General features: G+C 36.0%; 2 pseudogenes; one reads left to right on the top strand and one right to left on the bottom strand.

Moving 5' to 3' along the window:
- Positions 1–34841: 34841 nt before the first annotated feature.
- On the bottom strand, positions 34842–35725 carry LOC101698761 (RELT-like protein 1 pseudogene; annotated as a pseudogene).
- An 18326-nt stretch (positions 35726–54051) lies between these two features.
- LOC101709981 (heat shock cognate 71 kDa protein pseudogene) lies at positions 54052–56201 on the top strand (annotated as a pseudogene).
- Positions 56202–72089: the final 15888 nt, after the last annotated feature.

The following is a 72089-nucleotide window of genomic DNA, read 5'->3' as shown; positions in this document are numbered from 1 at the left end:
TCAGTAAAAGAAGTTCTCAAAAACAAAAGTTCTCAAAGGTCTTTCTTGTGACCTCAGTTGTATGCTTTTATGCTTTGTTAAAATCAGACGTTTTTGATTAATAAAAAATATTTATCATTATTTTAAATATTTAATGGTAGTACTGAAAAAGAAAATCTACTTTCTGAAATGTCAAATTCATATGAATCTTCCAATTATAAATAACCTGGGAGAAATTGTAACATCTTACATTTTATCATTTTCTATAGGTAGGCTGTATTTTGTCTTACAACCTTTACTCCCCTTTTTTTTCTTTCTTCATTTTCTTGGAAGGCACTCCTACTTTCTGACAGGACTACTTTTACAATTTTTACTTCAAATTTCTTTACCAAAAACTATAAATAATCTACTTCAGATTCCCTGTCATGTTTTCTTCAATTATTGGAACTTGGCAGGTTTCAAAGGAGATGAGATGAAGGGGCCTCAGGGATGAAACTGATAGCACTGGGACCAGACATTTGATGTGAGCTTACAGTCTACCAGTCACTGAATGAAGAGCTCTGTCTGTAATTACACATTTGATCCTTATAACACATCTCTGAAGTAAGCACTATTGTTTCCCCTTTTACAAATGAGAAACATGAGGGACCCAATTTATACAGAAATTTAATATATTCTATGGAACAGAATATTTCAGTAACCTTAGAATAATTCTTGCCTTAAACAAAATAAGTAAAAATTAATCATCCTACCCCAAATCAGACTTTGTACAAAAATTTTCCTTCCTTCACTTAGGAAGTTGATTCCATTTGAAATCATCTACTAGGCCAACATCGAAAAGAGCATAGACTACTATCACAGACATTCTACTTCTTTTCTGAATGGGAATACTTATAACATTACAAATTAAAATTTTATATGTCAAAAAATTTATAGAGTGCTGCTTTGGCTCATGAACATAAATCTTTCCATGATTCTGGTCACAAACTGAATTAATTGAAGGAGACAAATCAAATTTAGCTATAAGGTCAATATTGAAACTAACCATTGAATATAATTCAATTCTCATTGAATTTGGTTTGTGACCAGAATTGTGGAAAGAATTAAGTTTGTGAACTGAGGTACCACTGTATTTTATTTACAATTTATTAAAATTATAGAAATTTATAATTTTTAATAAGGATCATCACTCCACTATTTGATGTGTTTTCCTATTGTTTATTCATGGAAAAAATGAAAATAAATTCCCTTTTCATAAACCCTGTATTTCTAGCCAATGCTTAATCAGCACTAGATTTTTCTCAAAATTCCTCCACAAATCTAATTCCATTGATACACACGGCTCAAATCAAACGAACAACTTCTCTTTCTCCCACTTAGTCTTTCATTGGTTACTTTTGCTTCCTATCTAAAACAGATTTAAACTCATTGAAAATAAGGATAAAATATTATACCACTGTTCCTCCTGGTCCTCCTATTACTTAAAAACTTCCAGGTCTTTTTCAAAATTAATTTCATTGGTACATTTTACGTATGCAATATAATGACATTCATCATTGGAAATTTGCACCTTTACATAATCTCTCTTGGTTCTTATTTTTTTCCCATTCCTCTGACTCCCTTCAACCCCTCCATCCCTCCATATTTACAAACACTTTGTTTCCATATTTTCATGTTGTCATATATATTCCATTCCCTCCTTTCCTTTCCCCTACCCTTCCCATTTCCCCTTCCCCTTTGCCCCTTTTCTTCCTGTTTCACATTATCTATTATACATTTTGATCCTTATTTACACTATCAATTTCTCACAACAGAGAAACTATTTGATATTTACACATGTGTGTCCTATTTATTTCACTTAAGAGTATTGCCTCAGTGTGCATCCATTTAGCTATAAATGTCTCTAATTTCTCATTTTTTATGGCTGAGTAGTAGTCCATTTTATTTTTTAAAACATATTTTCTTTATCCAGTCTCCAGTTGATGGGCAATTGGGCTGCTTCCAAGTTTTAGCAATTAAAAATTGTGCTGCTATGAACAAGGGTGCACATATATCACTGTGATATGATTCTTCTAATTCTTTGGGGAAGATACGCAGCAGGGAAATAACTGGGTCAAATGGGATTTCCAGGCCTAGTTCTTTTAGGTATCTCCATACTGATTTCCACAGTGGTTGCACCAGTCTACACTCTCACCAGCAGTGGAGCAGTGTTCCTCTGTTCCCACAACACAACCAGCATTTGTTATTGGTTGATTTCATGATAGCAGCCATTCTTTCTGGGGTGAGGAGGAATCTGTGTTGTTTTCATTTGCATCTCTCGAATGACCAGTGATGTTGAACATTTTTTCATGTATTTATTTACTATTTCTAATTCGTTCAGAAATGTCTGTCCATTTCAGATGCCTATTTTTGGATTGAGTCTTTAAATTTAAGGGGTCTGATTTTTTTAAGTTCTTTATAGATTCTACATACTAGACGTTTGTCAGTAACAGCAGGTGAAATTTTTTCCCAAATTGTAGGTTGTCTCTTCACACTGTTGGTGGTTTCTCTTGCTGTGCAGAACCTTTTTAGTAATAAGAGATCCCACTTGTTGATTGTTTGTGCTAGTTCACAGGCATCTCAGGTTTTGTTCATAAAATCTTTTCCTACACCAATGTCTTCAAGAGTTCTACCTAACCTCTTTACAATCAGTTCAGCGTTTCTGTTTTAATATTTAGATCTTTAATCCATTTCAATTTTAGTTTAGTGCCTGGTGAGAGATATAATTTTTGGCAAGTTGAAAACCAATTTTTACAGCACCATTTACTAAAGAGGCTATCTTTCCTCTAGTGAGGGGCTTTGGTTCCTTTGTTGAAGATGAGGTGGCTGAGTGTGACTGGAGTTGTTTCTGCATCTTCTAATCTGCTCCACTGGTCCTCTGGGCTGTTTCTTTGCCAGGACCATGCCGTTTTATCACAGTAGCTTTGTAGTATAGTTTCAAGTTGGGGTTGTGATACTCTGTGCCATGTCTCTGTTGCCTAGAATTACTTTTACTATTCTGGGTCTTTTCTTGTTCCCAATGAATTTTTGGATTGTTTTCTCAAGGTCCATGAAGTATACTGATGGTATTTCATTTGGCATTGCACTGAATCTATTATAGGACTTTGGGAAGTATGGTCATTTTCACTATGTTGATTCTTCCTACCCAGGAACAAGGGATGTGCTGATACACTCTTCAATCTCTCTTTTCAGTGTGCTATAGTTTTCAGAGAAGAGGTATTTGGTTTCTTTGTTAGGTTGATTCCTAGGTATTTCAGGTTTTTGGATGCTTTTGTGAAAGAATTGCTTGCTCTACTTCTCTCACAGTGAATCTGTTGTTCATGTAAGGGAAGGCTATTGATTTTTGTTTGTTGACTTTGTATCCAGCTAATTTATTGAATTTGGTTATTAAGTTTAGAAGACTTTTGATGGAATTCTTGGGGTCTTCTGCATAGAGTGTCATGTCATCTGCAAATAATGACAACTTATATTCTTCATTTCCCATCTTTATTCCTTTTATTTCTTTCTCTTATCTGATTGCCATGGCTGTTTCCAAAACTATGTTGAACAGGAGTGGTAATAGTGTACATCCTTGTCTTGTTCCTGATTTTAATGTGAAGGATTTCAGCTTTTGACCATGCAGTATGACATTGGCTGTTGGTTTTTCATAGATAGTTTTTACAGATTGAGGTAGAGACCATCTATTCCAATTTTTTGTAGGGTTTTTATCATAAATGCATGATGGGTTTTTGTCAAATGCATTTTCTGCATCTATTGAGATGATTATATGATTTTTGTCCTTGGCTATATTGATGTAATGTATTACATTTATTGATGTGTGTAAGTTGAACCATTCCTGTGTCCTGGGGATTAATCCCACTTGGTCAGGGTGTATGATCTTCTTGACGATCTTCTGCATTCTATTTGCCAGTGTCTTATTAAGGATTTTTGCATCTATGTTCATTAGTGAGATTGGCCTATAGTTCTCCTTTTCGGTTGGGTCTTTCTCTGCTTTGGGGATCAAGGTGATGCTTGCTTCTAGGAATGAATTTGAGAGTATTGCTTCCTTTTCAATTTCATTGAAGAATTTAAACAGTAGTGGCAGTAGTTCCTCTCTAAACATCTTGTAGAATTTAGCAGTGAAGGCATCAGGACTTGGGCTTTTCTTAATTGGTAAGATTTTAATTACATTTTCAATTTCATTGATTGATATTGTGTTGTGTAGAATTTTTAGGTTTTCTTCGTTCAACTTTGTTAATTCATACGTATTTAGGAATCTGTTTCTTTCTTCTGTGTTCTTCATCTTATTGGTGGATAGGTTCTCAAAGTAGGTATTGATGACCCTCTGGATTTCTGCTGTGTCTGTTGTAATTTCATCCATTTCATTCCTAATTGCATGGATATGGCCCTTTTCTTTCCTTTTTCTGATAAGGTTGGCTAAGGGTTTGTCAATTTTGTTCATTCTTTTGAAGAACCAACACTTGGCTTCATTGATTTTTTTGTATCATTCTTTTAGTCTGCATTGGATTGATTTCTGCTCTGGTATTTTTTTTTAATTCTTTTATTGGTACATTTTAGGTATACAACACATTTACATTTCTTATTGGGAACTTGTACCTTTACATAATGCATCTTGGTTCTTATTTTTTCCCCACTCCTAGCCCTCCTTTCACCCCCTCCACCGTTCTCTATTTACAAAGACTTTGTTTCCATTTTTTACATTTCTCATCACTTTTCCTTTCCCTTCTTTCATTTCCCCTGCCCCTCACACTACCCCTACCCCTTTGGGCCTTTTCTTCCTATCTTGCATTATCAATTATTCATTCTAATTATGGGTACATTTTAGATATACAATTTAATGACATTCATCATTGGAAATTTGCACCTTTACATAGTCTCTCTTGGTTCTTTTTTTTCCCCCTCCCCCTGCCCTCCCTTCGACCCCTCCAGTCCTCCCTATTTACAAAGACTTTCTTTCCATTTTTCCATTTTCTCATATTAATTCCATTCCCTTCTGTCCTTTCCCCTACTCCTCCCACTTCCCCTTCCCCTTTGCCCCTTTTCTTCATAGTTCACATTATCTATTATACCTTTTAGCCCTTATTTACACTTTCAGTTTCTCACACTAGAGAAACTACTTGGAATTTATTGTCCTATTTATTTCACTTAGGAGTATCGCCTCAATGTGCATCCATTTAGCTATAAATGTCTCTAATTTCTCATTTTTTATGGCTGAGTAGTACTCCATTGTATTTTTTTTAAAAAAACCAACCACATTTTCTTTATCCAGTCTCCAGCTGATGGGTGCTCTGGTATTTCTAATTTCCTCCCTTGTATGAGCTTTGGGTTTGTCCTGCTCTTCTTTTTCTAGAATCTTGAGGTTCAGCATCAGGTTCTTTATTTGGGCTTGCTCTGTTTTCCTAATATGAGTGTTCACTGCTATGAATTTCCCTTCTAAGGCCACTTTCATTGTGTCCCATAGATTCTGATATGTTATATTGGCATTGTCATTTAATTGTAGGAGCTGTCTGATTTCTTCTTTGATTCCCTCTGTGACCCACTGGTGATTCAGAAGTGTGTTAATCAATTTTCATGTGTTTATGAAATTCTTGCAGTTTCTTTTGCTACTGATCTCCAATTTCATTGTGCTATGGTCTGATAATATTCAGGTTATATTTTCACTTATCTAAACATGTTATCTGAGCAAGTATGTGGTCTATTTTGGAAAATGACCTATGTGCAGCTGAAAAGAATGTGTATTCTGATTTTGTTGGGTGAATCACTCTGTAGACATCTGTTAAGTTCATTTCTTCAAGAGTTTGATTGAGTTCTAGCATTTCATTCTTTATTTTTTGTCTAGTTGAACTATCTATTTGTGACAGTGGGGTATTGAGGTCCCCCAATACTATTATATTAGTGCTAATTTGAGTTTTCATGTCCATTAGTATTTGTTTTAAATAGTTGGGTGCAGTAGCATTTGGTGCACATATATTTATGATTGTCATCTCTTCCTTTGTGATTTTTCAGTTTATAAGAATTTAGTGTCCTTATTTGTCTCTCTTCATCAGTGTTGGTTTGAAATCCACTTGATCTGCAAAGAAGATAGCCACACATGTTTTTTTTCTGGGTTCCTCTAGCATGGAGTATTGTTTTCCACCCTTTAACTTTCAGTCTATGAGGTGTTTTTTATTTAAGTGTGTTTCTTATGTGCAGCATATTGTTGGATCTTGCTTCTTGATCCATTCTGCCAGTCTATTTCTTTTGATTGGTGAAGTGAGACCATTAACATTTATGGTTATAACTGATAAGTATTGACATCATTGTCATGACTTTTTCTTTTTGTTAGATTCTCCCCCTTTGTGTTCAATTTCTTGTCATGCCTGATGGACTCATTCTGCTGAACTTCCTGGGGTTGTGATCCTCATTGTCTTTTCCTAGGGTATTGTCTAAAATTTTTTGGAGTGCCGGTTTGGTATTCATGAAGTTCCTCAAGTGCTTTTTGTCATGAAAGTATCTTATTTCTCCATCAATTTTTAAAGACAGTTTTGCAGGGTACATCAATCTGGGTTGGAGGTTGTTTTTCTTTAGGTCTTGAAATACTTAACTCCAGGCTTTTCTTGCCTTGAGGGTTTCCATTGAGAAATCTGCTGTGATTCTGATGGACTTTCCTTTGTACGTGATTTGTTTCTTTTCTCTAACTGCTTGTAGCATTTTGTTCTTCTGTTGTGCTTCTTGAATCTTAATTATTACATGCCTAGGTTTAGATTTTTTTTTTTTGATCAAGGCTAGTTGGAGTCCTATATGCCTCCCTTATCTGTATGTCAAGTTCTTTTCCCTTGCCTGGGAAGTTTTCTGCCGTCACTTCTGTGGACAGTTTTTGTATGTCGTCTGCACTCTCTCATTTTTTCATTGACTCTAACCAGTCTTATATTATTTTTCTTTGCATCGTCTATCAGCTGCTGCATTGATTTCTTGTGTTCTCTTACAAGTTTAAAGCAATTTTTCCTTTCCTGGTCACTAATTGCATTCTTATCTTCTATATCTGAATTTCTGTCCTCACATTGGCTCATTCTGCTGTGTAGACTTTCAGTGGAGTTTTTACTCTCTTGGAAATCTGTTTGTATCTGTTTTATGGATTCCATTTGTTTCCTATGTTGGGATTCCATCATGTTCCCCAGCTCCTCTATTTTTTAATCTGTGTCCTCTGGATTTATTAATCATGTCTTGCACTATGGGCACAATCTCTGCTGTTATCTGAGAAATTATTTCTGATTTCATTTTTTCCAGATCCTCTTTTGTTGCCAGTTCAGGGAGTCCAGGTAGTTGAGTATCAGATTGTTCCAACTCATTTCCCTTTTGAGTTGCTTTAGGCGATCTGGAAGTCTTTTGAGACTTATTTCCATGGGGTGTGTGTGTGTGTGTGTGTGTGTGAGCGTGCACACTACTGGCACCCGCACAGCTCACCTCCTTGGTGGCGAGGCTCAGCTTCCCAGTTTTGATGAGAGAAATATTAGGAATCTAAATCATCTAAGGATCTTGTCTTGGATCCATAGTCAATAACTATTAACTTTCAATCCCCCTCTTACTTAAGTGCCACACAATAAAACTGAACAAATTGATGTAATTAGTAAGCACAACAAGCCTTCCTTCAATAGTAAGATAAAAGTACATATTTTGTTTAGTTAGAACAAGCCTTGAATATCCCTTACTATGTAGAATAAATAGTACTACTACATGCTGGTAACACAAAGGTAAGGCATCTTTCCTACACTTGCATTCATATACACAAAGTTTTAAACATAAAATTCAAATATTTACTATGAGTTAAAGGACAGAGTTCAATAACTTCCCTACCCCTTTATTTTTTTCACCCTTTGTGATGAAGTGTTCTTTCATATGATAAGACATCAGTGCTATGCTATGCAGGGGCCTATCAGTGAATCCTTATTTGTCAAATTGGAAGCCTTGAAGGGGAGCATTAGAAAAGAGTTTTACAGACTTGAACACAGGAAAGAGGGATGACAAACTGACATACCATATGAAGTAAAAATTAAGGAGCAACGGAGATCAAAGTAGAGAGCTTCCAAGTACCCATAGAAAATGGGCTTCACAATAACTGAATAATAACTTAGGAAAGGGTAAAGAAAAGTGCATATGATGGATCTATAGTAGTGATTATATGCAAATAGAGTGGGTTCTTACTTTTGACTGAGTAAGCCTGTAGATATGCCAACCATTGTAAAGTATTATGGCACATAAATATTTATAGGTCATAAAATGAACAAAATATGGAAGTGCCCTCCTATCTGCAATTTTATTTTCTACAGTTTCAGTTAAAATTGCAAATACAATTGTAAATTTTAAATTACACAACATTTCAAGTAGCATGATGAAATTTCATGCTATCCCAGTCCCTCTTGTCTAAGATGTGAACCATCTTTCCAGAACATCCTCATTGTACCTACTACCCACTTGTCAGTCACTTAGTAAACATCTTGGTTATCAGGCTGTCATTGTAATTGTGTTCAAATGACCCTTGTTTTGCCTAGTAGTAACACAAAGGAGGCAACAGGGCATAAAATATGTATGAACAGGTCAACTCTGGTACTATATAGCAATACAAGGCATATATTTTATTGTAAAAGAAAATTATTTTTTGATAAAGCCACTATTCGCATCAGTGTTCAGCAGAATATAGCCCAAAGTATCATAAGGAACTACATGTGGTAAGTGATTTTAAGAGACCGAAACTACTGGAATATTAAATTTTCAGATGACTTATTCTATTTCCCTAGCACAATCCTTCACACTATTAAAACAAAAGGACAGTATCTTATAGTATCTATTTAAATCATATCTCTTCCTTCTTCAATATCTAGCGTGATGTTGAATCCATAGGAAGATACCAATAAACATGGCAACTAGAAAACTATGGCATATCTTTCTACTGAATGGTAGGTGGAGACTGTTAACAATAACTCAAGGAAGAACAAATATTTGTGGTAAGACACTGTAAAGCCCACACAATACACAAACAAACTGCTCCTTCCAGGAAACTGGATGTTTAGACAATCAGTATGTGATTATTCTAACTGTACTCCCCCCCCCAAAAAAATCTTTATTTGATATATAGATTGATACTTTATTGCATATGATCAACATCATTATAAAGTTTATTTAAAAGGATAAACACAATGATGTAAAATAAATAAATTGTTGCTGGCTTCTCATTTTTGGAGTAAGTCCTATATACATGGTGTTAATGTGGTACTTTATTATACTGGCTAAATTTCACCACAAACTAGGAAGCTCATGTAGAAAACTTCAGAGAATATGCAAAAAGAAAGTACTGTATTAATCTGTATCTCTCTCTCTCTCTCTCTCTTTCTCTCATATTATAATAGTTACAGAATACTAACTTTTCACACTACCAAGCTGCCATATCCATCCCCAAGTGAAACACAGGAAGTAAGACCTGAACCCTGAACTATGATACATCAAACAAAAGTAAAGGGAAACCAGTCAAGTTGCAACAACAACAAAAACAGAGCCAAAAATATAAGGTTGAGGAATCCAAGAAATTACACAATATTTATGTATCAATATAAATACTAGTGAGAAAAGCATCATAAATATTAAACTTATGGTACTGTATGCATATAGCAATATATTATCTATGTACACACATATATATTAAGATAAATGAATTTTTTGATATGTGCACAGATAAGATACAGTACCCAAAAATAGACTCAAGTACATATGCAAATTTAATATATAGTAAGATTAATATCTCAAAATAAGAAAATAAATATTTATATTTAAAAATGGTGAAAAACTTAATGGCAATCTGAAACAAATAAGATTGAATTCTTACCTGACAGTGGCAATTTTTAAAGACTTGGTGATAAAAAAATAAACAAAAAAGCAACCATAAATGTGCTAGAACAAATCATGGGAAAATTTCATTTATAAGACCAGAATGGAAAAGTGTCCTAAGTATTATAAAGTCTAGATGGATACAAGAAAAGACAAAGGATTTTACTTCAACAACATAAATATTTAAATTTTTCATAGCTACAAACAAATCTAAATAAGATTTTTTAAAAATTACAACTCAGTCATAGACAGAAGACAAATTTATTTGATGTACCGAGAATTTCTACAACTCACATGGCAAAGCCAACAATAGAAGTGAAAAAAGGGTAAACAATATAAGCAGCTGGCCTGAGAAAAATACAGATGTTAAGTACATGAAATGATTCTTAACACTTTTTAAAAGTAATAAAACAATAGTGAAATAAACATGTTACAATGCTGAAAAAGAAAATTTGTTAAATTTCAAGTTGGCAAAATTATGGAAGAGGGATTTTTATATATGGCTCTTGGGAAAGCAACTTGGTTTAACCTTCATGAACATAAATTTAGTTACATCTGTATCTATCAAAATGTAAAACATACTGATTACGGCATTCCATGTTTAGAAATGGGCAATACCCACATATTTGCATATTCATGAGGTCATATGTACAAAACATTAATCACAGAAGCGTTCACAGTGGCAAAATCCAGTAAACAACTTAAAGGTTCATCAGTGTAAACCAGCAAAATGAATTATATGCATAATTGAATAACTGGCTACTGTTAAAAAGAGAACCTTTGTAGCTTTTGCAACAGGAAATTCTTTGAAATAATTAGAAATTACATTTCAAGGACTGGGGAAAGACACTGTGTTATAGTTTATATCTAGATGTTCCCCCAAAGCCTCATGCAGTCATAGGTGGGGCTTTGGGGAGGGGATGAGGGGCATAATACTCACCAGTGGACTGACTAGTCCACTGAGTTTATAGCTAAATTTGATGTTGTCAGGTGAAAACTGGTGGGAGGAGGTGAGTCACTGGGAATGTGAATTAGAAGGTGTGTCTCCTTCTTTCCTCCTTTGAGTCCTCTCTGATTCCTGCCTACCAAGTCATGAGTTATTTCCTCTATGCCATGCACCACTGCTGTGCCTTGCTGACTTGGAGCCAGCCAACTATGAACTGAACCCTCTACAAACTGTGAGCCAAAATAAACCTTTCATCCTTTAACTTGTGGGTATTGAGTATTGTGTCTCAGTGACAAGAAAGTAAGACACACTGTTTATTCTATATATGATAGTTTTTAAAGTTTATATTCTTGAATATATTAAGAATGTTTTATAAATACAAATGTGAAATAAAGTGTTAAAACTTATTTCTGGGGAAGAGAAATAAGAAATTTACAGTTGAGGCTTAAAAAGAGATTATGGAAATTTGGGGTTTTTCTTAAATTTCTATATCATGTATACTTTATAAACAGTAAAAAAGTTATAAAAAACTAGAAGATTTTATAGGATACACTTAAAGTACTGGAAAGGAAAAAAACATACTAACCTAACCAAAAGAAAGCGGTCCTGAGCTGGGGTGTAGCTCAATGATGAAATATAACATCAATTCACTATGAAAACTCTCAGAAAATTATACAGAGGAACTCTTTCAATTTGAAAAAGAAAATTATAAAAACCCAATAACTAACAGTTAATGGTATGAAACACATTTCACTATTTTCTAAGATCAGAAATTAGATGGCTTACACCATTTGGGACATTATAACAGAATACTATAGACTGGGTATCCCATAATCAACATAAATTTGTTTCTCTGAATTCCAAAAACTGAGAAGTCCAACATCAAGGTTCTGGAGTGTGCAGTGACTGGTGAGGATCTCCTTCCTATTTCACAGACTGCCCTTTTCTCACTGTACCCTCACAAGGTAGAAGGTGTGAAGAAGTTTACTGAAAGCTCTTTTACATATATATATATATAAAGTTACTGCTTCCATTCATAAGGTGTCCATCCTCATTATTTAGGCAGCTCACAAAGACCCCACCTCTAACTATCACATTTCAGATTAGGCTTCAATATAAACTTGGGGGAGACACATTTAGTCCATAACATACGGCAAAAATGTGATCTCTAACCTACCAATCAACATCATACTGGAAGCCCTACACAGTGCAACAAGATAAAGAAGCGGGCCCGGGATTTAGCTCAGTGGTTCCTCCACCTGCCTCGCAAATGCAAGGTCCCGAGTTCAATCCCCAGTACCAAAAAAAAAAAAAAAGACAAGAAAGTATAGACAAATCAATAAAAAAATAGAGTATCTTTTTTATAAATGATATTACTGTCTGAAGAAAATAGAGTGAACCAAAAATCTAGAATAAGCAAGAATAGCAAAGTTGTAACAAACAAGGTTAATATACAAGCATCAATTACTTTCTTATATGCTAGAAAAGAAAAATTAGAGTTTCAAATGGAAAATAGTTTGTTAGTTTTTTTATAAAGCTAAAGATATTTATGCCATATGATCCAGCAATTAAACTCCTAAGTATGTACCAAACTGATCTGAAACCTTATATGCACACAAATGTCTACATGTCAATATTTTATCAATTTTATTCATAATTACCCCAAACTGGAAGCAACCAAGATTTCCATTAGTAGGTAAATGTATAAATGTATGACATATCCATACAAAGGAATATTATTTAACAATTAAAAATGAACTACCAAGCCATGAGAAGTCATGAGCGAATCTTAAATATATATTACTAAGTGAAAGGAAAATGTTTTGAAAGGCTATATACTGTATAATTTTAATTAAACATCATTCGAAAAAAGACAAAATGGTAGAGACAATAAAAGTTACTGCCACAAGAGAGGGGAAATAAGTAGGAAAGTTCTGGCATCAGAAATTTTCAATGAAATTAATCTGTACAACTCTGTAATTGTACATATATGACAATGCATTTGTCTAAACCCCATTTAATTTTAAAGCACACATGCAAATATGAACCTTAGTGTATAAGATTATTTTAAAATCATTTAGAAAATTAAAAGTAGCAAAGACTCCCTCCCTGATCAAATTCCTATTAGATTTCTCTGAGCCCTTCGTGAGGGCTCTTGATTGACCTCTTGATCCTGACCTTTTCTGTGTGTACTTTCTGAACCTAGATTTAGCAGAGAGTGATGCTTAGTCAGATTAGAAATCTCCTCACACTTGATATCTAATTAAGTTCCTCATCCTCCATCTTCATGAGGTCTAAGTTCTTGGCCAACCATTAAGAAAATTCTACTAGGCAAACTTATCAAAGATGATTAATTTTCTATTAATAAAATCCTCTTGGTAACAAACAATAAGACTAGATCCCAAAGACTAGAAAATTAGGGTTGGGATATTGCTCAGTAATAGACTGCTTGCATAGCATGTGTAAGGCCCTGGGTTCAATGCACAACACTGCAGGAAAAGAAAACTAATACCAGAAAATTGAAGCAGTTAGAGAAAAGCAAATAGGTGAGGAGGACTGACAAAGAATCTAACTTACTAGTTGGTTATGAGAATCCAAATAATTGATGTTCCTACACAATAAATACTACTCAAAAAGATAAAATAATGGAAATTTGCCTGAAAAGGAGAGAGATGAACCCAACTCTTAAAAACTAAGAATACACTTATTACACGAAAATATAATACAAAATGTTCAACATAGAACTCTTTCTTGGTTCAATGAAGTATACTCTAAGCATAAAGAAAACATTATTAAGTTGTAAAAGAAGAAAAGGAAATAATGAATTTGGAGAAAAGGGAAAACTAGCTTTATAAGCAATGTATAATAGTATGAATATTGTTTTATAACATAATATTAATATTCTATGCCTTGAAAATGTAAGAATAAACCTAATAAACCTAAGAACAGGAGATTGGAGAGAGACTAAAGAGTTGTTCCCTTACTGTTTTTGCATAATATCTAAAAGGGAAATCTACCATAAATTCTAACCACTTAATGTCTTTAACAAGTTCTTCTATTTTTAAGAATATATCAGGGCTGAGGATGTAGCTCAGTGGCATCCCACTTGCCTGGCAAGTGTAAGATCCTAAGTTCAATTCTGTACCTGATAAAAGGATATATCAGCATACTGAGGTCTATCTTTGAATATGAATGTGTATAAAATCTTGTTTCACTGCATTTTACTTAAAAAGCATATGCTTTCAGAATATGTATAAGAAGTTGGACAAATTTTCAAGGAAAATAAGCTGATATTTTGGAAAGGGGAACAAATTCATTTATTATAATTGTTCTATTACTCAAACAGGAATTGGCAAATATCAAAAGGGCTGCTGATAAATAATTTAGTCTTTACAATCACATCTACTTAATTTTGCTATTAGAATGCCAAAGCAGCCATGGACATTAAGTAAATGAATGGGCAAAATAACTGTGTTTCAATAAAACTTTCTTTACAAAAACAGGCAGCAGGCCAAATATGACCATTACATGGCAATTTATGTACACTTGCTCCAGAGTCTAAATTTTTGTGCATATCGTAACAAATTATTTTAGTTTCCCTAAAGCACTCTAATCTCTTGTCCATATTCTGCAATACATTGTTTACTATTAAAATACATATTACTGAAGACTCAAACAAGTAAGGAATATTTTGAAAAGAATAAATATTTATATTCTCACAATCTAACATAGAGGATGCTTAAAATTAATATATTTTAATATGTATTCTTTTTCAGATGATACTGCATTAACAAGTTTACATCATGATTTTGGCACTTAACAGTGAACCATAAATAACTTTTATAAAAATAAAAGTAACGCCAGGGATTTAGCTCAGTGGTTCCGTCGCCTGCCTCTCAAGCACAAGGTCCTGAGTTTGATCCCTGGTAGCAAAAAAAAAAAAAAAAAACCAAAAAAAGAAAAAATAAAAGTTATGTAAACAATTTTTAATTGTTATATAAAAATTCTATCATGTAGTTATCTTGAGATTTACTTATTTATCCCTTTTATCTTGAGTATCTGAATAATTTACTCTATCCTCTATATAATGTTGAAATAATCATCTTTGTATTGAAATCCTTTTTCATATCTCTGACAATCATTTGGACAAATTTGCAGAAGTGAAATGACAGAATATGAGTAGTTTTGAGGCTTGCACCATACTTTTGTAAATTCCTTCAAATTCCCATTTATAGTAATGTGCCCTTGAAATATCAAGTTATGTATGCTCAACTCACAATTAGAAACTACTCCCCCCTTTAAAGACAAATCTGAATTACAAATAAATCCCTAAAATACTCCATTCAATACAAGCTATGTATCACTTGGTTAAAAGAAAGTAAGTTTAACTGTTTGGCTATGACAAGATATGACACTTATTTGTCTCAGACTTGAGGCTACAAAGGTAAGCATCACAGCAAAATCTGAGAGCAATGTCATTAATCATCATAGACATTTTTCTTGTCAGTGAATATAAATCAAAAGGCAAGCACCTTCCCTCCCTCAATGATATGAAACCAGCATATATATGGAGATAGGAATCTGATGCTTGCCAGTGGCTGATATGTATTTTTCACTTCTCCCACAAATGAGTAGTAGAATGTTACACATGAATACCTTCTACTCTGTGATTTATTTTCTCTAGCAAGCATTACTAAGATATAGAAAAAGTGCAGGAAAACCTTATTCCCTGCACCTTGGCATAAAAATGCCAAAAGATAACATAATCAATGTATCAGAATAAATCTTCCAGAAAAACATCAGGCTTAAAATTATCATGGTACAGATGGCCAATGCAACCGCTTAGAAATACTGTACATTTAAAAGTAGATGTGGTGAAAGCGTATGTTTTCCATTTTTTAAACAGTTGAGAAAATTGAAAACAGCACAGAATTGAATCTCATATACCCAGTTCAGAATCCCATCTCTGCTGGTAAGTGATATGTGATTTGGGAAAATCACCTTCTCTGAGTCTGTTTCCCTCACTGAAACATGGAAAAAATAATGCTGGCCTAAGAATAAGGAAGATAATATATACAAAGTGACTACATACCATGAGTCCTGGAAAATAAATGATTTCCAATAAATACTGAATGAATCAGAAGCTCTGCCTATATCCAAATGATGAAAAACTAGTATATCTCTCTTCATAATTTAGTATCTCTCTTAATAACAGCAAAGACAAACTTTACCTTTATATTTCACTGGCATAAAGCTTATTCCAAGTCACTACAGTACTAATTATGATGCTTCAATAACTCTGTTTAATTCCACTGAGCACAAAAAAACAGATAAATAATTTTAAAGCCTCATAAGCAAATTCATGCTCCAGAAAAATCCTGTTGAAAGTGAATTTTCATATGAACTGCCAAGCCTCGCATTTTTAACCTTGTGTTTGTATAAAATCCAGACACCATTTTACTGTACACATTTTACATCCACTATTACTGTTTCATTCATTTTACTAAAGAAAATTAAATATTAAAATCTCCATAAAATATATACTAAGAATGTCCCAGAGTTTGTAGACATAATATTGTATGAGACATTTATTGAATTCATTAGAGTTGGATATGATGTACATATATTATGGAATTCTTAAAAATGCATGTTGTTAACTAGAATGCAGTGCTTTAGTGGAAATAATTTCCTTTTGAACCCTGTAAGGGTAGACAGTACAATATCTTCCTGATGGATTAGCAAGATGACAAGAAATCTATTAAAGTCCATAATATATGTTCACTATTGGGTTTTAGAAGCTGAAAATACAGCAAGTGGCTGCAAATATTGGAGCAGTAAATAGTTCCAATGTCTTTACAAACCGTGGTGTTCATTACTGTAAAGCAAGAGTACTGCCTGTGTGAATTCACTTTGACTACAAATTAAAATTTTAGGAGTGTCCAGGGAACAAGTTCTCCTGATGGCAGAACCTCAGACAATGATTTGAATGCAATGATCTCTTAATAATATGCTCCCAGAAAAAAATTAAAAGACTGGAAAAAAGAGAACAGGAAAGTGTAAAGATGCCAGGAAGGATCTAACTTTAGGTAATGGTATACAGACTTAGTTTGATCCTTTTGAGAGCTCTCCAGTGTTAACTTCCACCTCAGAGTCTGTCTCTCTGGTGTCAACAGAGGTGACATTTGCACTAACACAGCAGAAAGTCATTGAGTCCTAGGTGGCTTTCAGGAGAAGGGAGGCAAAGAAAAAAGGATCTTTGACTCCCATAAGGGGTAAGGAGAATTCAAAATACAATCGTCCTCTAAAGAAGATGAAAGGGTTTTCTTTTGAGCAGCAAAATGTTTAGAGGCTGGGGGAGAGAACAAATAGGATCTAGACAGGCACTTACAGGGTCCTCTACAGTACTTGAATACAGTAAGTTTGTAATCAAATCAATGTGGAATAAACACTCCAAAGTATTTGGATTTCATTCATCTGATTTTTAGATCTGAAAACAAAAGTTTAGAAATGGGAAAAGTGTTTACAGTGTAAAAATGTGGTTTGTCCAATGGTAGTAAAAATCTTTCTTCATTATGCACACATTCCTCATCATGTTCTAACATCAAGTTCACCTACTCATACAATTTGTCTCATACATATCTATCACTTATTATCAGGGATACCAGTAATAATGAAATTGAAAAAAGGGATTAACCTGCTTTGCATTGATGAAATGCCAACCTGTGGTCACAAGTGCACTCAAGTTGATCCCAATGTCACATAAACAAAAAGAAGTATTTACCAAAAGTACATGAACAGCTAGTGTCAAAGCCATCCTCTTGACAATATATGATTCAAATAAGTTTCCTACTAGTAATGAACCCATAGCTTTAGATGACATCTTAGTCTTTTTTTTTTCTAACATCTTAGTCTTTACAGGTGTAGCTTCATTCATGACAGAGTAAATCAGCAGAAATATAAAAAGTGCAAGAATGGGACCTGATGATATAGCTCAGTGATTAAGTGTATGGTATGCATGTCTTAGGCCTTGGGTTCAATCTCTAGTAACAAAAACAGAAGGATGGACTATTCTGAACATGTACTATCATAATTATGCACATGAAGATTCTTTCTTAGCACTCTACCAGTGCCCTTAAAAATCTCAAATATTTACATACCTCTTTACTGTCAGCTGAAACATCTCTCAAATAATAGGCTATTGGAGCTCAATTTATCATTTATTTAATGGAGCTTGGTTGAACTGAAGAAGCAACTTACCCAGGCACTCTGAAAAACTTCACTTAGCAAGTGAAATAGTGACCCCCATCTTTTCATTTTCTGTAGTTTACAACTGAGCACTAGCACATAGTTTTTCCACACATAACTTTGTCATATTCCTGAATAGCATGGATGGTTCTGCTGAGTGGAAATATTTATATTACATCCCACAAACATCAAGAATATGGACTAAAATTTATTGAGTACATCTATTCCTTCATTTAACCAACATTTTAGGGTCTTTTTAAATTCCTACTTTAAGTAATGCTTATTATTGGTTTATTAATACTTTATTAATATTTAATAATTTTCATATAACTATTCCTCATTTCATACATTTTCATTAAGATACTTTTTACCTATCACCCTTACCTCTAATCAATCTTGTATAATAATTTTAATATTTTAAAAAACCCAGAACTGGCTCCCAACACAAGAATAAGCTTATATTCTCTGCAGAGTCAGGACTAAAAAGCACTTCTTTGGATGATTTGCAAATAATCTTTTCACTTTAAATCAAAATTTTAACTTCTCAATGTCATATAAGAAGAGAAGATGAAGTTCTTTCCAAACTTAAACCAACAATTTTAGCACATAGTATAATGAGAATTGCAGGAAACCACAGGGATCAGGTTCAGTCACAACACTGAACTATCCTTTGTAAATGTGTTTATAACACATTCCTATTATGCATATGTTTCAGTGGAATAAAGACTTCTAATGAAATAGAAGAAAACATTTCATAAAAAGTTAGGAAGCCAGTATCTAAAGTATGCAATTTTCTAAATTACCGTTATTGAAGTTATTGTTGGGTTTTGAAAGGATTGACTTCAAGACTTCCCTAATTGGTCCCCAGGCATGCCAAGATTTCACCAGATAATGAAGTGCTCCCATTAACCAATGCTCCTTTGAAGTCTCCAGAGAACACTGCTAGTTTCCAGGTTAGTGAAGATGCCAAATCTTCCAAGGCTCTGTGTTTCTGATTTGTGGGTTGATGCAAGGAAGGGGAAAGATTTACATAAAATTGCTTGTTCTAAATGATCAGCTTTTCTGCTAAGTGAATGGGTAGGGAAGGCAACCAACAATTCTTGACTCCTAAAGTATTCAGAAAAATGTAGAAGGGCTATAGGGACATTAATCTCTACACACTTATATTGGATGCAAATATCTATAATATATAATTCCATTTCTCTGGTCAAATAAGTATGATATATCCATTTGCTGAAGAAGCTACTAAGGTTTGAATATGTCCCATCCAAAATTCAGGTGCTGAAATTTAACAGACAACTGTGATATAGTATTAAAAACTAGGAGATTCATTTAGGAGATTAATAGCCCAGGAGGGCTCCAAAATATAACTAAGCATTAAATAAGAATTTCTATATAGCTTTTGTCTCTCACTTGCTCTTCCATTTTCCATTATGTAAGGACACTGCATTCCTCTCCTGTGGAGGAGGCAGGAGCAAGGCACCATCTTGGAAACAGAGAGCACCCCCCATCAGCCAACATCTTAATCTTAGACTTCCCAGCTTCCAGAACTGTGAGAAATAAATTTCTATTTGTTATAAATAACCTAATGCCAAGGATTTTTTATGACAATACAAAGACAAGTACTGAGAATTTTGATAGCACATGATATCCTGCTAAGATTTAATGTCTTAATTGAGCAGTGATGGTGCTTATATCTGTGAATTCACATGAATTTGCATGAACAGAGATTTTTACCTGAACAGTTATCTATTCACTAACCCCAATCTGTGTTCCACATGCTAGGCTCAAGATCTCATCATCAAGACTTAGGTATCTAGATAGGGTAAATTCGGAACTAAAATAAGTGAAAAAGATTTAATGAAAAAGAAGGCTAATGATTATTTTCACATTTCTATAGTTATTAGGACATTCTTCACTGTTACCCACAACGTCTATGTATTTATAGGAAGACAAGAAAAAGAAAAGAAATGAGGGGTAAGAAAGAGAGAAGGTAAACAGACAGAGGGGGGAAGATCATGCTAACTTCATAAAATTAGTAGAAATAGTTCCTCTGCCTACATTTTTTAAAAGTTTGTGAAGAATGGGCATTATATGTTCCTTAAATGTTCGATGGAATTAAACAGTGAAGGAAGCTGAATGTAAAATTTTCTTTGTGAGAAATTTTCTTCTTTTCTTTCCTTCCTTCTTCCTTCCTTTCTTTCTTTCCATATTTTTTTGGTGTGTGTGCTACTAATGATTGAATCCAGAGCTTTCACACTGAGCTATAACCCCAGTCCTTTGTTGTCTTTTATCTTGAGACATGGTCTCACTAAGTCACGAAGTTTCCTGTGATGGTAGGGTCTTATTCAGGAAATCTTTCCCTGTGTCTATTGTGTATTTCCTCTATGTTTACCACCATAGTTTTAATATCTCCTCTCTTAATGGTATTTAAACCATATTGATTTGAATTTAGTACAATGTGAGAGAAAATTATCTAATTTCAATCTTCTGCATAAGGATATCCAGTTTTCCTAGCACTATTTGTTAAACAAGCTCTTTTCTCCAATATATGCTCCTGACCCCTTTATTACAAATTAGATGGTAGTAAGTGCATGGATTTGTTTCTATGTTTTCTCTTCTATTACTTTGGTCTATATGTCTGTTTTCATTATGACTTAATATTATAATTTGAAATCATATATCATGGACTGCTTTCACCATTCTGGGTCTTTCTGTGCTTCCAAATGAATGTTAGAATTTTTTTCAAATCCCCTGAATAATGTTATTGGTACCTTAATAGAGATAACATTTAATCCATAGATTGCTTTTGGTAATATGGAAATTTTAATAATATTAGTTCTTTCAATACATGAACAAAGGAGGTCTTTACATTTTTAATGTCTTCTTCAATTTCTTTCTTCAGGGCTCTGTAATATTCATTACAGAGGATTTTCACTTGATTTATTAGGTTGATCCCTAAATCTTTTTTAAATTTTTTTATTGGTATGTTTTAGGTATACAATATGTTTACATTTATCATTGGGTCCTTGTACCTGTACATGATGTATATTGGTTCTTATTTTTTTCCCCATTACCTGTGCACCCTTCATCACCTCCACCTTTCCCTATTTACATAGATTTTGTTTTCCTTTTTTTCTTTTCTCATAATTTTTCCTTTCCCTTCTCTTACCCATTCCCCTCACACCACCCATACACCTTTTCCTATCTCAAATTATCAATTATTAGTTCAAATCATTTTAATCCTTATTTACACTTTCAGTTTCTCACACTAGAGAAACCATTCAGTACTTACACATTTTTGTCCTATTTATTTCACTTAAGAGTATGGCCTCAACATGCATCTATTTAGCTAAACATGTCTCTACTTTCTCATTCTTTATGGCTGAGTACTACTACATTTTATTAAAAAGAAAACCAAAACCCACATCTTCTTTATCCAGTTTCCAGTTGATCGGCACTTGGGTAGTTTCCAAGCTTTAGCTATTACAAACTGTGCCGCTATAAACATGGGGGCACATATATCACGGTGGTATGATTCTTTCAATTCTTTGGGGAAGATATCCAGAAGGGGAATAGCTGGGTCAAGTGGGACCTCTAGTCCTTGTTCTTTAAGGTATCTCCATACTGATTTCCACAGTGGTTGCACCAGTCTGCATGCCAACCAACAATGGAGAAGGGTTTCTTTCTCCCCACACTCCCAGCATCATTTGTTATTGGTTGATTTCTTGATAACAGCCATTCTTTGTGGGGTAAGGTGGGATCTCAGCATTGTTTTCATCTGGATCTCTCAAATGACCAGTGATGTGGAACATTTTTTCATATGTTTATTTGCTCCTATAACTTCCTTGTTTGAGAAATGTCTGCTCATTTCAGATGCCCGTTTTTGAATTGGGTCTTTGAATTTGGGGGGTCTGATTTTTTTCAATTCTTTATATATTCTAGATAGTAGACCCTTGTCTGAGGTACAGCTGCTAAAAATTTTTTCCCACATTGTAGGTTGCCTGTTAGCTCTGCTGGTGGTTTCTCTTGCACTTCAGAAGATTTTTAATAAGATGAGATCCCAGTTATTGATTCTTCATGCTAGTTCTTGTGCTACTGAGGGTTTGTTCGTAAAGTCTTTTCCTATACCAATGTCTTCAAGAATTCTATCTAACTTATCTTCCAGAAAGTTTAGTGTTTCTGTCTTAATATTTAGATCTTTAATCCACTTCAATCTTAGTATAGTGCATGGTGATAGGTGTGGGTCTAGCTTTAATCTTTGGCACGTTGAAATCCAGTTTTTCCATCACCATTTATTAAATAAGCTATCTTTCCTCCAATGATGGTGTCTGGATCCTTTGTTTGTCAAAGATGAGGTGGCTGAGTATGTCTGAAGTTGTTTCTGCATCTTCTAATCTATTCCACTGATTCGTGGTTCTGTTTCTTTCCCACTACCATGCTGTTTCTATCACAGTATCTTTGTAGTATAGTCTCAAGTTGGGGATTGTGATACCCCAGCCATGTTTCTGTTGCCTAGAATTTCTTTTGCTATTCTAAGTCTCTACTGGTTGCAAATGAATTTTTGGATTATTTTCTCTAGTTCTTTGAAGTATATTGTTGGAATTTCAATAGGCATTGCATTGAATCGATATAGTAGTTTTGGAAGTATGGCCATTTTCACTACATTGGTTCTTCCTACACAGGAACAAGGGATGCCTTTCCATCTTCTTATATCCTCCTTGATCTCCTTTTTCATAGTGCTGTAGTTTTCAGTGTAGAGGTCTTTGCTTCCTTTGTTCAGTTGATTCCTAGTTATTTCATTTTTTTAGATGCTATTGTAAAAGGAATTGTTTCCCTAATTTCTCTCTCAGTGAGTCTCCTATTTGTGTATGAGAAGGCTATTGTTTTCTGAGTGTTGACCTTATATCCAGCTACTCTACTGAAGCTGTCAATTAGGTCTAGAAGACTTTTGGCTGAGTTTTTTGGGTCTTCTATGTGAAGTATCATGTCATCAGCAAATAGTGACAGTTTCACTTCTTCCTTTCCTATCTTTATTCCTTTTATTTCTTTCTCTTTTCTAATTGTTGTGGCTAATGTTTCCAGAACTATATTGAACAGGAGTGGTGATAGTAGGCATCCTTGTCTTGTTCCTGATTTTAATGTGAAAGTTTTCCGTTTTTGACCATTTAGTATGATGTTGACTGTCAATTTTTCATAGATAGCCTTAATCGGGTTGAAATAAAAACCGTCTATTCCAATTTTCTGTAGCGTTTTTATCATGAATGGGTGTTGGATTTAGTCAAATAACTTTTCTGCATCTATTGAGATGATCATGTGGTTTTTGTCCTTGACTCTGTTAATATAATGTATTACATTTATTGATTTATGAATGTTGAACCATCCTTGCATCCCTGGGATGAATCCCACTTGGTCAGGGTGTATGATCTTCTTGATGACCCTCTGTATTTTGTTTGCTAGTATCTTGATGACAATTTTTGCATCTATGTTCATTAGGGAGATTGGCCTGCAGTACTCTTTTTGGGTTGGTTCTTTCCCTGGTATTGGAATCAAAGTAACACTTGCTTCCAGGAATGAATTTGGAAGCCTTGCTTCCCTTTCAATTTCCTTGATGAGTTTAAAGAGTAATGGCATTAGTTCTTGTTTAAATGTCTTGTAGAATTCAGCAGTGAAGCCATGAGGACCTGGGCTTTTCTTTGTTGGTAAATTTTTTATTACAATTTCAATTTCACTCATTGTAATTAGAGTATTTAGAATTTCTATATCTTTGTCATTTAACTTTGCCAATTTGTATGTATCTAGGAATCTGTCCATTTCTTCTGCGTTTTCCATTTTACTAGAGTACAGGTTCTCAAAGCAGATATTCATGATCCTCTGGATTTCTGTTGGATCTGTTGTGACTTCACCTTTTGCATTCTTAATTGCATGGATTTGAGACTTTCCTTTCCTTTTTTATGATAAGGTTGGCTACAGATATATCAATTTCATTTATTCTTTCAAGAAAACAACTCTGATTCATTAATTTTTTGTATCATTCTCTTGGTCTCCATTGCATTGATTTCTGCTTTGATCTTTATAATTTCCTTTCTTGTACAAGCTTTGCGTTTGTTATGCTCTTCTTTTTCTAGGAGCTTGAGGTTCAGCATTAGGTTATTTATCTGAGTTCTCTCTGTTTTCCTAATATGGGCATTCACTACTATGAATTTCCCACATAGAACTGCTTTCATTGTGTCCCATAGATTCCTGTATGTTGTACTGCCATTATTATTAACTGGTAGAAACTGTCTAATTTCTTCTTTAATTTCCTCTGTGACCCATTAGTTGTTCAGGAGGGTGTTATTCAATTTCCAAGTATTTGTGGGAATTTTGAGGTTTCTTATGTTATTGACCTCCAATTTTATTACACTATGGTCTGATAATATACAGGGGGTAACTTCAATTCTTTTACATTGACTTAGACATGTCTTATGACCTAGCATGTGGTTTATTTTGGAGAATGACCCAAATGCAGCTGAAAAGAATGTGTATTCTGATTTTGTGGGGTGTAACACTCTGTAAACATCTATTAAGTCCATTTGTTCAATAGCTTGGTTCAGTTCTAAAATTTTGTTGTTAATTTTTTGTCTAGATGATCTATTTGTGGTTTGGAGGTATTGAAGTTCCCCACTACAACTGTATTAGTGCTTATTTGATTTTTCATGTCCATTTCTATTTATTTTATGTAGTTGGGGATATTTGTATTTGATGCCTATGTATTTAGAATTGTCATCTCTTCCTCTTGGATTGTTCCCTTCACAAGGATGTAGTGACCATCTTTGTCTCTCTTAATTAGTTTTGCTTTGAAATCTAATTTGTCTGCAAATAAGATAGCTACCCCTGCTTTTTTCTGGCTTTATGTCAAGTGGAGAACTGTTTTCCATCCTTTTGCTTTCAGTCTATGAATTTCTTTTTGAGTTAAGTGTGTTTCTTGTATACACCACATTGCTAGATTTTGCTTCTTAAACTGTTCTGTCAGTATATTTCTTTTGATTGGTGAACTGAGGCCAGTAACACTGAGAGTTATAATTCATAGATATTGACTCATACTTGTCAGGATGTTTTGCTGTTGTTGGCTCTTTTATTTCTTATTTTTCCCCCCTTCCCTTTAGTTTCTTACCTTTCCTGTGGCTTCCCTCTGTTGAGCCTCATGGAGTGGTAACCTTCATTGTCTTTTTCTAGGATATTGCTTAGAATTAATTGGAGTTTTGGTTTGTTTTTCATGAAATTTCTCAGGTGTTCTTTGTCATGGAAGTATATAATTTCCCCATCGATTTTGAAAGATACAACAGTCTAGGTTGGAAGTTATTTTCTTTTAGGGCTTGAAATACTTCACTCCGGGCTCTCCTTGATTTGAGGGTTTGTGTTGAGAAGGAAGTCTGCCATGATTCTGAAGGGCTTTCCTTTGGTACCGGAGACCGAACTCGGGTCCTTGCACTTACGCAGCAGGCGATGAAACCACCGAGCCAAATCCCCGGCCCCAGATATTGACTATCATATGTCTATGTGTAGATTTCTTTTAATCATGGCTAGTTGGGTTCTATATGCCTCACTTATCTGTTTGTCCAATTGTCCAACTCTGTCTGGGAAGTTTTCTACTATTACTTCTGTGAAATTTTTTTATGTCAATTGTACTTTCTCCTATTTTTTCATGGAATCCTATCAGTCTTATGTTATTCTCCTTTGCATCATCTAGCAGCTGCTGGATTGATTTCTTCTGGTCCCTTACTATTTTGAAGAGATCTCTGTTTCCATGGTCCTTAACCACAATCCTGTCTTCTATAGCTGATATTCTATCTTCAGAGTCTCATAATCTGATCTGCATGGTTACAATGGAGTTTTAATCTCCTGAATATCTGTTTGAATCTGTTTCATGGATTCCATTTCTTTCTTATGTTGGGTGATCATAGTTTCCATTTCTTTCTTATGCTGGGCATTCATGCCTTCCAGCATGCTTCTTAGCTCATCTATTTTTTTTTTATCTGTTTCTGTTCTAGAGCCTCTTATCATGTCTTTCACTCTTCTCACCATCTCTGTAGTTATCTGGGAAATTATTTCTGTTTTGAATTTTTTCTGGAGCCTCATTCATCTGTTTTGTTACTTCTTGTGCTATCAGTTCAGGGTGTCCAGGTGGTTGATTATCAGGCTATTCCACCTGGTTTCCCCCAGAATTTGCCTTTTGTGGGGTGGAAGTCTGAGTTTGTGCCTTGCTTAAATGTCTTCTCATTTTTGTTTTTGCTACTGTCCTTGTTTTAGTTTCTGAGTTGATACTTCGAAGTTGCTTATTGTAAGTATCTTTGTTGTTGTATTTAGAACCTTTATGGAATGATTGCTTCTCAGAGGTTTCTTCCAGATATAGCTAGTCTTTAGGTTTTGAGTCTCTAATGGCTCTGAGGCTATCTCATTTTCATTATACCAGGAAGGACAACTGATTAGATCAATCACAATGCCTTAGGCCAAGTGATACAACCAGCAACACAATAACATCAAATACATCTTAGAAAATGACAATTTGTGATAGTTATTAATCTATCACCTTTAGCTGTGTGAATTAAATCCAAATCAAGGACCAACTCAACATATGTTTATCATAAACTCTTCATGATAAACTCTTATCTTATGTTATTATATTATCTATTATTATCTTATATTATCTTATATTATCTATTATTATCTTATATTATCTTATAATAAACTCTTTATGATAAACTCTTCAATATAGCAACTTTACCCTTTGGGATGGGGAGTTAGAAGGCATTGGGGAGGGAAGAATAGGTAAGTAGGATAGGGGAAAGTTAGTAGTGAGGCCAGAGGGCACAGGCAAGAGAAGGAAACAGAAGAAAAGAAAGATAAATAAGAAATATGAATTAGGGAAAGAATAGGAATGCAAAGGGAGATAAAAAAACAATGTAGGACAGCAAGGGAGCAAGGGAGAGAGAGAGAAAGAAAAAAGAAAAGAGAAAAAAGAGAAAAATTAAAATTTTAAAAGAGTAGCAAAGAAGAAAAAAATTAAATAAGAGCAAAAAAATAGTGATAGTTTTGAAAATAACAAATAAAGGATAAAAATGAAGGGCCTCCTTCAGGGTATGCCTCTGCTGTCACAATAGACAACGTGGGCAGCAGTGTGCAGTTATAAGTCAATGAGTCTCAGTAAGCCAGTCACAGACTCGTGAGATTCAGGCAGATTTCTGGCTGCAAGTCCCAAATAGAGCTTCCTGTCCTCCTGCAGTGTTGAACTCTGCAAGGTTCTACTGCAGGATCCGGCTGCCTTTCCCCTGAAGATAGTCCTGGTTCCAATGGGAGGTGATGATCCCTCCAACTTACCAAGCAGGGTGGTCTGATGTGCCTTTATTGTAGGGATTCTCTTCACTTTTCCAGTGGGCTTCAATTTTCATCAGAGATCCTGAGAGAGACCCTCTGTTGTTCACTTCTGCAGCTCAGGACAATGGTCTCTATGCTTCCCTGTCCCTCTCTAGTGTGGATCCAAGTAGCTGTACAGCCAAGAGGCAGGGGTTGGGGGGGCTGTTGTTGCAGGCACCTGTGCAGCCAAGCTGGAGGCTGGTGGGCAAGCCTGGGGGTCCTCACCATCTTGCTCTCTGGCTCAGTCTCCTGATCAAAAGTGGGCAGAGTGAGCCAGACTAAGCACGGTGCACTCTGCCCACGCCTGCTCTGCCCATGTGCATGGCCAAGCTGGAGGCTAGTTTGCAAGCCTGGGAGTCCTCACAAGCTCAGTCTCCAGCTCAGTCTCCTGGTCAAAAGTGGGAGGAGTGAGCCAGACTCCCTAAGTACTTTTTAATGAATTATTCTGAATGGAATTATTATCTTGATTTTTTCTTTGTATGTTCATTATTGGTGAATAGGAAAGCTATAGATTTTTGTGTGCTGAATTTGTATTCTGCCACTTTGCTGAATTATTTATGACACCTAAGAATCTCCTGGTGGAGTTTTAGAGTCTTCTACATAAAGGATCCAATAGGGGTGATTTGACATTTTCTTTTCCTATTTCCATACCTTTGATTTCTTTCACTTACCTAATTGCCCTGGCTAAAGTTTGAAATACTATTTTGAAGAGGAGTTGTGAAAGTGCAAAACCTTTTTAGAGGAAATTCTTTCAACTGTTCCCCATTTGATATGATGTTACTGTGGGCATGTTAAATACAGCTTTTACCAGTTTAAGGTAAAAAAATTCTATACATATTTTCATCTGGAATTTTATCATAAAAGTGTGGTGGATTTTGTCAAAGGCTTTTTCTGCATCTATCAAGATGATCATGTAGTTTTTATTCTTGATTCTCCTTATGTGATACATGCATTTATTTATTTACATATATTGAACCATTCTTGCATGGCTGGAATGAAAGAAACTTGGTCAGTTTATGGTGTTTTTCATGTGTTGATGAATTCTGTTTGTAAAACTCTTATTGAAGATATTTGTATCTGTGCTCATCAAGAATACTGGTCTATAGTTTTAATTGTTATTTGAGCCTTTATCCACTTTGGAAAACAGGATAATGCTGCCTTCATGGGGTGAATCTGGAAGCATTTCTTCTAGTCCATGGAAAAGTTTGAGAAGAATTTTGTTAATTCTCCTTTAAATGACTAGCAAATTCAATAATAACTCCATCATATCCTGAATTTTTCTTGCTTGGGAGTGTTTTTATTAATGTTTCGATCTCACCACTTATTATTTATCTGTTTAGATTTCTTATATCTTTTTGGTTCAATTTTGGTATATCATGTTGCTAGGAATTTATGCATTTTTTCTAGATGCTGCAAATTATTGGAATACAAGTTTTCAAAATAGTTTCTAATAATCTTCTGGATTTCAATTGTCTCATAATTTCACTTCTAATTTTATTAATCACTTCACTCTTTTTCTCTCCTCTCTCTTTCTCATTCACTTTCACCCATTTTCTTCCTTTCTCCCCTTCCATCACCCATGGCCTGAAAGAAAAATAATTGCTAAACTAGGTTCTTATATCCTGCAACACTGTACTTCAAAATTGAAAGATAAATACATTTCGTCCAAGATATGAAAAGAAATTCATGACCACTGAGTCAATATTCCAGAAAATAGTCAAGAAATCCTAAAGAGTAAATGATTATGTTTCTTTCAGGGTTTGAAATACAGCATTCTAATCCCTTCATGCCTTTAAAGCTTCTGCTGTGAAATCTGCTGTTATTCTCATGGCTTGATCATTATAAGTGATTTGGCTTTTTTCATCAACTTTATTTTATATGTTTGGTATTTTCATCATTATATTTTATAGTGAGGTACTTTTCTGGTCATGTTTGAGAAACTAAATAATCTGATATTTTCATAATCATGCCATTTTCCATATTTCAGAAGTTTTCTGCTATATTTTCAGTGAATATAATTTTTTAATTAATTGTATTGGTACATTTAGGTATATAATATGACATTCGTCATTGAAAATTTGCATCTTAACATAATCTCTTGTGGTTCTTATTTCTTCCTCATTCCCCTGCCCTCCCTTCAAACCCTCTATCCCTCCCTCCCTATTTACAAAGACTTTATTTCCATTTTTTCATTTTCTCATATTAATTCCATTCCCTTCTTTCCTTTCCCCAACCCCTCCCACTTCCCCTTCCCCTTTGGCCCTTTTCTTCCCATTTCCTAGTTTATTTCTTTACATATTCACTTTCTCACACTAGAAAAACTATTTGGTGTGTACACGTGTGTCCTACTTATTTCACTTAAGAGTATTGCCTCAATGTGCACTTATTTAATTATAAATGTCACTAGTTTCTCATTTTTTATGGCTGAGTAGTACTCCATTTTATTTAAAAAAACACACTTTCTTTATTCACTCTCCAGTTGATGGGCAATTAGGCTGCTTCAAAGTTTTAGCTATTACAAATTGTGCTGCTATGAACATGGGTGCACATATATCACTGTGGTATGATACTTTTAATTCTTTGGGGAAGATCCCCAGCAGTGGAATAGTGGGGTCAAATGGGACTTCCAGTCCTGGTTCTTTGAGGTATCTCCATACTGATTTCCACAGTGATTGCACCAGTCTACACTCCCACCAACAGTGGAGCACTGTTCCTCTGTCCACACAGCACAACCAGCATTTGTTATTGGTTGATTTCATGATAGCAGCCATTCTTTCTGGGGTGAGGAGGAATCTCAGTGTTGTTTTCATTTGCATCTCTCGAATGTCCAGGGATGTTGAACATTTTTTCATATCTTTATTTGCTATTTCTACTTCTTTGTCTGAGAAATGTCTGTTCATTGCAGATGCCCATTTCTGGATTGGATCTTTAAATTTGGTAAGTCTGACTTTTTTAACTTATTTAATGATTCTAGATAGTAGACCTTTCTCTGAGGAATAGCAGGTGAAAATTTTTTCCAACTTTGTAGGTTGTCTCTTCAAACTGTTGGTGGTTTCTCTTGCTGTGCAGAATGTTGGGAGCAATGCTACATAATTCTAGGGAAAAATCATTTGAGTAGGCCTAGTTCTCCTGCCTACAGGCCAGCTATGGCATTCCAGACATAATTGCATTTTGGCCTTGGGTCTCAACTGAGACCTCAGTGATCCCCTGATGCTGTAATGCTCCAGGTCAAGACAATACCTGCAGGAGACACCCTGGGAGGAGCCAAATCTTCATCTGCATAGTTCCTCATTGTTCTTAGATTTCCCCTGCCCTCCAGTCTTTTGTTACACCTTGTTTATCCCAAAGTGAAGTACTGAAATCTGCATTTCACTTGTTACATTTGTTTCTCCATGTACTGAATAAGAGATGCCGCAAGCTAGGGGGTCTTTGTCTTTGCTTCCCAGAGCAGCAGTGATCAGACCCAAAGCTCAGCTTCTTCTCAGTCTCATTTTTCTACCTTTCCTGTAATTCACCATGTGCTGCTGTGGCTCGCAGGAGACTAGGATCTACTGCAGAGGTTCCAGTAATGTCCCCTTCCCCTGTTCCCTACAGCAGAACCTTTTTAATAAGAAGAGATCCACTTGTTGATTGTTTGTGCTAGTTCACAGGCAACTGAGGTTTTGTTCATAAAATCTTTTCCTACACCAATGTCTTCAAGAGTTCCATCTAACCTCTGTTCCAGCAAGTTCAGCATTTCTGTTTTTTAATATTCAGATATTTAATCCATTTCAATTTTAGTTTAGTGCATGGTGAGAGATATAGGTCTAGTTTTAATCTTTGGCAAGTTGAAACCCAATTTTTTCAGCACCATTTATTAAAGAGGCTATCTTTCCTCTAGTGAGGGTGTTTAGTTCCTTTGTCAAAGAAGAGGTGGCTGAGTGAGTCTGGAGTTGTCTGTGTATCTTCTAATCTGTTACACTCATCCTCTGGACTGTTTCTTTGCCAGGACCATGCTGTTTTTATCACAGTAGCCTTGTAGCATAGTTTCAAGTTGGGTGTTGTGATACCTCATGCCATGTCTCTGTTGCCTAGAATTGTTTTTGCTATTCTGGGTCTCTTCTTGTTCCAAATGAATTTTTGGATTGTTTTCTCAAGGTCCATGAAGTATGATGCTGGAATTTCAACTGGGGTTGCATTGAACCTATATAGCAGTTTTGGAAGTATGGCCATTTTCACTATGTTGATTCTTCCTGCCCAGGAGCAGGGGATGACTTTCCATTTTCTGATACCATCTTCAATCTCTCTTTGCAGAGTGCTACAGTTTTCAGAGAAGAGGTCTTTGATTTCATTTATTAGGTTGATTCCTAGATATTTCAGGCTTTTGGATGTTATTGTGAAAGGAATTATTTGCCCTGTTTCTCAGTGAGTCTGTTGTTTGTGTAAGGGAAAGCTGTTGATTTTTGTGTGTTGACTTTCTATCCAGCTACTTTACTGAATTTGGTTATTAAGTCTACAAGACTTTTGGTGGGGTTTTTGGGGTCTTCTATATAGAGTATAATGTAATCTACAAATAATGACAATTTGGCTTCTTCGTTTCCTATCTTTATTCCTTTTACTTCTTTCTGTTGTCTATTTGCTGTGGCTAATGTTTCCAAAACTATACTGAACATGAGTGGTGATAGTGGACATCATTGTCTTGTTCCTGATTTCAGCATGAAGGATTTCAGTTTTTGAACATGTAGTATGTTATTAGCTGTTGGTTTTTCATAGATGGCTTTTACAGACGTGGAAGAGATTCCAATTTTTGTAGGGTTTTTATCATAAATGCATGACGGGTTTTGTCAAATGCTTTTTCTGCAGCTATTGAGATAATCATATGGTTTTTGTCCTTGGTTCTATTGATGTAGTGTATTACATCTATTGTGTGTATGTTGAACCATTCCCACATCCTAGGGATGAATCCCACTTGGTTAGGGTGTAGGATCTTCTTGATGATCTTCTGCATTCTATTTGTCAGTGTTGTATTAAGGATTTTTGCATCAATGTTCATTAGTGAGATTGGCCTATAGTTCTGTTTTTGGTTGGGTCTTTCTCTGCTTTGGGGATCAAGGTGATGCTTGTTTCCAGGAATGAATTCAGGAGTATTGCTTCCCTTTCAATTTCATTGAAGAGTTTAAACAGTAATGGCAGTAGTTCCTCTCTAAATGTCTTGTAGAATTCAGCAGTGAAGCCATCAGGACCCAGGCTTTTCTTAGTTTGTAAGTTTTTAATCACGTTTTCAATTTCATTGATTGACATTGGGTTGTTTAGAATTTTTAGGTCTTCTTCATTCAACTTTGGTAATTCATACGTATCTAGAAATCTGTCCATTTCTTCTGTGTTTTCCATCTTATTGGAGTATAGGTTCTGGTAGTAGGTATTGATGATCCTCTGCATTTCTGCTGGGTTCACTGTACTTTCATCCATTTCATTCCTGATTGCATGGATATGGGCCTTTTCTTTCCTTTTTCTGATAAGGTTAGCTAAGGGTTCTCAATTTTGTTTATTCTTTTATAGAACCAACTCTTGGCTTCATTAATTTTTTTGTATCATTCTCTTAGTCTCCATTGAATTGATTTCTCCTCTGATCTTTATAATTTCCTCCCTTGTATGAGCTTTGGGTTTGTCCTGGTCTTTTTTTTCTAGAAGCTTGAAGTTCATCATCAGATTGTTTAATTGGGCTTGCTCTGTTTTACTAATATAAATATTCACTGCTATGCATTCCCCTCATAAGACTGCTTTCATTGTGTCCCATATATTCGGATATGTTGTATTGTCATTTTCATTTAATTGAAGGAACTGTCTGATTTCTTCTTTAATTTCCTCTGTGACCCATTGGTTATTCAGAAGTGTGTTGTTCAATTTCCATGTGTTTATGTAATTTTTACAGTTTCTTCTGCTATTGATCTCCAATTTCATCGTACTATGGTCTGATAATGTACAGGGGATATTTTCACTTACTTAAAAATGTTGTCTGAGCAAGTATGTGGTCTGTTTTGGAGAATGACCTATGTACAGCTGAAACAATGTGTATTCTGATTTGCTGGAGTGAAACCCTCTGTAAACATCTGTTAAGGTCATTTGTTCAAGAGTTAGATTGAGCTTTCATAGTTCGTTACTTATTTTTTGTTTAGTTGATCTATCTTTGACAGTGGGGTATTGAAGTCCCCCACTACTACTGTATTAGTGCATCTATGACTTTTCATGTCTGTTAGTATTTGTTTTATGTAGTTGAGTGCACCAGTGTCTGGTGCATAATGGTTTATGGCTGTGATCTCTTCCTCTTGGATTGTTCCCTTTACAAGGATGTAGTGTCCTTCTTGGTCTCTCTTAATCAGTGTTGGTTTGAAATCCACTTGAGCTGCAAAGAGGATAGCTACTCCTGCTGTTTTTGGGTTCTTATTGCATGGAGTTTTGTTTTCCACCTTTTAACTTTCAGTCTATAAGTTTCATTTTGTGTATGTGTGTGTGTGGTTTATCCCTTCATTTTTTTCCTTAAATTCTTTTATTGATACATTTTAGGTTTACAATACTTTTACATTTATTATAAGGTACTTGTACCTGTATATGATGTATCTTGGTTCTTATTTTTCCCCCATTCCCTGTCCTCCCTTCACCCCCTCCACCCTTCCCTATTTATAGAGTGGTTTTTCTCTTTAAAACTGCAGGTTTCCAGTTACTCTGTACCAAAAGCAGGTTATGAACATGAGCTCACCTTTTGGTCACCGGCTATAAAGGACTTTTAATTTGGACATTTTCATGGCATGATTCTTTTTGCTGAAATGGCTATAAGAACAGTCTTGCAGTATGTAGATGGTATACCATCATGTGCTTTCTAGCCAATGCACCAGTGCTCTGCTGAACTTTCTAACAGGCAGGGGTTATAAGGTTTCTAGGTCTAAAGAACAAATCTACAGACTTGAGCTAAAATATTTGATCCTTATCTTAAAGAAGGGAACCTGAAGACTGGAGGAAGAAAGAATTAAACCAATTGTTTCCTTCACACAGCCCAAGACTCTAAAACAGCTGAGGGGATTCATAGGGATTACAGGCTTTTGCCACCTTTGGATAGCAGAATATAGTGAGATTGTGTGACCTCTCTATCAGCTTATAAAGAAACCCAAATCACAGATACCCATATTTTAACCTGGGAACCTGATTAATACTTTCATTTTCTCTCTCTCTCTTTCAAGGGGCTAACAAATCAGCTATTTGGGTTCTTTGATTACTGTTTGATTTTCTGCTTGGCAACATAATTAGAGTCAACCATAGCTCTTATCTCTGGAGACATATTCTATAGTTTATTATATATATTCTAAGGACTTGAGATCCACTCTAGAAAAAGCTCTTGATCTTGTCTTTATACACCTGAGATAGTTAGGATTTAGTTCTTATGGCATACTTAGAGTCATTCTTCTGTCCTTTCTCCACTCCCCTGATCCTTCTTCCCTGGGTCACTTCAATCTCTTTTCACTGGTGTCACAGGCACCTCTCTATTGACACTTTCATCCCTGCTAACAGACATCAAACTTCTCTGATCCTTCTGGTTTGGCTTGTGTTCCACTTTTATGACTCTAAGTCTGCCCACAGAGAACAATGTGACTTATCCTTGGCATCGTGGTCGAGGTTCTCTGGATTTGCTGGTGGGATTTATGAAGTGCCATCTCTTGTACCTGCACCTCTGATACAGCTCCATCCATGGTGTGCACGTGGTGGCCACAGATGTGCTTGCCTGGAGTGGCTCCTGGTGACAAGGGCCCAGGACTCACAGGGCTCCTTGGGGTAATAGGGGTCAAAGAGCTTTCAGCATCAACCAGGCTGTTGTCTGCTACCATTGCCTTCAAAGCATCAACATTTGCTTCATTTCTCATGATGTAACGGATAATCTGCCCAGCAGTGTCTCTATTTTCATTTATGCTGTCATTCAGCTCTGTCTTTTCAAGCTTTTCCTGTTCGATATCTTGCTCAGCCTCTGTGGTACAATGATAGCCTTTCTTCTTAAGCAGGTGGCAGATAAGGACGCCAAAGAGGCCCATGATGAAGAACACAGGAACAAGTCCATATGCAATGTACTCTGGGTGTCTGTTCCCAGTATTATTTGCAGGCAATAGGGTTGTTTCTCCTGGAGGGCAACATGTGGCTGCCAGCACTGTCCAAGGCTGCCAGCGATGAACTCACGGCACTTCCCATGAAGACGGCAGCAGCGAGGACTGTGGACAAGCAGACCCCTCTCAGAGCCATCACCTTGTCCCTTTGTCCTACTTGCCTGAGGCACAGCATTGAGCACCCAGGCCAGCTGTGCTGCAAGGAGGCGGGTGGATCTATGAGTTTCTTTTTGAATTAAGTGTGTTTCTTCTATGCAGCATATTGTTGGATCTTGCTTCTTGACCCATTCTGCCAGTTTATTTCTTTTGATTGGTGAATTGAAATCATTAACATTGATGGTTATAACTGATACTTATTGACTTATCATTGTCATGACTTTTTCTTTTTGTTGGATTCTCCCCCTTTGCTTTTGATTTCTTGTCATGCCCAATGGATTAATTATTCTGGGGTTGCTGGGCTTGTGATCCTCATTGTCTTTTCCTAGGATGTTGTCTAAAATTTTTTGGAGTGTTGGTTTGGTATTTATGAAGTTCCTAAGGTGCTTTGTCATGAAAATATCTTATCTATCCATCGATTTTGAAAGTTTTTGTTTTGCAGGGTACATCAATCTGGGTTGTAGGCTATTTTCCTTTAGGGCTTAAAATATGTCACTCCAAGCTCTTCTTGCCTTGAGGGTTTGCACTGAGAAGTCGGCTGTGATTCTGATGGGCTTTCCTTTGTATGTGAGCTGTTTCTTTTCTCTAACTGCTTATAGAATTTTGTTTTCCTGTTGGGTTTCTCAATTCTTAATTATTGTATGCCTAGGTATAGATTTTTTTGATCAAGGATAGTTGGAGTCCTATATGCCTCCCTTATCAGTATATCAAGTTCTTTTCCCCTCCTTAGGAAGTTTTCTCCCATCACTTCTGTGAACAGGTTTTTATGCTGTCTGCACTCGCTCCTGTTTCTTCATTGACTCCATTCAGTCTTATGTTATTCTTCTTTGCATTGTCTAGCACCTGCTGGATTGATTTCTCATGGTCCCTTACTATTTTAAAGCAATTGTTCTTTTCCTAGTCACTAATTGCAATCTTATCTTCTATATCTGAAATTCTGTCCTCAAATTGGCTCATTCTGCTGTGTAAAATTTCAATGGAATTTTTCATCTGGAAATCTGTTTGTATCTGTTTTATGGATTCCATTTGTTTCCTATGTTGGGATTCCATCCTGTTCCTCAGCTCCTCTTTTTTTTTTTTATCTGTGTCCTCTCTAGGTTTATTAATCATGTCTTACACTATGGGCACAATGTCTGCTGTTATCTGAGAAATTATTTCTGATTTCATTTTTTCCAGATCCTCTTTTGTTGCCAGTTCAGGGAGTCCAGGTAATTGAGTATCAGATTGTTCCATCTCATTTCCCTTTGGAGTTGCATTAGGTTCTTTGGAAGTCTGGTTTTGAGACTTGTTTGTGTGTCTTCTCATTTCAAGGCAGGGGAGTGATGTGTGTTGTTTGTGCCTGCATGGCTCACCCCCTCTGTGCTGGGGGCAGCTCTCCTCCTTGGCCCTGGGGGCAGTGGTACAGCAGCCTGGAAGGCTCACCTCAGTGAATATAGTTTCTATGCCATTAGCTTGTACTTCCCTCACTCTCTCCAAGGCCCATTAGTTTTTGACATCATCCTTCAGAGTTATCCAATGGCTCTGAGCATTTTTATTTTATTTTTTCATGGGTTTTTTATTGTTACTGTTGCAATGGGGATCCAACATAATGAGTGTTCTACCACTGAGCTACATTCCCAGTCATTTGTATGCTTTTTTAAATAAGTTTATAAAAATTTTGAAACAGGGTCTCACTAGGTTGGCCAGATGGGACTTGAACTTGTCATGCTGCTGCTTCAGCATTCCCAGGGTGTTTGGATTAGAAGCATGCAGCACTCTATTATTTAATACCATCTAAATGTTCTAGTATCTCCACCTTGTCTTCTATCTCTATTGTTCTTTCTTTTGATTCATCCAGCATACTTTTGAAACTTTCAAGTGAGACTTTTATTTGACTAATTGAGATTTTCATTTCCAAGATTTCTGTTTTGTTCATTTCCAAAACTTCTATCTCTACAAAAATAGTCTTTCGTATCCTGCATTTTCTTCTTTAATTTATTTGGCTGCTTATTTGTATCTTCTTTGATCTCCTTGATAATTTTTACTACCAGGCTTTTAACATTCTTTGTTTAGAATCTCATCAACTTCAATATCTTTGGGATTGGTTTTTAGATGGTTATGAATTTTTAAAGGTATCTTCCTGCCTTAAATTACCCATGAGTCTTGTGTTTTTTCTGTTGAGGTTTGCAGATCATTTGGGATGGATATCACTACCAATATTGTATGGAAATATTAATAAATAGATGTCTCTTTGTGATGTGTCCTAGACTGTGAATATGTCTAAGTGTGAAGGCACCCACTCAACCTATTCAGAGTACTAGATTCAGTTCCTAGCACTACTTCTGAGTAGGAAAAACTACCAGTAATATAAACATCTAAAGAACAAACCATATATCAAAATATAATTTAAAATGTATTTCAAAAGTTCTTTGTTTGTATACGGGAATGCTATTGATTCTTGAGTGTTGACTTTCTACCCAGCTATGCTACTGAATTTGGTTATTAAATCTAGAATATTTTGGTGGAATTTTTGGGGTCTTCTATGTAGAGATTCATGTCATCTGCAAATAATGATAATTTAACTTCTTCCTTTCCTGTTTTTATTCCTTTTATTTCTTATTCTTCTCTAATTGCTCTGGCTAAAGATTCCAGAACTATGTTGAATAGGAGTGGTGATAATGGACATCCTTGTCTTGTTCCTCATTTTAGTGTGAAAGCTTTCATTTTGAGACCATTTAATATTATATTGGCTCTTGGTTTGTCATAGATAGTTTTTATCAGATTGAGGTAAAGACTGTATATTCCTATTTTCTATAGCATTTTTATCATGAATGGGTGTTGGATGTTGTCAAATGCTTTTTCTGTGTCTATTGAGATGATCATGTGATTTTTGTCTTTGTCTCTGTTGATATGGTGTATTACATTTATTGATTTGCTTATATCCTTTGGTTGAATCCTACTTGGTCATGATGTATAATCTTCTTGATAATTTGTTCCATTCTGTTTGCCCATATCTTATTGAGGATTTTTGTGTCTATGTTCATTAGGGAGATTGGCCTGTAGTCTTCTTTTTTGGTTGGGTCCTTCTCTGGTTTTGGTATCAGGGTAATACTTGCTTCTAGGAATGATTTTGAGAGCACTGCTTCCATTTCTCTTTTTTTCCTACTTTATTTCATTTTAGCCACTCAGTGGCTAGAACTGCTTCCATTTCTAATTCACTGAAGAGTTTGAAGATAATTGGCATTAGATCTTCTCTCAATTTCTTGCAGAATTCAGCAGTAAATCTGTGAGAACCTGGACTTTTCTTTGTTGGTAAGAGTTTAATTACATTTATTATTTTGTTGACTGATACTGCATTGTTTAGAATGTTTATATCTTCTTGGTTCAGCTTTGGTAATTCATATGAATCTAGGGATTTGTCCATTTCTTCTGTGTTTTCCATCTTATTAGAGTACAGGTTCTTGAACTAGGTATTGATGATCATCTAGATTTCCCCAGGATCTAAAAGGAACTCTTCTCCACTGTTGGTGGGAATGCAGATTGGTGCAACCATTGGGGAAATCAGTGTGGATATTCCTCAAAAAATTAGGATTAGAGGTCCCATTTGACCCAGTTATTCCTCTGCTGGGTATCTTCCTACAAGAAATAAAAGTGTCACACCACAATGATATGTATACATACATGTTTATAATAACATAGTTTGTAATAGCTAAATCTTGGAAACAATGCAAATGCCCACCATCCAGAAGAATGGATAAAAAACAATGTGGTTTTTGTATACAATGGAGTACTACTCAGCCATGAAGAAAGAAAACTTGATACATTTATAGCTAAATCTACTTGAGAATATACTGTTAAGTTAAATAAATCAGACACATATGTGTAAATATCATCTTGTCTCTCCGTTGTGAGAAACTGAAAGGGTGAATAAAGACCAAAATGTATAACAGATAATATGAAATAGGAAGAAACTGTTCAAAAGGAAAGAGAAAATATGAAAGAAGGAGGAGGTAAAAAGGAAGGGAAAAGAGAAAAAAATGAGAAGAGAAAAAAATGGAAACAAAGCTATTGGAAAAAAGGGGGAAGGGAAGGTTTAAGAGAGGAAAGGTGATTGGGAGAAAAAGAGGAATCAAGATATATCATGTACAGGTACAAATTCCCTTTGATGAATGTGATCTTTATGTATATTTAAATCGTACCAATAAAATTAATTTTGATAAAGTTCATTATTTCATTAACCCAAGAAAGAAAAGGTTAGGCCACAAAAAAAGAATAAAGAAAAAACTGGTATTAATGAAAAAAACATATATATAAAAAGGAGGAGGAGAGATATGAGAGTTTATGAGACAGAAGATAAAAGAGAAAATGTAAGGAAATATAAATGAAAATTGAGAGAAGTTATAGGGAAATTGAATCCAATTAATGAACTAAGAGAAATAAAAATTTAGCAAACCATATAAAATAAACCCTTGATTTGAGAAAACATGGCAACATTCATACAAACACATGCACATATGCACACCCACATGCACACACACACACACACACTCAACCAAGGTCTAATATTCCTCTGTGTGAAGGTTTTTATAATGGAGACATTTTTGAGGGTCCAATGTTCACCTTCTCAGCTTCTGTCCAAGTAGGACAAACTGTTTAAGGTTGGCTGCCTAGAAACTGAGCTCCACCACTTGTGGTAACAGATGGGTGCTAGAACAAAGTTGTCAGTGGTGGGTGAGGACTAAACTGCACTTAATATTAGAATTGTTTCCATATCTGGTAATAAGAGCACAGGGAAAATTTGAGTTTTCTGCCAAGACTATCTCTTACATAGAGTGTAAGAAGGTTCAGATTGTGAGCCGCAGTTCTGGAAATCAATAGACTCTGTTCTTGGAGACATGGCTAGTCAGTGTCTATGCTCCTGTGTTTATTCTGAATGTTTCTAAGCAGAGCAGAGGGAGTTGGTCATACAAGCTCTACACTGAGATGAAAAGCTGTGAGACCCCAGGCTTCCTCTGGTCTCTATGGTTGAATCCCCACTCAGATCCATGAAATCTCACATGGCTGAACTCTTCTCCTATCATAATACTCAAATTGTCATTGTTTGAGGGAGAGATGTTTGTTTGTTTGTTTGTTTGTTTGTTTGTTTGCAGGCCTTTCTGTCTGCCTAACTGAATGTGCTTGCTGGTGGCTGGGTTTCATACAATCTAGTTATGCCAAGACATGCCAACTGATGTAACATTTCCTCCTTTGGTTCTCTGTGTCACAATCACCATTTTTCTGGGCACCAGTTGAGTCCTCAGCAGAATGCCCACTGTCTTCTTAGAAAGATAAATATGGGGAATTTCATTCTCTCCCACCATCTATATAGACATAGGGAGTTACTTAAGCTTCCTCCCCATCTTTCATCTGTTTACATCTGTCTCCTGTGCAGTCTATCAGGGCAAGATTAAGAGGGAGTTTCTAAAATGGTTCCCAGTCCCAACACTGTCCAAGTCTACAGTGAAGTGCTGGGAATTATCACTGACATACCTAATCACCTGCCTGAACTCAGGTCATCTTTCTGCTCATGATGTATATCTGCCCAATAGCAAAGTAAGTATTTATAAGAGTATGCTGAAATTTTCTCTAACTGTTCCACAAGAGGGAAGGCTCCCCTCCCTCACTGAGCTGCCATGTGTTCTGTGATAGCGTGTGTTACTATTTTAAAATGCCAATATTTCTGGGTTTCCCTGGTTAATTTCTCACTCGAGTTCTGATCCAATGATTTTCTCTGGTCTTCCTATCTCCTCATAGAGCTGCACACTTGCTTGTTTGGATGAATATCCTGTAGTACCTCTAAGCCTGCCCTCAAATCTCATTAATTGGGCTGTTCAATCTACTATTGGATTGACTTTATTTAAAAATATGTTTTTCAAAGACTTTTTCATTTCATCTAAATTGTTAAATTTATGGACATAAGATTGGTTAGTCATGATGTATATTATCCTTTTATTTTCTATGGAATTTGTGGTGGGATTATCATATTCATTCCTGGTACTTGTAATTTATATTCTCTGTTTCTTTTTTCTTAAATTAAATTCTCTTATTGCTACATTTTAGGTACACAACACAATAACATTTCTCACTGGGAATTGTACCTTTACATAATGCATCTTGGTTCTTATTTTTTCTCAATTCCTAGCCTTCACTTCACCCCCTCCACCCTTCCCTATTTACAAAGACTTTATTTCCATTTTTTCCATTTCTCATCATTTTTCCTTTCCCTTCTTTCCTTTCCGCTGCCCCTCCCATTACCCCTACACCTTTGGACCTTTTCTGCCTAGTTTGCATTGTCGATTATTCATTCTAATCATTGGTACATTTTAGGTATACAATATAATGACATTCATCATTGGAAATTTGCACCTTTACATAACCTCTCTTGATGCTTATTTTTCACCCTTTCCCAGCCCTCCCTGTAAACCCTCCAGTCCTCCCTATTTACAAAGATTTTGTTCCTATTTTTCCATTTTCTCATATTAATCCCATTCCCTTCTATCCTTTCTCCTAGCCCTCCCACTTCCTTCCCCTTTGCCCCTTTTCTTCCTATTTCACATTACCTATTATACATTTCAGTCCTTATTTACACTTTCAGTTTCTCACACCAGAGAAACTATTCAGGATTTATACATGTGTGTCCTATTTATTTCACTTAAGAGTATTGCCTCAATGTGCATCCACTTAGCTATAAATGTCTCTAATTTCTCATTTTTTATGCCTGAGTAGTACTTCATTTTATTAAAAAAAAAAAACCACATTTTCTTTATCCAGTTTCCAGTTGATGGGCATTTGGGCTGTTTCCAAGTTTTAGCTATCACAAACTGTGCTGCTATGAACATGGGTGCACATATATCACTGTGGTATGATTCTTTTAATTCTTTGGGGAAGATCCCCAGCAGTGGAATAGTGGGGTCAAATGGGACTTCCAGTTCTAGTTCTTTGAGGTGTCTCCACAATGATTTCCACAGAGGTTGCACCAGTCTACACTGCCAACAGCAGTGGACCAGGGTTCCTCTTTCCCCACGGCCCCACCAGCATTTGTTATTGGTTGATTTCATCATAGCAGCCATTCATTCTGGAGTGAAGTGGAATCTCAGCATTGTTTTCATTTGCATCTCTCGAATGACCAGTGATGCGGAACATTTTTTCATGTATTTATTTGCTATTTCTACTTCTTTGTCTGAGAAATGTCTGTTCATTTAAGATGCCCATTTTCAGATTGGGTCTTCAAATTTGAGAGGTCTGATCTTTTAAGTTCTTTATAGCTTCAAGATAGTAGACCTTTGTCTGAAGAAGAGCAGGTGAAGAATTTTTTCCACACTGTGAGTTGTCTCTTCACACTGCTGGCGGTTTCTCTTGCTGTGCAGAAGCCTTTTAATAAGAAGAGATCCCACTTGTTAATTGTTTGTGCTAGTTCATGGCAACTGAGGTTTTGTTCATAAAATCTTTTCCTACACTGATGTCTACAAGAGTTCTACCTAACCTCTGTTCCAACTGGTTCAGAGTTTCTATTTTAATATTTAGATCTTTAATCCATTTTGATTTTAGTTTAGTGCATGGTGAGAGATATAGGTCTAGTTTTAATCTTTGGCAAGGTGAAGCCCAATTTTTCCAGCACCATTTATTAAAGAGGATATCTTTCCTCCATTGAGGGTGTTTGGCTCCTTCAAGGAAGATGAGATGGCTGAGTGTGTCTGGAGTTGTTTCTGCATCTTCTAATCTGTTCCACTGGTCCTCAGGTCTGTTTCTTTGCCAGAACCATGCTGTTTTTATCACAGTAGCTTTGTAGTAGAGTTGCAAGGTAGGGACTGTGATATCCCCTGCCATGTCTCTGGTACCTAGAATTGCTCTTGCTATTCTGGGTGTCTTCTTGTTCCAAATGAATTTTGGATTGTTTTCTAAATGTCTGTGAAGTATGCTGCTGGGATCTCAATTGGAATTGCATTAAATCTATATAGCAGTTTTGGAAGGATGGCCATTTTCACTATATTAATCCTTCCTACCCAGGAGCAGGGGATGTCTGTCCATTTTCTGATATCATCTTCAATCTCTCTTTGCAGAGTGCCATCGTTTTCAGAGGAGAGATCTTTGATTTCTTTCATTAGATTGATTCCTAAGTATTTCAGTTTTTTGGATGCTATTGTGAAAGGAATTATTTGCCCTATTTCTCTTTCCGTGAGTCTGTCATTGGTGTAGAGGAAAGCTATTGATTTTTTTGTGTTGACCTTGTAACCAGCTACTTGACTGAATTTGCTTATTAAGTCTAGAAGACTTTTGGTGGAGTTCTTGGAGTCTTCTATATAGAGTATCATGTCATCTGCAAATAATGACAATTTGACTTCTTCATTTCCTGTCTTTATTCCTTTTATTTCTTTCTCGTGGCTAATGTTTCCAGAACTATATTGAACAAGAGTGGTGATAGTGGACATCCTTGTCTTGTTCCTGATTTTAGTGTGAAGAATTTCAGATTTTGACCATTTAGTATGATATTGGCTGTTGGTTTTTCATAGATGGTGTCTACCAGTTTGAGATAGAGACCATCTATTCCAATTTTTTGTAGGGTTTTTATCATAAATGCATGTTGGGCTTTGTCAAATATTTTTCTGCATCTATGGAGATAATCATATGGTTTTTGTCTTTGGCTCTATTGATATAGTGTATTACATTGATTGATTTGTGTATGTTTAACCATCCCTACATCCCTGGGATGAATCCCACTTGATCAGGGTGTATGATCTTCTTGATGATCTTCTGCATTCTGTTTGCCATTATCTTATTAAGGATTTTTGCATCTATGTTCATTAGTGAGATTGGCCTATAGTTCTCCTTTGTGGTTGGGTCTTTCTCTGCTGTGGGGATTAAGGTGATGCTTGCTTCCAGGAATGAATTTGGGAGTATTGGTTCCCTTTCAATTTCATTGAAGAGTTTCAACAATAGTGGCAGCAGTTCCTCTCTAAATGTCTTGTAGCATTCAGCAGTGAAGCTATCAAGGCCCAGGGCTTTTCTTATCTGGTTGATAAGTTTTTAATTACATTTTCCATTTAATTTGTTGATATTGAGTTGTTCAGAATTTTTAGGTCTTCTTCATTCAACTTTGGTGATTCATATGTATCTAGGAATCTGTCCATTTCTTCTGTGTTGTCCATCTTATTGGCATATAGGTTCTGGAAGTACGTATTGATGAACCTCTGAATTTCTGCTGAGTCTGTTGTAATTTCAACCTTTTCATTCCTAATTGCATGGATTTGGGCCTTTTCTTTCCTTTTTCTCACAAGGTTGGCTAAGGGTTTGTCAATTTTGTTGATTCTTTCAAAGAACAAACTCTTGGCTTCATTGATTTTTTGGATCATTCTCTTAGTCTCCATTGCATTGATTTCTCCTCTGATCTTTATAATTTCCTCCCTTGTATGAGCTTTGGGGTTGTCCTGTTCTGCTTTTTCTAGAAACTTGAGGTGCAGCATCAGGTTGTTTAATTGGGCTCATTCTGTTTTCCTAATATGTGTATTCACTGCTATGAATTTCCCTCATAAGACTGCGTTCATTGTGTCCCAGAGATTCTGATATGTTGTATTGTCATTGTCATTTAATTGAAGGAACTGTCTGATTTCTTCTTTAATTTCCTCTGTGACCCATTGGTTATTCAGAAGTGTGTTGTTCAATTTCCACATGTTTATGAAATTTTTTGAGTTTCTTTTGCTATGGATCTCCAATTTCATTACACTATGGTCTGATAATATACAGGGGTAACTTCAATTCCTTTGCACTTACTTAAACATGTTCTATGTGTGAGTATGTGGTCTATTTTTGAGAATGACCCATATGCAGCTGAGAAGAATGTGTATTCTGATTTTGTGGGGTGGAAGACTCTGTAAACATCTGTTAACTTCATTTGTTCAAGAGTTCAATTGAGTTCTAGTATTTCATTACTTATTTTTAGTCTAGTTGATCTATCTATTTGTGACAGTGGGGTGTTGAGGTCCCCCACTACAATTGTATTAGTGCATATATGACTTTTCATGCCCATTAGTATTTGTTTTATATAGTTGGGTGCACTAGTGTTTGGTGCATAGATATTTATGATTGTCATCTCTTCCTCTTGGATTCTTCCCTTTTACAAGAATGTAGTGTCCTTCTTCATCTCTCTTAATCAGTGTTGGTTTGAAATCTACTTGATCTGCCAAGAGGATAGCTGCTTCTGCTTTTTTTCAGGTTCCTGTCGCATGGAGTATTGTTTTCCACCCTTTAACATTCAATCTATAAGTTTCCTTTTGAATTAAGTGTGTTTCTTGTATGCAGCATATTGTTGGATTTTGCTTCTTGACCCATTCTGCCAGTCTATTTCTTTTGATTGGTGAATTGAGACCATTAACGTTGATGGTTACAACTGAAACGTATTGACTTGTCATTGCCATGACTTTTTCTTTTTGTTGGATTCTCCCCCTTTACATTTAATTTCTTGTCATGCCAGATGAGTTCATTCTGCTTTGCTTCCTGGGGTTGTGATCCTCAATGTCTGTTCCTAGGATATTGTGTAAAATTCTTTGGAGTGCTTGTTTGGTATTCACAAAGTTCCTAAGGTGCTCTTTGTCAAGAAAGTATCTTATTTCTCCATCCATTTTGAAAGATAGTTTTGCAGGGTACATCAATCTGGGTTGGAGGCTGTTTTCTTTTAGGGCTTGGAATATGTCACTCCAAGCTCTTCTTGCCTTGATGGTTTGTATTGAGAAGTCTGCTGTGATTCTGATGGGCTTTCCTTTGTTTGTGATTTGTTTCTTTTCTCTGACTGCTTGGAGAACTTTGTTCTTCTGTTGAGTTTCTGGAATCTTAACAATTATATGCCTATGTGTAGATTTTTTTTGATCAAGGCTATTTGGAGTCCTATATGCCTCACTTATCTGTATGTCAAGCTCTTTTCCCCTGCTTGGGAAGTTTTCTGCCATTATTTCTGTGAAGAGTTTTTGATGTTATCTGCACTCTCTCCTGTTTCTTCATTGGCTTCAATCAGTCTTATGTTATTCTTCTTTGCATCATCTTGCAGCTGCTGGATTTATTTCTCATGTTCCCTTATAATTTTGAAGCAGTTTTTCTTTTCCTGGTCATTAATTGCAATCTTATCTTCTATATCTGAAATTCTGTCCTCACATTGACTCATTCTGCTGTGTAGACTTTCAATGGAGTTTTTGATCTCCTGGAAATCTATTTGCATCTGTTTTATGGATTCCATTTGTTTCCTATATTGGGAATCCATCATGCTCCTCAGCCCCTCTCTAGTTTTATTAATTATGTCTTGCACTAGGAACACAATTTCTCCTATTATCTTAGAAATTATTTCTGATTTCATTTTTTCCAGACCCCCTTTTGTTGCCAGTTCAGTGGGTCCAGGTGGTTGAGTATCAGAGTGTTCCATCTCATTTCCCTTTGGGGTTGCTGTAGGTGATCTGGAAGTCTGGTTTTGAGACTTATTTACGTGTTTTCTCATTTTGACTGGGCAGGGGGCTGTTAGCGCCTGCACGGATTACCTCTTCTGAGCTGCGAGAGGTGATATAGGGGCCAGGAGCAGAGGTAGGGATAGTGGCCCAAAAGCCCTTTCCTCTGCGCTGGGAGCAGTGGGAGAGAAGGTGGCCAGGAAGCCCCTTCCTCTGGACCAGGAGCAGTGGGACAGTGGCTCAGAAGCCCCTACCTCTGGGCCAGGAGCGGCAGGACTCAGTACTGTGGTCTGGTATCCTCTGTGTCTTTGTAGTGTGGAACCAGGTGCCTGTACAGAGGAGTGGGGGTTGTGGGATGTGTCCAGTGGATTGTTGCTGGGGTGCGGGTTGATTCAGCATGTTCCGCTTGACTCCCAACCTCGGTAGGGCGTGCACAGACCTGCCTGTCTGCAGCAGGCTGATTCAGTGTGTTCTGGGTGACTCGCAACCTCCTCCTTCTGTTTCTTGATCACTCTGGCTATAGATGTTTTTGTTGTCAGTGTATTGATCTTTTCAGAGAACAACCTTTTAATGTCATTTATATTCCCTATTAGTCTATTTTCCATGTTAATGATTTTTTTTCTTATCTTTCTATTTTCTTCCTTTTATTTTGTGTTGAATTTGGTCATCTTTTCTCTAGATTATTGGGAAGAAAACTAAAATTATTACTTTTTTGCTATAAACATATTTACATGCAGTGATTTGGATTCATTCTGTAAATTATGGTATTTTGTGATTTCATATTCATTATTTCAATTTTTTTAAAGTTTTCTTTTGTGCTTCTTCTTTGACCCATAGGTTACTTAGACGAGTGTGTGTAATTTCTAAATGTTTGGTGATACTCCAGGTACTCCACATAATTTTCTAATGGTAAATTCTACTTCAGTTTTTAAGGAGAAAATATATCTAACAGGTTTAGAATTATATTTCTCCTATATCATTCTCATGTGTAAATCACAGTCCTGTGTTTTTCTACTATCCAATAATCAAAAAACATTATTTTATCCATTGATAAAATTTCTGTTTCTGTTTCTAATTTTCTGATTGTTAATGGTAAGAGACCAGGTTCTGTCACAGATACTCCTTTATAGACAAAAATAGAAATCTCCATATAGCCTTGAAACAAGGCTATCTGCCAACACTAATTTTAGTGGTGATAGAGTAAGTGTGATGAAACTGTGCTGCATGCTTTGTTGTACTATCTGACTTTTAATGAATAAAACTGTTTTTCTTCCCAAACAGTAAGATTGTGAATATCAAAAGGGTAGAAACTGACTGGTTTGTACCCAGATCTTTCTAAATCTTCAATATTTTTTCTACCTCAAAAAGTAAAGTTTTGTTTATAAGGCCTTCTGAATGAGTCTACTGACAGTTTCCTCCATTCATTTCTTTTGGGTGAGTGTGGCTTTTCAAGGTATGCCTGGATCTTGTTCCTTGCTTTGAGAAGCTGTAGATGTTAATACACCCATTTCATATATAGTCTGACTGAGATCTAGAGGACTTTTTGTGATTTTTCCCCAGATCCTACAAGTAGAAAATGACAAGAAGGAAAGCAAGATTATCTCTTGCATCTCTGAATGCCTGCAATAACTTTCTTTCCATTATAACCCACCAGAAAGCAGAGGCTACTTAACTGCTTGGACACCTTCCCACTCCCACATCCTACTCTGTTTTTATAAAGGAAGCAACCCCTACAGTACCAAATCTTCAATTTAAATTAACATCTTTCAATCTAATCTTCTAGCTCACCCTCAAATCTGAACTCCAGAAAATGCAATATGGTTTAAATGCACTGACATTCTCTAAACCATGTCCTTAAGAAACAGATTCCAAGGTCTGCTGTGTTTGAAATGACTGTGATGCATTGACTTGTAAAAAGTAATTGGTTCTATAATTTCATACATGTCAAAATCTGCTACACACTGTTTCTTAATTGCTGTTTTGTGTGTACACACAGGTGTAAAATCAATTTAGTTGATTGAGCAGCACTCTTGCACTACCTATAAGCCACAAAATAGTAAAATACAATGATTGCTTCTAATCTGAATCTCAAGCTTTTCCAAGCCATTTTCCCTTATCTAAAAAATTATGTCAAGGTCACAAAGCCACCTCAATTTCCTTAAGTGTGGAGTGGTAGCTAGAGAAAAGTGACCTAAGTAACTCTAAGATTCCTTCCATTTCTAACATTCTAGAGTTTTATTTTTAAGTAGATTGAGCTGGAACTGTTATCAACTAGGACACCATTGCCATTTCTTATCAGTTACAATGACAGCCAAGTGAAAAATGTTATTAAATTGTCTAAATAAGATACAATATTTTGTGCACAACTGAAATATTTATCAGCTTCTAATTATTTGAGAATCACTGAAAGCCTATTAAAATGTTAGAAATAGACACAACACAAAGGTAATTTTTCTTAGTGGTTATCAAAATAGAGCCTGTATCAGAATCCACTGCAGGGTTTGTTAAATCAGAGAGACAAGTACCAGTCCCAGACTTTTCTGACACAGAAGGTGAGATAACAGTTTTAAATTTTGAACAAATTTCCAGGTGACGTGATATAGCTGGTACTAAGATCAACTGAAAACCACTAATGTAACCAAACTCACTGTTTTCTTCTTCCAGTATTCCATGGATAAAGAAATGAAGTGTGGAGAAGCAAGATCACCCAATGAACCTACTCCAGATCAAGGTCCCAGACTATTGGAATCTGCATAAACTCCCAATCACCTGACCAAGGGTATAGTGACAGGATTTAAAAAGACAAGATCTTAATCCATAAATGGGGGTGCCCAGGATGGTCAAAGATTTTATCAGGATAAGACACTCTCTCCTGGAGCTTGCCACTATTTATTGAACATGCAGCTTCTAGAAGGAATAAGGGGTGGTGCAGGAAACAGTGAAGTGGAGAGCACTGAGGCAAGCAGGGTCCTAGCAACAAGGAAATGAAAAATTTTAGCAAGAACAGCTCATAAATTAATGGGAAATTTGTTTCTTAACATGGATTAATTTTTGCCTCTATAGGAGTTTTTTGTAGAGTTGTGCTGCCCTTAGCTCCACTATTGTCTTGCCATTCAAGACATCATAGCATCATGGATCACTGAGACCTCTGCTATAACCAGTGGTGTGAGGACTTGTTCCTTTCCCACACACCAACTGCTGGCTCTTCAGGCAAACTGTTGTGGGCTAATAGACAGACTCAGACTTTTAATATGAAAGGCCAGTTTCTGAATTTGTAGCTTGCTCAGGGTGGTCTCCACCACTGGACCTCAGGTGTTGGCACTGTTTTTGTACAGCCTTCCCATATTGTCCCAGTTGTTCTCTAACATTTAGAAAAAAGAACAATGGCTGACCCCAAAGATGTGGTGAATGTGTTTTTCTGAATCACAATGTTAAATAAGTTCCTTTTTTTGGTACCAGGGTCCAAATTCAAGTTGAACTCAGGTCCTTGCACTTGCAAGGCAGGCGGTAGAACCACTGAGCTAAACCCCCAGCCTCAAGAAGTGCATTTTGTGGACAAAGCAAAATGTGAAATGAGAGGATTTATAAAAGATAAAATGAAAAACTCAGAAAAATTATATGGTTAACTCCCCTTAAGTATATACTTCAATATAACTTGACATCAGCATTTTTTACCCACATCTATTTTTCTGTTATTTATAAACTTTTTGACCTCTCAAAGTGATAATATTCATTCAATTGCCAGAAATATTAGTTAAAATAATCAAGGCCAATTTTATACAATAACATAATACAAAAATTAAAGTAAAGGGAATTTTTTCATATGACCAAACCATTAAGAACACCGTCTACCCTGAAACGAGTGATAGTTATTATGGATATCTCATAAAATTGGAAACCCAAATATTAGAATTCTAAACCCTTTAAATTTGGTATGATTATGAAGACAAAAGCTGTATATTCTCAGCTATATAGTTTTGTTCGTGCATGATGCAACATAAAGAAGTTCAATGGGTGCCGGGGATTTAGCTCAGTAGTTTCGCCACCTGCTGCACAAGAGCAAGGACCTGAGTTCGATCCCTGGTATGCACAAAAAAAAAAAAAAAAGTTCAATGGAGCTTTTGTTTATTGCATTTTATTTGATAAATATGACATCTCCAGAATAATTTCTTAGATAGATTATCTATGGAAGAAAATGAGAGAGAAGGTAAATGGAAAGAAGACAAGGCTTCTTCTTAGACCATCAGAACCTGAAAAGCCTCTCAGAACACAGTGAGGTGGGGAAATTCCTAAGAACATGAAAGGCTCTGTAACCAGTCCAAATGACAAGCCATTAATTGAGGCATTTCATGGTCACTTGTGCTATAGATAAGCAATAAATCACAAGTTATGAAAATGCTGGAACTTTGTAACTGAAAATGAGAGGCACCAGACCAAATTAATAGGGTTCCAGGAAGTGGGCTAATTAAATCAACATCAATGCCCTCTAATCTACTCTGTAGTCTATTTCTCATTTTTTTTTCAGAGAGAGAGAGAAATAGGCCAGTGTTTAGTGATTTATCAGTCCTTATAGAAAATATCTATTAGCCATAATATGTAACTTTTAACCTTCTTCTATGAGAACATTTCTTTTTTTTTACAGCTTAATTGCTTGCCTTTAACAGTGTATTTCAATTTCAGCTCCCCATCAAAAGACTTATCTGGGGAAGTTAAAAAAAAATAATGAATGCTCAGGTCCCAACCCAGTACAGTTAAACTAAAATCTCTGTAACTATAGTCTTCTCAGTTGCTAATGACATGCAGCCTGGCTTGAGAAACACTGATCTGCAGCCTTCTTCATAAAAGTTGACATCATCTAGTTTTATTTCCCCTCCATATGCAGTGTCAAGGTATATTTTCTATAGAGGACCTCAGTAATCATTTCTATCCAGAAAGGAACAACTGTAGAGGCATTAAGAACGTAGATTACCTTGACTGGAATCTTCTGGCCTCCCATTCATCAGCTGATTGACCTTGATCATGTCTCTACCTTCTTGAACTTCACCTTTCTCCTCTGTAAAAGGAGAATATTTTCACTTATACAATAGCAGTATTTTAAAAATAAATCAATTAAAATAATGCTTTTTATAAACTAAGCACTACCATTTGTTTCAAGCTTTCTCCAGGGGAAAATATAGCTTCCTCCTGCAGTGTCATTTTCAGGCCCTGATTTTGCCAAAGTACCAACTGTGTGATCCTGCAAAAGTTATTTAATCACCTTAGTTATCCACAAAATGGAGATAATAAAAGTGCTTATCTTATATGGTTGTTGGAGAGATTAAGTGAAACAATTTATATCATGGGTTTAGCACAGCTTCTGGTTCACCTATAAGATCTTTTCATAATTATTACAGCTAACAGAAGAAGAATAAATACATTCTTTTTATACCTCAGTAAGATCTTTGGATGACTTTTTTCATTTCAGGTGAGAAGGAACTCTGTATTTATAGAGGTCATTGATTATTTCTCTAGCAGAGTGAAAAAATAATACAATCCACCAAGGAATTGGTGGAGCTTCAAACTGCAGACCTCAGTCATCCCTGGGAGAAAATAGATTATCATCATTAACATGTGCAGTCTCCAGCCCAGATGCAAAGCCAGAGGCATCTTAATTATAAGCAGCTTCACAAATTAATCTCCATAATTCTAATACTTTAGAAATTAACCTCTTGTCCTGAGAAGGTCAAATTAAATGTCAGTCCCAGATGGAACCTGGAGGGGCATTCAGATTAAAGATCAAAAACACAGTTGGCCACACAGCTGTACATTCTTCCTCCAAATTGTCATTGATCTTTCCAAAAGCATAGCTCTAAAGACATTCAAAAGATAAACAACAGATCTGAGGTAGAATTTTTTTCTTTCAATTTTAGGCAGAATACATCTGAAAACTCAATAAAAAATGAATTTGTGTGTGGTCTAAAGTCTCAGTTTGGATGCAGAGATAACAGGATAAAAGAACATATTTGTTGGCTTTTGCAGGTCAGTATAACAAATGAAGAGCTAGCTGATCTCTATTTATTATTTAGGGTATCAAGAAGAACATCACTTTCCAAAGTTTGTAATTGTGGGCACAAATACATTAAGCCTCTGATTAGCAGCAAAAACCTAAGGGATCTACAAAAAAAGAAAAGAAAAAAGGACAACTCAAACACATATGCATGTTCCTGTGTTTACAAGTTAGTTAACATAGCCCAGTCAAGTCTTCCAAAATGCCTATTGAGTTAGACTTATCTAATAATAGATATAAGAGCATCATTACTTCAATAACAAATGTCTATTTTGAGATGAACTTTTTAAAAATACATAAATTTTAGGTACCATTATTCAGCTATCAGGAAGAAAATGTAAATTGTGTTAATGACCATAATAGATAGAACCTGCTAGAAATAAAATTATTTATCCAGACTCCGGTTGATGGGCACTTGGGTTGTTTCCAAGCTTTCACTATTACAAACTGTCCTGCTATAAACGTGGGTGCACATATATTGCTGTGGTATGATTCTTTTAATTCTTTCAGGAAGATAACCAGGAGGGGAGTAGCTGGGTCAAATGGGACCTCTAGCCCTAGTTCTTTGAGGTATCTCCGTAGTGATTTCCACAGTGGTTGCATCAGACTGCACCCCCACCAACAATAGAGAAGGATTCCTTTCTCCCCACAACCCTGCCAACATTTGTTGTTGGTTGATTTCTTGATAGCAGCCATGCTTTCTGGGGTGAGGTGGAATTACAGATGTGGTTTTTATATAAAATGGAGATTGAACACGCTGAAAGTTTTGGAGTATGATTTCTTCACCAGTAGAACCAGGCCTACACTCAAGCAACCATGTTGAAAGGACCTGCAATTGGCGTTGATCTTGGCACCACCTCCTCCTGTGTGGGTGTCTTCCAGCATGGGAAGGTGTCGACAATTGCCAATGATCAGGGAAACAGAACCACCCCAAGTTATGTCACTTTCACTGACACCGAATGACCGATTGGAGATGCTGCAAAAAATCAAGTTGCGATTAACCCCACCAACACAGGTTTTGATGCCAAGAATCTGATTGGATGAGGATTTGATGATGCTGTAGTCCAGTCTGATATGAAGCATTGGCCCTTCATGGTGATGAATGATGCAGGCACACCCAAGGTTCAGGTTGAATACAAAGGAGAAACAAAGAGCTTCTATCCAGAAGAAGTATCTTCTATGGTGCTGACAAAGATGAAGGAAATTACCAAAGCTTATTTTGGGAAGACTGTTACCAATGCTGTGGTTACTGTGCCAGCTTACTTTAATGACTCTCAACATCAAGCAACCAAAGATGCTGGAACTATTGCTGGTCTTAATGTACTTAGAATTATCAATGAGCCAACAGCTGCTGCTATTGCTTATGGCTTAGACAAAAAGGTTGGAGCTGAAAGAAATGTGCTGATTTTTTATTTCGGAGGTGGCACTTTTGATGTGTCAATCCTTGCTATTGATGATGGAATCTTTGAGGTGAAATCTACAGCTGAAGACACCCATTTAGGTGGAGAAGACTTTGACAACTGAATGGTCAACCATTTTATTGCTGAGTTCAAGCACAAGCATAAGAAAGACATCAGTGAGAACAAGAGAGCTGTCCGCCATCTCTGTACTGCATGTGAATGAGCTAAGAGAACCCTCTCTTCCAGCACCCAAGCCAGTATTGAGATTGATTCCCTCTATGAAGTAATCAACTTCTATACCTCCATTACTCATCCTCAATTTGAAGAGTCGAATGCTGACCTGTTCCATGGCACTCTGGACCCTGTAGAGAAGGCTCTTCAAGATGCCAAACTGGAGAAGTCAAAATCCATGACATTGTCCTAGTGGGTGGTTCTACCCATATCCCTAAGATCCAGAAGCGTCTACAAGATTTCTTCAGTGGAAAAGAACTGAATAAGAGCATCAACCCTGATGAGGCTGTTGCTTATGGTGCAGCTGTTCAGACAGCCATTCTGTCTGGAGACAAGTCTGAAAATTTTCAAGATTTGCTGCTCTTGGATGTCACTCCTCTTTCCCTTGGTATTCAAACTGCTGGTGGAGTCATGACAGTTCTCATCAAATGCAATGCTACCATTCCTACCAAGTAGACACGGACCTTCACTGCCTACTCTGACAACCAGCCCGGTGTGCTTATTCAGGTATATGAAGGTGAGTGTGCCATGACTAAGGATAAAAACCTGCTTGGCAAGTTTGGACTCAAAGACATACCTCCTGCACCCCATGGTGTTCCTCAGATTGAGGTCACCTTTGAAATTGATGCCAATGGCATCCCCAATGTCTCTGCTGTTAAAAAGAGTACAGAGAAAGAGAACAAGATTACCATCACTAATGATAAGGGGCATTTGAGCAAGGAGGACATAGAGCATATGGTCCAGGAAGCAGAGAAGTACAAAGCTGAAGATGAGAAGCAGAGGGATAAGTTGTCCTCCAAGAATTCACTGGAGTCCTATGCTTTCAATATGAAAGCAAATGTTGAAGATGAGAAACTTCAGGGCAAGATCAATGGTGAAGATAAACAGAAGATTCTTGATAAATGTAATGAAATCATCAACTGGCTGGATAAGAATCATACTGCAAAGAAGGAAGAATTTGAACGTCAGCAGAAGGAGCTGGAGAAAGTCTCCAATCCCATCATTACCAAGCTGTACCAGAGTGAAGGTGGGATGCCTGGAGAAATTCCTGGGGGCTTCCTTGGTGGGGGAGCAGCACCTTCTTGTGGTGCTTCCTCAGGGTCTACCACTGAAGAGGTTGATTAAGCCAACCCTAAGTATAGATTTAGCATTGTTCCACACAATAAAACATTGAAGGACCTAAATTTGTAGCAAATTCTGTGGCAGTTGTTAAAGTTTAACTGCTACAGTAAAGTACTGGGCATTCTGAATACTTCAACATGGAACATGTGCACAGGGAAAAGATAACGTTGCACTTTATAAGCACTGTATTATAAGTGGAAATGCAATGTCTTCAATAAAATTATTTAAAATTGGCACAAAAAATAAATGAAATGGAGTACTACTCAGCCATAAAGAACGAGAAACTAGAGACATTTATAGCTAAATGAATGGATATTGAGGACATACTCTTAAGGGAAATAAATAGGACACACATATGTAAATACTGAATAGTTTCTCTGGTGTGAGAAACTAAAAGTGTAAATAATGAGTAAAATGAATAATTGACAATGGGAAATAGGAAGAAAAGATCCAAAAGGGTAGGGGAAGTAAGAAGGATAGGGGAAAGGAAAGAAGGGAAAGGAAAAATTATGAGAAAAGGAAAAAATGGAAACAAAGTCTTTGTAAATAAGGAAGGGTGGAGGGGATGAAGGGAGGACAGGAAATGGGGAAAAAATAAGAACCAAGATACATCATGTAAAGGTACAAGTACCCAATGATAAATGTAAATGTATTGTATACCTAAAATGTACCAATAAAAGAATCTAAGGGAAAAAAAAGAAATAAAATTATTTCTGGAGTCAGCATAAAAAGTCTTGTAAAAATAAACCCAAAGATAGATTTAGAGCACCACTATATACCCATGTTTTCAAACAGCTGGGCTTTTATAAACATATTCTATAAGAATTCCTATTATTTTCCTTTTAATAATAATTAGATACTCAATTAAATGGTAAAGCAAAAACAAATGGACTGTTTCTTTTAAGATATTTAGCCAAGGCCTATTGCAGAGCATGAGTTTGGAATTTTTTTCTGGAAAATTCAGTTATCAATCTCTGGTCCTCAATTCTCTTGTCTCTAAAACAGAATGATAGACTTTATTTTCACAATTTACACCTTTCCTTCCTCCTGGAAAAGTAAATATTGAAAACAGAAATGCAAGGAGAAGTGTATTATGTAATTTTCTGCCAAGTGGCTACAATTTTATTTGGAAAATTTCAATTAATTTTACAAAAATTTTTCTTACTCGGTTTTAATACCCACTTTTCACAACAGAAACTGAGGCTCGGCAAAGTTAAACCATTTGATCACTAAGATAACAGAGTTGAATTCAGGTTTTCTAAGTCATTTCTTTCCCTGAATGGGAGGAAGTACAGTAACATGGGACTTAAAGTATCACTCAGTTTCCTTATCCCAGGCCTCAAATAGATGTAATCCTATGGGATCCTCTAACCAGAAATGACATGTATACATAGCTACTACAAGCAAGTGTTCAAGAGCACATATGTAAATTTTGTAGGAAGATAGAGTAACAGAATGGATTTACAATGCCTACAAGGAACAAAAGTGTTATGAGTTGAATTTTTTTGTGTTATATATTGGAATTCTAATGCCCCAAATATCTCAAAATGTGACCTTATTCAAGACAGGATGTTTACAGAGATAATGAAATTAAAATGAGATCATAAGACTGAGCACTAATCCAATATTTCTGGTGTGCTTATACAAAGGCACAGAGACACACAGGGAGAAGGCTAGTAAAAACTGAAGTGAAGTTGTGCCTTATAAATTCTGTTGGATAACAAAATATTTGAAATGGGCAATTTGTAAAGAAAAGAGGTTATTAGGCTTACAGTCTAGAGCAGTGGTGGTGACCCTACGGCACGCATGCCACAGTGGGCTGTTTATTATCACTGAATCCTCTAAAAGGTTCACCATCACTGCTCTAGAGGTTCAAGAGCATGGCACTGGCATCTTATAGTGAAGGCCTCATGGAGGATGGCATCAAATAGTGGAAGCATGTGGAAGAGGCCAAAACACCATGGATAACTTTGTTTTGTGACAAACTCTCTTGTACTAACTAATCCATCCTTTGAGACTCAGTTTAATCCATGAAGACATAACCCAGTCTTGAGAGATATAAAATGGTCTTTGAAAAAGATATAAATTCATTCATGAGGACAGAACTCTGATGACCTATTTTCTAAAGGCCCAACTACCTTTCAACATCATTACATTGGGAATTAAATTTCAACATAAGTTTTGGTGGAGACAAACCATATCTAAACCATGTGTCACCACAACCTATGATAAGATACCATTAATACCAGAAGCTAGTAAAGAATCCTAAAACAAATCCTTCTTTAGTTTCTTCACCAGGAAGATGGCCCTATCAATACAATGATCTCAGATTTTTTGCCTCCAGAACTGTCAAATAATAGTCAAGTATGATTAAACCCACCTAGCTCAAGATACTTTATTACATCAGCTTTAGGCAATAAATACAAGTTGTAAGAATATGGTGCCATCAGGTCCATTTATTTACAATCATGTATTAGGATGTGAGCTACCTCATTCAGCTCTGAATTCTTAGCCCCATACCTTATATAAGATGCTTGATTTTTCTAAGTAATATTGGACAATCTGGGGACAGTAAAATAGGATGTTTTCTCACTGTCAATATCACATTACAAAATCAGGAACATACTTATCTTACATGTATTCTTTGAAAGAAAAGAGAAAATTTAATGTTTACACAAAGGGAAGAGGTAGCTACATGTAAGATCCCAGAAAATTAAAAAATCAATGGATATACTGAGTGAAGAAACTCTTTTACAGAGGCTCTAGGGAGTGTAGAGGAAAATTAAAGAGAAGAAGAAGAATATTATTAATGCTAATAGGATGGTTTTTGGTTGAGACAAAGGCTAATACCATGTTTGCAGTGCTGAAGGCACAAATGTAATTTACTTTGTGATTGAATGCCATCAGATGAAGTTACCCTACTCATTTTATAACAGTGTCTTACAGTGTTAGTGTACTTTTCAGTTCCACACTATTTGCATGAAGTATTTTCAGATAAATATAATATTTCAACAGTATATTCATGTACCATATCTAATAAAAACTGTAAAATGAGCACAATGTGGAGCTTAACTATCATGGAGACAGCTCTTAGTTTAAAAAGCTAAGAAATGTAGCTAACGTGAGATAACTTCATAGCTTTCTAAAACCAAACTGACATGTCTCAGTGCCAATTTTCACATCTGTTCCTACTCCATCCCATCCACCCAGAGGTCTCAAAAACAGTTCACGCTGGTGGCTTCATGGAAATGGAGGATTTTCAGATGTCACAAAAGTAGAGCTCAACCCCAAAGCATCTCGTTGAAGGCAAACTTACTTGAATCCAAAAATAATTATCATATTATTAGCATCTACTGCCCATTTATTCTGTGTTATGCAGAGTGTTCTGCTTCCATTATCTTATTAAAATACCCTGAAGGGCCAGGGATTTAGCTCAGTGGTTCCGGCACCTGCCTTGAAAGTACAAGGTCCCAAGTTCAATCCCCAGTACCAAAAAATAATAATAATAAAAATAAAATACCCTGAAGACTCATGGAATACTTATAACAATTCTAGGGTTAGAAATTATTGTTATTGCTATTTTATAAAGAAGCTAGAATTCAATGAAGTCAAGAAATTTGCCCAAGTTCATTCAGCTGCTAAGTGACAGGGACAGTATTTGAAACTACATTCTCTGGCTCATGAGTATCCTATCTGTGATGTCTATGTCTAATTTATACTATCTCACTTCCTATTGCTTAGTTCCCAACCTTCTTTAACATCATATGATTATTTGGGATATAAAGGAGAAACTAGAAGCTACCATGTCTAGTTCCAGAAGTTATATCTTCTCTCTTTTATTTAACAAATTTGTACAGGGTGAGCAATATGAACTGGCATTCAATTGTCATTAAAAATGCAAAAAATAGATATATTACCTGCTAAATACATCTACAGCCACCATACTTTCCAGACTTTTAAAGAACAGATCTAGTTGAAGGACTTAGGCCACTATGTTTATTCAGATCATTTTATTTCTACATAGGATGCAGAAAAGGAAGTTTCCCTTAAAAACAAGTGGGTTCAAAGAATAAGTACCTTAGGCACACTAGGGCAAATGAGACTTCCAGTTTCTGGATAAAACTTAAAAGTCTTGAGAAAAAGAAAATAATACCTTGTAACTGACCCAAAACTCTGTTTTAGTTTTATTTTATTTATTTAGTTAGTTTCTAAGTCAGGGTCTCACAATATATTCCAAGCTCACCTCAAACTTGATATCCTCCTGTCTTAGCTTCCAGAGCTATGAGATTACAAGTGTGCACCACCACCACTGGCTAAAAAAGCCTGTTTTAAATTATGATAGACATAATTATGACAATTATTATAATGTAATCCCAAAGGCCAAATAAACAATAAAAGCCCAATAAAACAAGGGCAAATGGGATTCAACTCTACAAGGTAAAACTTAAAATCTAATATGACAATTGTTATATGAAAAGGAATCACTGTTTACAATGCAGCTAGTATGTGCCAGAAATGTTATATAAAATCTCACTTAGTCACTGGTCCTATTCTATAGATAAGAAAATGGATGCTCTAAGAGCCAAAGTAAACTGACCAAAGCAGCTATTAAGTGGCAGGGCTGAGATATGGATGTAGTTTCAATTCTAAAAGGGGTTTCTTTTCCATCAAATTGATTTCAAATCAGCACACATCTTTAATCTTATCCCAACTCTAACGCATAGACCGTATGCAAGGTTACAAAGTAAAGAATGAAGCTCACACTGGCAGGCTTGTTCTCAGAGAGGAAATGGGACAAAAGAAAGGCTTCATTCTCCAAGAAGGGAAGGTCCTTTCTACTAACTTGAGGCCTACTCTGTAAAATACTCCACAGTTTGGAAGAACTTTTCTAATTTGATGCAATAATCAGAGTGATAGGTTAGCATGTTCATATGTTATTAATAGCATTCCATTAAGTATAGAAAAAAATCAGAAATAGTAAAATCCTCCTTCCAAAGTTAGTTTGGAGATGTGCAGAAATTTTCCTATAATCCTACTTTCATTTTCTGATGTCTAAGATTGTCTGAAGCATTAAGACAGATATGTTTAAAATTTAAGAGTTGGGTAGGGGTATAGTACATGCTTTCTTAGGCACCTAGGTATCTTAGCTTTCTTCCTGCTCTACAAATTTGCCTAGATTTTATCCCATTTTCTTTCTTTCCATTAGCCCCCCAAAATTCAAATTTATGAATGTATAAGATCAAGACTATTTAAGAATGAAATTGTGTTATTTTCCTTCTTCACCACATTGTAACTTGTGTATTTTATGGTGATTACATTAAATTCATAGCATGATGGAGGCAGCATGCAAACAGACTTGGCTCTTATTTTTAATAAGTGATAATACATTTATTTCATCATTGCCAGACTCCCCTTCTATAAACATCTGGCTTCCAAGATTATATCCCTGGAAGTTAATGATCTGTCACTGGGCTTGGCTTTGTCCTAATGAAGTACTTACTCAGAGTGACTAAAGTCAGGTGTGAGAAACTTGCTTCTCCACTGGATGATAAAGCCCTTTCCTCAATCTTTGCACAGATTTAATTAGGTTAAAGAAAAAAAAATTAATTACTGCTACACAAATTATTTTGCATTTTTCAACAAGTTAACAGGGGTTTATGTTGATATTTGAAAGCATTCTTGCACAGAAATCATAATAAACAGAAGAGATATCAATATTTCAAGTACATTTATAACTTCTTTGCTTTGTGAAAAGCCAACTGTGTGATTCATAAAGTGAAAGTCTTTATTGAGCAATTCAAGATTCATAGGGCTAAATGCCATGAAAAAAATTCAAAAAGAAAGGTTTAATGGAAAGGAACTAAAAGCAAAAGGGAGAAGCTTACATTAATGGGAGTCGTGAGGGAAGTCCACCCAAGGAAATGACATTCAAGTTGAAATCCACATCCCCCAAGGAATCAGAAAGAGGTACAGAGAAAAACAGTGTAGGCAGAAGAAACACACTGTACAAATATCCGGAAGCAGAAAAGGTGTGTCATATTAGGAAGGGTTCCTCAACTTTGACACTAGCATCATTTGGGGCTATATATTGTAATTCATTGTCTCTAAGCATTGTCCTGAACATTGTCCTGTGGATTGTGACATATTTAATGCCATACTTAGCTTTTCCCAATAAATGCCAATAGCATCCACCCTCTGCAGCTGTGACAACCAAAATGTCTCCATCCTCTCACTGAAAAAAGATGGCTGATGTAGCAGTAAAGGAAAAGATAGATGATGTAGGCCACATGGCTGAAAGACAATAAGCAAGGAGAACTAAATCTACAGCAATAAATAATATTAAGCTAGAGCTAATGCTTCCCCGTTACCACTACTGCAGGTCTCATGATCTCAGAGATCCTTGCTCTTGGATATACTGCAGGGTTCCATGTCAAATTCACACTGTGTAACTTATAGTCTGACAAAATAAGAAACATATCTGTCTCAAAGAACTAGGGAACACCTGGGGTCTCTAGTGCCCTGCTGCCTGTGTTCCCATTTTAGTCTCCTTATCTGTCCATTATACCCCCTGCACTGAGTCTTATAACTGGGCTTAAGAGAATCTGTCTTCAGGGCTCTGTCTTCCTGTTTCTTTCAGCCAATAACTGTCTTGATTGTATTGGAGAAGAAGGAAAACATCTCAGAAACCAAGAGAGGTTACTGATTCAAGATTTTAGAGAAAATAGTGTCATGAAAATGAAGATGATAGAAGTTACCATCTCATGGTTACAGTTAAGTCACAAAAAAGTAAGAATTCCAGAAATTAATTAATTTATATATATATATATATATATATAAAATCTTCCTAATACATTTTGCTTTTTTATATTGAATATCTGTTTAGTCACCAGATTAGTTTGTGGAAAAAATGAATTGTAACAGCATGCCTCTAAATAAGCCATTAAAAATCATAGACAAATTGGTGGGAAAGAGGTAGAGAAGCATGCTGTATTAAAGCAACCATGGATTATCTACAGAAATTTAACAGTTCTCCAGGATAAATTAACAATATATAATTACCAGAATTCAAGAGCAGAGGAGGACTAAGTTCATCTTTCAGTAAACCTAGATGATGATCCATAAAGCCTGTTACCATAGGAACTATTTTCAATCTTTTCTTTGAGGTTTGACTTAAATGAATACATCTTTTTAAAAAGGGTCTATAAATGGTTCTGTTTGAGCATATTTACTTACTTCCATGTTATAACTCCCCAAAGTCAAAATGTTATAAGAAATTTTATAAAGGAGACTAATGCAATTTATTCATCCTAAGTAGAAACAACCTGGCTGTCATATTATTATGTTTAATATAATGCTTATATTGACTATATTTCATAAAGTTCTAAGCATTCTTCTCATGGAATGCATTATATATTCTAACAATCCTATAATGTAGGTACTATTACTATCTCCTCTTTAAAGGAAAGAAACATAGATATAGAGAGATCAATTGACTTGAACAAGTAATGTAGCCAATATGTGAAACTAGGCAAAGTCTTTGAGATGACTGCTCTTCAGATTGCTTCTCAATATAATTCAAAAGAAGAAAATATGAGGGTTGTTTGTTTACTTTTATGTATTCATTTGGATAGAAATAAGACTCATAACTCTTAAAATTCAAGGTCAGAGAAAATAGGAATTTTGGGTACACAACAGAAAAAAAACCTATTTGAACTCAAAGATACAATACCGGATCATTTCCATGTACAGAGATCCTAATCTTTAAAAATTTAAGACAAAAATAGGTTATTAATCACCAATGCATAATTTCTCATCAGAATTGGTAGTAAAGGAAGAGTTAACTTCATAGAAGACTTTCTGTTAATTTTTTGCAACATTATAATTTCATCTAATGAAATCTGGCACCAAATACATGCGACTTCAAAGTTCCAAAAGCCCCGTCTATACCCTGATTCCTTGATCACTTCACTCTCAATTTGGAGCCCTACTTGTATCTTTTTATTTTTTTAAATTATCTGAAACACCATAATGTGATGATGCACTCTACAGTTAGCCACCTGGGTAATACAATTTCAGGTTTGGAAGGCATCAAATATCAAAATACATAATTCCATCACACACAAACATATTTCCTAATAAAACAAATCATTAAAGGCTTATTATTCATGAGCCTGATGTCATAGTCAATGTTAAAAGAAAGAATATTCTTTGGATAGAATCAAAGTCAAAATGGCATATAAAATTGGAAGATGGCAAAGCTACACATACATTATATTTGTGAGGAGTTAATTTTAAATAATTAGCAGCTTTTATGAGCTCCCTAATCATCAATCCATTTTAATATTTATAGATTATAACAGAGTAAAAATCTGTTTTGTTTTTATCCCAACATCTAGCTGGACCAATCATTTTGCAATTGCTGGACTTATATAAATAAATGACTTTTTAATAATATAATAATGCTTTGGCCAGAATAGGAATGGCTGAAGATAATTAGGTGATATATCTGTTTCTGATATAATAAGGGAGAAAAATTGATAAGCATAGAGTTGAAGAAAGCTATGATCTTTACATAAACTAAGATGGATCAGGCAGGACTCCAAACCCCAGAAGTAGTTTAAGACCAGCTCCACTATCCAGTCAACAAATATTCATCAACTCATTCCTTTGTTCCAGGAACATGCTCCATGTTTCCTTATCTCACTTAATGTTTACAGTAGTCAGGTGAAACAAACTCATCAGGCTTTTTTACTTTTAAACAGATTAGGAACCTAAAGCTCAGAAAAATTATGTTTATTTGCCAGTTATTTTCTGAAGATACAAGCTTCAGAAAAGCCACATACGAAAATCACACATAGACCTTCATGTAGAAACTCAGTAAATGGTATCTTTGGGGATGTACATGATAATAATGTGACTATCTCAGTATTCCTGCACACCACAGAGATCTCAATAACTGCTGATTCAATGAGCCAAATAAGTCAATTATAATACAAATGAATTCATCTTAGGCACATGATAGAATTCAGGGAGACATGTGGAATAGAGATGCAACAACAGCATTTCTAATCTAACCCCATGGAAGTTATGAAGCCAGGCAAAGCTGCTTGCCAACCACAAGTCAGTATATGATACATCTTAGTTAAGTCATGTTAATCTTAAAATCACCAATAGATCCCCACCATCTCAAGATCTCACCCTCCCTTGCCATGTCAAATCTCCCTGTTATCTGCTCTCATAGGATATGAACCTCTCCAACATACAGTTTGCCACAAGTTCCTTTTTGATTGTAAGACCATGTAGCTGACATCTCTGCTAGCAGACTGTACATTGCCCTCCTGGAGGCAGGGGCTATGTTGGATTTGGGGCATTTTGTGTCCATGTTGCCTAAATAGATGAAGTGGGCACATCATAAATACTTATTAAATGGGAAAAACTACAACAGTTCCTATGATGGCAGCCAGCAAGCAGAAAGCCATTTCTAGCCCCCAAGATGCTCTTTAAAAGCTCTCTTGTCTGCACAGAAACAAAATTGATGAGATTTCCCCATCTTGTTGAGAACACCATACGCTCTTGAATCAGCATAGCATGACAGCTCTATCTCATTTCTCCTTTCACTTTGAGCCTAATTTCTTAGATGAGCAAATGTTATGGTGGCAGGAAAGGCAAGTTAGGTGGCCCACGTTTACTAGAAAAGATCATAAGAAATGTAATAAAAGCTTTAGCTTCCACGTGCTTATCATCTGCTACTGATTTGGAGCAGTTTCTAGGAGAATCTCAGCCAGACTGAGAATCATGGAGGAGATCAACCACATACACTGTCATCGGCACACAGTGGGCAGGTGCACTTAAATTTCAGCCTCTTCCTAGCTGGAAGTAAAATGGATCTGATCAAGGTATTGGAATGAAAAGTATTTCTGTAGTAAAGCTGCTTGCAACCGCCCTGAATGGAAGAAATTGTTGTATTGCCAATTCTATCACCTGCTTGCTACCATTAAACAGAGCTGGCTCAAACTCCCAGATACTACTTTCAATTTGTATTTTAACACAAGAAGCCTATTTTCCCCAAGAACCATGATATTAAACTCCTAAATGTAAGCTATTTTGCTTCTTCATACCAGGTGTTCTTTCTTATTCTCAGGTGTCCTCTTTAGCCAAGCATCAAGGAATACTGTATAGAAAAGTAAAAATGAGCTGTAGGAGAAGCTTAATGCAGTGATTTAATTTGTCACAGAACTTTGCATTTTCAAGAGTTTTATGATTTATTTCCATACTTGACAAAACTTTGACACATTCTGCATCCTCGGCCAAACATAGGCCCTGTTTCTCACATTCTATAAACCTGCTCTACAGTATTTTGTGGCCACTGTAACAACTGCCACGTTGCATTGAAGGTTTTCTTACCCATGGCTAATCTTCTGTGAGCTCCTGAAAAGATCCTTGAAAGGTATCATACATTTTTTTCCAGGCCTTGGATGGTTCTTGATTGCACAGAACCAGATCTGGCTTTGGGTCTCAGATTTGATCCTGAGTGCCATTTATTCAGAGGTTCATAAATTCTTTCTATGAAGAGTAATACCATAAATACTTCAGTTTGATGAGTTGTAAGGCTTCTGTAACAACTATTGAGCTCTGCTATTGTTGCACAAAAGTAGCCAATGATTACATATAAATGAATAAGTATAAATTTGAACTTCGGATAATTCTCATGCATTATAAAATGTTACTCTTTCAGATTCTTTTCCCAACCATTGAAAAATAAGGAACCATTCTTAGATTTTGAGCCATGCAAAACCAGGTGATAGACCACATCTGGCCCCTGGCCTATAGTCCACTGACTCCAATACCTATTAACTGTGAGCTTGGATGTAGAATTATGCCTCCATGTAACTTAGGGTTTTTTTTCTATAAAGCAAAAGCAGCCTTCTGATAGTAATTTGGAAAAATTATTTTTGTTAATTCATCACAAGCATTTAGAATCTATCCTGGCAGAAGATAAGTACTCAATCAGTGTTGTTATAGTCTTAATAAGTGATTCCTAAAATATATTTTAGTTCACAGCATGCTATTTCTTCTTATTCAGTCAATCAAGTACTAAATGGTTGATTAACACTGGGGTTTTTTTCACCACTGCTTTTATAGTACACTATCCTTAGTATTAAATTGAACCCTTTTTATTGGTTTTCCTGCTTTTATTTCCCCATTTTTATTCATTCTGTCCACATTGACCATCAGAATAATCAACTTAAAATACAGTTATAACCATGTTATCCCTTTATCATAATCTCCCTTCGTTCTTCACCAGAAATGAGCTCTGTGGATCATTAATTCCAAAACATATAAAAATGGGTTTGTTTTCTTTTTGAAATAGTTTCATGGTTAAATAAGGGTAGACAAAAAAAAATGGATAAAACAAGATTAAACAAGTTATTTTTTTCATGTAATACTTATAAGAGATTTTAATGAGCTAATCACTTTATGAATCTTAAAGAAGACAAAGGAGATAAGTTCCCAAATATAAGTGATCATGTTATCTTGTTCTCAGTGTTTGTCTCAGAGGACTCCTATTCAAAGGGGCATTCTTTGAAAAACTGTATTTCATCCAGATGACTTAGCTTGGTATGTATGGTGCTCCACAGTCCAGCTTCATACCTTCAGACTAGCACACCAGCCATGCCTAACTGGTTACAATTGTTCATATGGCTATTTTTCCTTTGGATTCTTGCTGTGATTGCTTCATCTTTTATCTGAAATGCTTATTCTTTTCTTATCTGTCTTCTTTATTATCCTTTTATAAATATTCCTATGCACTCTGGGCAAGGACAAGTTCCTCTAGAGACTTATTCATACTTTGATCATTTACTTAACACATTGATTTGAAAAAATATTTATATATATGTAAATATATATGAATATATATGTATGATTTTTCTGTCAAACAATGGCTGAGAGAACAGAGATTATATTCTATTTAAAAAAATAAAAAGCTTTAAAATAAACAGTCTTTCCTTCTAAATCTGATTTTTATGCCTCACAGTCACCCTATGATAAAAACAGCATATGTACTCTTACTTCTATTTTATGATTAAGGACAACCAGATTCAGCAAGTCATGTGCGTTATCCTCAAGTCAAAAGCTAAGTAAGTCAAAAATTAAAAATTGAACAAGCTGCTACAACAGCTTCAGAGTCATAGCTAGGGTTTTTTCCATCACATCCCTTAGCCTCACCTAACAAAACATTGGCCTCCTAATGCTGCAGCTATAACTCACCTCTAACCACTGCCTTTGAAATGAGCATCAATTAAAGACCTGGATCCAGAGACCCCAGTGTGTTGAATGAGCTGAGCCAGGTGGATTCAGATACTCCCAACTGGCTCATCCATCCAACCAAGGCTTAGAAATCTACTGCTGAAGCCCAATCACAAATTTCCACAGGAGCTCAAAGAGAAATCCTGCCAATTATGGGCTCAGGCCCACTTTTTCTCTTCTTAGTGAACCTCTTATATATTTCCATTTTTTCCCTCAGGCTCTAGCATTCAATCTTCCTTTCCGTCTTTCTTTTCCCGGGCTACACCTTCAACTCTACCCCATGATACAGTATTTTCAGCCCCTCCTCTTATTGCTTCCTCCAAAAGCAGACGGTCTTATAACATGCGGATAGAAAACAATCGATAACAAAAATGAACCATGAGCAAGTGATTGTGATGAAGGTTTCAGTTAAATTAGAAAAAAAATTCTCAGCTTTTCGCTTAGCATTCAGTATCTAGGATAGATGCTTCAGGATGAAATATTGTATGACCTCCTGTCATTCTGAAATAAACTGTTTATATAGCCTTCTTTCTCCTCATTTATGAATAGGACCATTATGACCACCTTTGTTCTCCTAGCATCTTCCAAAAGGCTTTTGTCCCTGTTTTCCCAGTTAATAACCAAGATTCATATTGTTCCAGATATTTATACCTACTAATATTGAAAGAGAGGGGAGACAAATCTCAAGAGCTTTCACCCCTGCAATGTTTTCAGATTAAGATCAGCTACCTAGGAAGAAAGAAAGCATATATAGATGGAATTCTAAAGAGAGTTCAAGGACAAGACTATTTATGGAAGTAGGGACAGGGCTATGGAAATGACAAAGGAAAGATGAATTATCCCAGTACTAGCAATGGTAGGAATCCAGAATATCATAACCACTTCTCTAGGTTGTAGGGACAAGAAAGAGGAATGTCACTGGTTCTCAAGAAGAAGGATGCCCATCCAGGATACAGCTAGACAAACTGAAGTCCATTCTGACCTGAACCTTGGGTACAAAAGTTGAAGAAGACAAGAAATACTATAGCTCCTTTCCTTCTAACCTCCAGGCTCTTACTGATATCTCCCATTGCTCAAACCGACAGGGAAGTCAGAGATTAAAGAAGCACAGATGATGCAATCCATAGGAGTCAGAGTCCTGAGTCACAAGACAAGGAAAAGAGGAGGTTGTGGTGAGAAGGGAGAAAACAAATTAAAGATCAAACAAGGTAAGTCACAAGTTACCATGATTCACACAAAAAACTGCAAGAACCTCCTTGGTTCTGTACCAAAATAGTTTTACTGCAACGTTTTTAAAGATACCTGTTTATCATGTCTGTTGTTTCCTCTCTCTGGTCATTTTGTGATGACAGCATTTTCACTATTACAAAGGACATCTATTTTGTTGTTGTTGTTGTTGATGATGATGATGATGTTGTTGTTCCCCTCCCAGAATAATGTCCCTTTTCAGTTCATAGCACCTCAGTTTTCCTTTAAGGAAGAATTCTCTCAGCTGATCCTCCATCTCCAGGATGTTCAGAAGCAGAAATGTGACTGACCCTGGCCTTGCCAGTCAACAGTTTTCACAATCTGGGTTATAGTGATGAAGTCAACAATGGGTCTACAACTTAATTGACCCAAGGAACTGTTATGTTGAATCTTAATACCCCATTGTGGCGGTGGGACCTTTTGGCAATTAAATCATGAGAGCGGAGACTTGGATTAATGCCATATAAAAGGGCAGGAGTGAAGTACCTTATGGCCCCTTTTGTCCTCCCTCTTTCACCATGTGAAAACACAGCATTTGTCCCCTATGTAGGAGACAGTGACAAGATATCACCTTAGAAGATTCATCAGTCTTTCACCAGCCACCTGATTTTCCAGTGTTTTGATTCAGGATGTTTCAGCTTCCAGAACTATGAGAAATCAATTTCTGTTCTTTATAAATTATCCATTTTTAGTTATTTTGTTATAGCAGCACAAACTAAGATAGAAATCTTACTCAAAGACTTTTGCTAGAAAAGTTAGGAAAAGGAAAGAATTCTTAAATTTTTTGTCGTACACCAAAATGTATATCTAGAATTCTCAGAAACCATTTTTTCTTCTTATGGAGAAGGATACACTGAGATGAAAACAAGCTCAGAGGAAGGAAAAACTGAATATGGAGATAGGGAGTAGAAAGAGATACACAGACAGACATGGAGAAAGACACTGACCAACTCTAGACTAACGGAATTGTTTGTGCCCCTGTAGCTGTATATGAAATAATGTTCTGGAATTTTCCTGAGTGGAATTCACTAGATTCTTCATTCAGGCTTTAGCAGTCTAAATTGAAACTTGATTACATAAAACTAAAACTTTTAGACTAATACAGGTAGTGTATAACAAGGGCCCTTACAATAGAATATGATAGTACAATAAAATTCTGGAATGAAGACTATCTTCAAAACTATCTAAACCTTAGCCAACCATATTCAGTAACCTTGAAGTTTGATTTAAGATATCTATTGCTGATAATGACATAGGATCATGGACAATAAGGTCTCCTGTATTATAGCCAGCCAGGAGGTCTCTGTGCTCTCTTAAATTACCACAGAGTTCAAAGGAACTGACCAGTATTCTACCCAGTGGTCTCTAGAGATGCAAACCTAGTGGAATATACAGGTTAAGCATACCCAAACCCAAAACCCAAAATTCAAAATGCTCCAAAATCTGACACTTTTGGATAGCTGACATGATGCAACAAGTGGAAAATTTCATACATGACCTCATAGGATAAGTCACAGTCAAAACTCAGGCATACTAAGAATATTGTTTAAAATCACTTTTAGGTTATATGGATAAAGTGTATGTGAAACATAACTGAATTTTGTGTTCACACTTAGGTGTTATCCTGAGATATATTGTTATGCATATGCAAATATTCAAAAATCTGAAACTGTCCCAAATACATCCAGTTTCAAGAATTTCAAATAAGCAATACTCAATCTGAATACCAAAATATATAAAAGAAAATTAATTAGGGAAATTAGCTAGGTGATTATGGACAGAGAAGTCCCATAGTGGGACCTATGAGAAACAGCTAGAGAAATAGCAAAGCAAATAACCTGGCTTAGTCCAAGTTCAAAAGCCTCAGAATCAGAGAAGCCAAAGATAGAACTCTGAGTAAGAAACTGCTAGTGGAACTCCTGGAATCCAAAGGCTGGAGAACCTAAAGTTCTGCTGCCTGAGGACAGGAGAAGAAGGATGAACCTGTTCTGGAGCAAAGAGGCAAGAACTTGTCCTTTCTCTGCTACTCTGTTCCATCTGGGCCCCTAGCTGAATGTGCCTGTCCATATTAAAGGTAGATCTTCCTTACTCAGTACCTGAATTTACACACAGATCTCACTGGAAACATCTCACAGACACACCTGGGGCTGCTCAAGCATTCTAACTAAATGCCAAATCATGTGGGTTCCCTTTTCAGTAGGAGAAGGATAGGTTCAATACATACACTGAAAATAATTAAGGTGTTACAGCTAACTGAGCATGCCATAATTCCAGTCATTTGACACCCCAAATCACCCGTCATTTGAACAAAACCCAAGACAAAAATCCCAGTGTCTTAGTAAACTGTTCTGGACATCATCCCTTTTATATTCTTTTAGTACTCCTGATCAACACCTAAAGATGGAACACAAAGTGGTTCCTCATTTCTCAATCTCCTTTGGCCATGGAGCTCTCCTTTCTTCAGCATTAAAAAAAAAAAATGGATATACAAAACCATCCTTCCCTTGGAAACACTGTTTCCCAGCTTAGTGAGCCTCTAGTCAC

The sequence above is a fragment of the Heterocephalus glaber genome, unplaced genomic scaffold (assembly GCF_053883595.1).
Source record: "Heterocephalus glaber isolate CG9 unplaced genomic scaffold, H.glaber_assembly_v1.0 deba00001472, whole genome shotgun sequence".
Taxonomy (NCBI): Eukaryota; Metazoa; Chordata; class Mammalia; order Rodentia; family Bathyergidae; genus Heterocephalus; species Heterocephalus glaber.
The sequence above is the reverse complement of the archived record's forward strand: the minus strand, read 5'-3'. Positions and strand labels throughout refer to the sequence as shown.